Consider the following 53,139-nt stretch of genomic DNA (forward strand, 5'->3'; position numbering starts at 1 on the left):
CTTTCGCCTGCAGTTTAGAATACCAACTTTTCAATTGTTAATGTTCTGGAAATGGTTTGAAGAATTTGATACATAGTGAAACAACCAATAACCTAATTATCTTTAAGAAAAGGCCTATAAGCATAGCAAACAGCACAAGGGATTGCTGGCATTTGCATATGCCACTATTGCTTGCCCTAAAGAAAATAATAGCACAAGAGTTTTTGAAAACGAAATACAAAAAGAGAGAAAAAAAAAGGTTCGTACACAAACTTAGTTATTGTTTAGTCAGACATATATAGTTAGAACTCTATATGTTATCTCTCTCTGAGTTACATAATAGTCTCTGTCTCTCGTATCGAAGCACACACGTACATATCACTATATGGTACGCAAGAGAAGGCGCGAAAAATACAGGCAATGGAGACATATGTAAAGCATGTTGTAAGTAGATATGTTTAATGAACTTCAAAGATCAGGTTGCTCTTGATTTTTCCATTTCTCTAAAAATTTAAAAACTTTTGCGGGGTAATCTTTGAAAACATACCTTAGCGAGCTCGGAATGCAATATAAAACGATCGGTGTTCGGTTCCATTGACGTCACTGTACCCTTGTGTATAGACCCATCTCGCAACTAAAACATCCCAAATAGCTTTATTTAGCCCATAATCAGCAATTCAGGATAGCCTCAGAACCATTCACTGTACCTAGCCAAAAACTAGATATCCCTCATTTTTATCAAAGCATGATTTGAATGTTTGGTTGCTTGTAAATTCATTCTGGGCCTGATTAATTATATGCAGACCATAATATATGCTCGTGTTCAATGATACATTCAAACATAGGACACAAGGAGAAAGGGTTGTTCAGTTATTTATTCATGCACCTGTATATGACTGTTATGATGCAAAACATAGATATATGCATGTGTATGTTATATCTTCTTCATTCAAACATATAAAACAGACCTCAAAGCAGACATATTTCCAACTTCACTCGATCCACATGAAAACCCTTAGAAACCTCAATTTCTAAATGAATGCTTTTCTTTCTCTTTTCCAACAGCCTAGAATATGTGTCGAATGTTCAGTTGCTTCTATATGCAGCTAGAATCTAGAAATGTGTGAACCATACAAACCATAGATATATGAAGATGTACACTGCGTATCCCCCTAAGCATACTAAACCCTCAACATATTATACAATAAGTGAAAGGAGTGTGGTGTGTGAACAATCTTGTTTTTCCATCTCTACTTAATTCACACACAATCAGGGCCATCAAATGCATCAACCTCAAAACTATTTATCTTTATCATTTTCTATGAGGATTTTGTCGTACAATCAGTTGCTTGTGCATGCATCTAAATTTGAATGTCTTTATGAAAACTACGGATGTATGAATACATTCATAGTACGTATCTTTAGACGAACCTGATAGAACAATGTTGTCTTTCCTGACCCACTTAATCCCACTAACAAAATAGTGTCTGTTCTTTTCCTCCGAACCGCAGTGCGATAAACTGGCCAGGCAAAATGAAACAATAAATCACTAAAAAACTAAACAAAAAGAATAGAAACAATAATAACTATGTATCAAATAGAAACAGTGGAAGGCAGTTTTGAACCAAGGAAGAAGAGGAGGAAACAGAGAGTGGCCAGAGATACAGCTATGGTGGTACCAATCTGCAGGGGTGGGATCTCTACTCCCAACTTCTCTCCCACGAAGGGATGCAAGGGAAGATCAATGGCGTCCTTGGATATCGCCATGGCTCCTTTTCTCTGCAGGAGCCGGGAAAACAGAGTAAATTCATACTTACACACAAGCTAATGCGTGTGTATGTATGTATGTATGTATGTAGGTGTGTGTGTGTATGTATGTATGTATGTATGTATGTATGTATGTATGTATGTATGTATGTGTGACATGTGTGTGTATGTAGTGTGCATCCATGTGTGTGTGTATGTATGTATGTGTGTATATGTATGTATATATGTAGCGTGACGTGTCTAACTGCTACCAAATATTAAAGAGGGCTGATGAGGGAATCACGACCACGGATGCTGCATGGCGGAGGGTTGAGGGCGCATATGATCTGCACCGTCTGATTTGGATAAAAAAAAGTGCGCCAGTGAAAAAGTAGTTACTAGACACCCGACCCGCAGTAATCAGACACCCTGCTCATAATTCTTAGAAACCTTGTTCATAATTGTGAGACACCCTGCTCGTAATTGTCAGACACCCTGCCCAAATCAAACACCCTACCCATAATTGTCAAACACTCGACTTAGAAGGGCTTCTGGTATAAAAAGAAGCATCAACTCAATTTCATCTTCATACCCACATTGCACTTGGGTCATTGGGTGTTGTGGAAGAAGATGTGGCACAATCTGGAAGATGTCGATAGTACGAAGATGACCAGCGAGGTGCTCTATTGTGATCCACTTAATAATGATGCAACAAGCACTTTTAAGAGTCTAACAAAGATGGCCATATTGACCATATGTAACGGCAACAACTATTGCATCCTAACGGAGGGTCAACATCACCAAGTGCATATCGCAACCCAACCCAATGGGTGGGACTATGGATATTACATGATGTAGACCATTTGGATGCTTGTAGAGGAGTTCATCCTAGGTTTTGCATCTTTCGATTTTGTAAGTACGGCCTGACATGTGGATTGCATGGAACTCTTATAAGTAATGTGTGAGTTCTTATAGTCACACCTTTTTTACAAGGTACTGAGAAATTGTTTGCATATGAGGACGTTCAACTCCTTCGGACAAACATGGCGAAATGGGCTCGAAGGATTTTGGGATTTCCGATTTCATAGCCATGATTGTTTTTGTATATGCCTCGCTATTTATATGAATCAACCAATTTTATATATGAAGTTGCCTTCGAAATGTATATGAATCAACCAATTTTGTAGAGACCACATTTTGTATATGCCTTGGATTGTATATGAAGGCCACATTTTGTATACTCTTGATCATGTATATGAATACAATCTTTTGCACATTTTATATATGAATATACTCTTTGGCACATTTTGTATGTCATAAATATTTGGTGTGTATGGTAAACATGTATGGAAAAATGTATGAAGATCATAAGTACGAAAAAATGCATTGATCATGCACAACAGACATAGATCATGCCACCCTGTGGATAATCAGATGCCCTACCGATTAATCAGACACCCTACTAGTTTCAAATACCCTACCCATTAATCAGGCACCCTACTAGTTTCAGATGCCCTACCCATTAATAAGACACCCTGCTCATAAATCAGACAACCTACTAGCTTTAGGTGCCCTACCCATTCATCACATGCCCAACTAATAACAAAGGCCATAATGATCGGTGCTAACTACATGTAATGATGGTTTCCAATAATCAAATTAACGTCCAAATAAATAGCTTGATAGCACTCATTAGCTATAATCATACTCATTTTCCCAATTGAGCATAGAATAATCACACTAATTTGAGAAAAATACATATAAGCTTCCCAATTTGACAATTATCCATTATGAGTTTAATCATGTAGTGCTTGGCAGGAAGATTTCCTTCGTGCCATCATGATGAACTATGAAGTTATCTCAATTTTTGCAATGTCAAAGGACAATCCAATCATGCCTCTTCATACTCCACAAGTTCTAAGAACAATAATGAGTCTTCTACATTTGAACAGGAGGACGAGGCGGTGGATCCCGTCATGTATTGTTCCCCCCGGTATTTTTCGTTTACAAGAGGTACATATGACTTTATGGTTAATGATTTATTAGGGAACATTAAGGTAACATTGGAAACATTATGTGATGTCCCAAGGGGTGCACCTCTCAATCTCCATGCATGGAGGCACATGAAGAGTCGAATCATGCTTCAAAATGAGAATGACATCTACCTTAAGGCATCTTCTAACCTTCAAGTGATATACCAAGAGAAATGGAGGGAGGTAGTATTTGCATCACATGGTGTCACATCACATCACCCAGGTAGTACAACACTTTTCTCGCTCCTTGTTCCCATACCGGGAAGTCCTTGTGTGCCGGCTCCGACACTACCTCGTTTGCTCCTTCGACATAACTCTAGTACCCGTGTCCAAGTAGGTATTGGTGCATCTTGTATGACCAAGACATGTAGTTGTTCTTGTTGCGCTTCTCTGTTGGAAGCGAGCTTGTTATACTTCTATCCAACTTCTTCTTTTGTCTGTTCTTTACCAGAGGCTAGGGTCTGTCCGAGTTAAGCGTTTGTCGGGAATAGAGGATGTTCTAACCCTCGCACTTTGATACCATGAAAAGAATAGTGTGCGGAAGCTTGTAGACACAATTGGCTCAGCCGGATAACAATAGAAAACAGAACTAAGGTTTAATGGAAAGCTTGAAGATACACACAGAGAGTACACGGGAGAGACATAGAGAGTAGAACAATAAAACTCTATTTCAAAATAAACTCAATACTCTATACATACAATGTGCTCTGTGAGCACTTTTTATACAAATCCTTAAAAGGACTAACAGAAGTACTGACATGTACTTCAATGCTCGTATTGAGTGACTGACACTAACTCCTAAGAATATACCTATGTACTAGTCTAGGACCGTAGGCCTCTAACGACCTACCAGTTACATCGATTTGGCTCTTCATTTTGGATACCGATTCCGGCTCTTGGCTTATTCAGCCAATCTGGATCATGTTGAGCTTGTTCGCTCAACAATCACTTTGTATCGGGACTGTGCAACTTCAGGGAAGCTTGGCCTAGAGAAGATCTCCACAACCGACAACATATCAGATAGGATGACCAAGTGTCTCACAATTGACCAATTTCAATCATTTTGGCACCAAATGGGTTGTTTCTTTGATCTTGCTCTACCATGCTAACTCAGTGATCTTCTAAGCATAGATGTTGTTCTTGTCTGCACTAACGGTCTCAGACTCCAACAACCACCTCTATCAATGGATGTGTCAACTCATGCATTGCATGATGGAATCTGTGTTCAATGCGATGTGTGAGGAGTTAAAGGTAGAGTATGTGGACAAACCCAATGTTTGGCAATATATCGAAGGAGGATGGTGTGGATTAGCATGTGCGTGGAGAAAACAATGACCCATGTTTGGTAGATTATTCAACTATGGACATGTTGACATTACCATTATTGTAGAGAGACATGTGCAATTTATCAAGTATATCGCCTTGTGAGGTAGAATAAACTGATCTATTATTGATATAGTGCATGTCTTGATCAGGGATAGTGAAACTGATGCTTGCATCGAAGGGACTGTCATTGAATGGTACATGCAATGACAAGAAATATGTGAGAGTGGTAGGTTTGTGCCCCGTGCCGAAACAAGTGAGGTGATCCATTTCCTACGCATGTAACAAAGAAGACGATGCCCTCAACATCTCTTTCTGAATGCCACAATGTTGCCCCCAAGGAGTTCATTGTTTCCGAAACTGTGTGACGAAAGGCATACATACATACATACATATACACACACTATAGATGGATTGAGTTCAGTCATCATCCAAAGAGACGGATTAAGTATATGTTGTGGATTGTGGCCAATTTCAAACACTTGATCGAAGGCCGGGAGACTATGACAAGTCAAAGCATCGTGTGTTATTTAGGAGCATTTGATCCCTTCATGGTGTGGAAGGATATGGTGTCAGGGGTATTTTGGTAATTCTTATAAACTTGGGGGGCGGGCGGGGGGAGGGTATTTCTGTGTAAATACCCAAATTTTGGTGGGTGCCCCCACATATGGCTATGGCTATGGCTATGGCCATGGATCAATCGTCATCATCTTTCACACTTCTTCTTCCACAACCCTCCTGTGAGGATGGATCTTCGCCTCTTATGGTCTCGTAGCTCTCCATGATCCCCGTCAGAACCATGGAGTAATCCTAACACAACGAAGGTAAACTTTCATCCTTTTCTTTATCGTCTAATCGTTTATTATCTTATGGTTCCTCCATCGTTTCTGTCACAAATTTCTCCTCAGATAGAGAGAGAGAGGGGGGGGGGGGGAGAATGAACTGTTACTTATGTGAGAGAAGAAAAGATGACATAATGTGAACGATGATAATGATGAGCTCATAGTGTATGGTCTCATCAATTCTATGTTAAGAGATAATCAGTTACTTGTAAGACAGGAGAAAAGATGGAATGCTTTGAAGGAAGAAGATGACGAGTATATAATGTATGGTCCTGGTCTGATAAGATGTGTTTTGAAAGATGATCATCTATTTGTAATTGAAAGGAGAGGATGGAATGAAGTGAAGGAAGGCGATGATGACCACAGAATGCATGGTCCTGTTAGTTCTACTTTGAAAGACAATAAAGACAGCCAAATTCTTATACGACCAACGAAATGTTGGAATGATGTGAAGGATGATGAGCACACAAGCTATGGTGTGAGATCCACTTTGAAATATAACAAAGAGGACCAATTCCCTATAAGAGAGAAGAAAAGACGGAATGGTGGCAAAAATGATGACGAGCCTTCGAAAGATAACCAGTTCTTTGTGAGAGAGAAGAAAGGATGGAATGATGTGAAGGAAGAAGATGAAGAGGACCACATGCATTGTGATAAAAAACTCAAGGACCGATCTGCCCTTTTGAAATTAATTGATGCTTGCAGTAAACGAAAAGAAGTCGATAAAGGCCATAGGATACTTGCCTACGTTTCTAATAGGAATTCACTCCAAAAAGATGTTTTCCTTTGCAATGCACTTATTAGTATGTATGTCAAATGTGGTAGACTTGCAAAAGCTCAAGAAATACTGGATGGAATTCCAGTAAGGAATGTTATATCTTGGAATAACATTATTGCCGGATATGCCCGAGATGGGATTTGTCAAAAAGCTTTTGATTGCTTAAAAAGAATGAGAGAGGAGGGTGTCTCTCCGAATGCTGTGACCTTTACCTGTATTTTAAAAGTATGTAGTATCATGCGCTCAATTGATAGAGGAAAAGAGATACATTGTGAGGTCACTAAGAAGGGGCTCTTGAGAAAAAATGTTGTGCTTGGGACCGCCTTGATTGATATGTATGCTAAATGTGGTGAACTTGAAACTGCAAGGGAAGTATTGAACCAACTTTCAGAGAAAGACGTGGTCTCCTGGACTGCTTTGATCGCTGGATATGTCCAACATGGGTTCTATGATGAAGCTCTCTGTTGCTTCTCACAGATGAAAGCAGAAGGTCTCTCTCCAAACAAAGTCACATTTTCATGCATTTTGAAAGCTTGTAGCAGCATAAGATCGAGTGAACAAGGACAAGAGATACATGCTGAACTCAACAAACAGGGCTTATTGGAAAAAGATATTGTGCTCGGCACCACATTAGTGGACATGTATGCCAAGTGTGGCATGCTTGAAAAAGCACAAGAAGTATTTGACAGTCTTCCAGTTAGGAATATTATTTGTTGGACTGCACTTATCACTGGGTATGCCCAACATGAGCTTGGTAATGAAGCTCTAACTTCCTTTGCACAAATGCAACGTGAGGGTTTCTCTCCAGATGCTGTGACGTATGCTTGCATCCTAAAAGCTTGTGGAAACATACGATCAATAGAGAAAGGGGAAGAAATTCATGCTGAGATCACCAAGCAGGGGTTATTGGAAAATGATATTGTACTTAGGACTGCACTAGTTGACATGTATGCCAAGTGTGGTGCAATGGGAAAGGCTCGGAAAGTGTTTGATGAGATTATAACACCAAACGTGGTATGTTGGAATGCACTAATTTCTGGGTATGTCCAACATGAGCTTGCAAATGAAGCTTTACACTGCTTTACCCAAATGCGAGCCATGGGTCTCTTCCCAGATGCATTCACTTTCACTTGCATTTTGAAAGCTTGTGGCAGATTAGGCTCAGCTGAGAAAGGTCAAGAGATTCATATTGAGGTCCGCAAGTGGGGGCTATTGGAAAAAGATCCTGTACTTCGTAATGCATTGGTAGACATGTATGCAAAATGTGGTATGTTTCTAAAAGCACAAGAAGTATTCGATGAACTTCCAACACAGAATGTTGTCTCTTGGAATGTGTTGATCACTGGATACACACAACATGGGTTTTCTGATGAAGCTTTGAATTGCTTCAGACGGATGCAAGATGATGATGTCTCCCCCGATGAAGTTACCTTTGCTTGCATTTTGAAAGCTTGTGGCAGCATAGGATTTGCAAACAAGGGGAAAGAGATACATGCTGAAATAAACATGCAAGGCTTATTGGGTGAAAATGCAGTTCTCGGAACTGCATTGGTGGACATGTATGCGATGTGTGGCATGATTCACAAAGCTGAAGAGATTTTTGGCGAGCTCCCCATACGAGATGTCATCTCATGGAATGTACTTCTCTCTGGATATGCGCAGCTTGGTCAAGTGAAAAAGGTTTTTATTTCATTAAATAAGATGTTAGCAGAAGAGTCTGTGCCAGATGCTATTACATTTGTTATTTTGCTATCTGCTTGCAGCCTAACAGGTCTTGTAGAGGAGGGACAGGTGTACTTTTATGCTTTGAAATCTATATACTATTTCACTCCAAGCTTGGAACACCATACTTGCATGGTAAACCTTTTTGGCCATACTGGACAGCTCAGCAAAGCCATCATGGTCATTGAGAATGTCTGTGAAACCGATTGTATTCAGCTATGGTCAGCTTTACTAGGCTCTTGTCAAAAACATAACTCTTTAGATGTTGGGAGATGGGCCTTTGAACAGTCAGCACAGTTGGATAAAGACAATGCTGCTGCATATGTTTGCATGAGTAACATATATGCAGCTGCTGCCACACAAAAGGAGCTGTAGCATATTATGGTAGCATAGAATGATTACAAGAATCCATTTCACAAAAATCTGGGATAGGATTTGCATGTGCAATTGCACATGACGAAGTGATCAGCATTGTTTGCTAGTCTTATCAGATCTTGAATGGATTGTGGAAATATTTCATTGACCAGCCACTATTTTTCTCATAAGCAGTCAGTGAAATGTATAAAGATTTCCATTTCTCTTGCAATCAGTTCAAGATATCAGAGATTCAATGATATTCTTTGATCACTTCCAGGATGTCTATATTATTGCTGATATGATCAGTTCTTTTTTACCTCTCTAAAAAGAAGAAATGAAACATGATTACATTCAGCCAACACAACGTCAAAATTAAGACCGAAAACTTCAATTTGTTGTATAAAAGCAACTTTGCAAACCCTGTTGTGGGTCTGAAGGACATTCAATAGTTAATCGCAGCTTCTGAAGAGCCCTATAATTAGAGCTTTCAAAACAAAACCTCCAATTTACTGTATAAAAGCAACTTCAAGAACCCCATTGTAGGTCTGATGGACAATAAGTTAATCATAGCTTTTGATGAGACATATGAATAGAGCTTCAAAACAAAGCATTCTACTGAGCAAGCTTTTCTATAGGCCTTGAAATCGCATCATAACAGAGAATTTGAGCATGGCCATTTCCCTGTTCCTTCTTTAAGGCTCAATCCAATCTTCATATATTTCCAAGCTCACATCTTTTACCATCACTTTCTGATTCTCACCTTTCATCGTGAAATCAGCTTCGGAAGATCTATTGTGCAAAAAAGAACAGTGAAGTGAGGACACCAAAAGGCTTCACTGAAATACCCACAAGTTTTTATTTATTTCTGTAAGTGCAATCCATAGTTTCGTTAATTTTGCAGAGAAAGAAAGAAGATTTAACATTGTACAACTGTTTGATGGTATATAGTAGCATTTGAGAAAAATGAAACTGGAGGATATTCATGAATTTATTACCTGTCTCCTTCCTTCTCTGTATCAGATATTAGATGAAATTTTGTGAAGTCTTCTGCCATCTCTTCACCCCCCTCCACTGGAGGATCATATTCATGAAGAAGTCTTCTCCATTTCCGAATTTGCCCATCCCAACTACGCTTGCTGCAGACTTGCTTCGCATTCGGTGTCTGAGGATCTGATTTTTTCCTCTTGTCCCTAAGTCAAGGATAATGCAAACAAACTTTCATTGAGTTTTAGCAACACAATACATCATCAAGTCACAACCCATTGTGACCGCTTCATAGCCAAAAGCAAAACTACAGTAAGGTTTCTAGTCCACAAGCAGATTCCAGCGCTCACCTTGGAACAGTTTCAATATAGCGCTCATATCCAAGCGTGTTCTTCCCAAATTCAATTTGACGTTGCCTCTGATTCAGACGATGACCATCAATCTCCTGCGGTGCTGCTCTAAACACTGGACATTTGCAGACCAGAATACATGCACAAGTGATTAGATCGAGAAAATAACATAATTCCACTGAAAAATGCACCTATTTGTTCAAAAGAAATCACCTGGCTGAGAATTGATTAGGAATTTGTTAGTAACATCAACAAAAGCAGTCAAATCATTCCCTGATTTTGCTGTTATTTTCATTACATCTTCATTAACTGCAGAATTCTTCGTGTTTGGAGTTCCCATATCTGTCTTCCGACCATTCACATTTGCAATCTTGTCTTCTATGATGGCTTTTACACAACAAACATCAGAATCAGATTTTGATTCTATTACAGTTTTGGATTCTGAAACTTCATTCTCAGAAGGAAGCTCTCCTCTCAAGTCCCTGTCCATATATTCTAAGGGAGATCCACCATCATCAGGACTGATGTTCCCATGTGCAGGGGCCTTATCAAATTCACCATTAATACTACACGAGTCACTGAATAGCAATTGTGCTAACATCTTATACTGATCTTCTGATCCCGTAGAATCCACGCCATCATTCATATTTTCTGTGTCTAGACCAGTAGGAAGAGGACGTTGTTTCTCTTCTGCAGGACAGGCTCCTGTTAAATTATCAATCCCCCCACATGATTCATTGGCGGAAGATTCTTTTCGTTTCACTGCATCGAGAAAATTTAATCTCTGAACAAGAGACCCACAATTCCCATAGCCAGAAGTCGACTCCATCCGTTGTTCTTGTTGAACCAAAGAAGGACTAGCAATGCTCTTTCCAGTCTCAGTTTCTGCACAGTTATTGCGACAGAATCTTGGCCTTCTCTTGATAACATACAGATCAGGAGACCTAATACCAGGATCAGATCGTTTGGCCCCTGTAGTGTGGTGGATTTCTGCATGCTCATAATGATGAATCGACCTAACAGCGTTTCCACTATCAAAGGAATGGTGATGTGGTTGAGAAGACTTGTGATTATGTTTGGATTCTTCTGCACATTCTCTTTCCTGGGTTGCAATGTCCTGGCGCCTTGGGGCATAACATCTGGAGGACCGAAACAGACCGTTTCTGGTTCTGGTTCTGGTTCTGGTTCTAGTTCCACCAGAGGAGGAACTCATCGATCGGTCTTCTTCTGGGGAGAGCGAAGCTTTAGAAGTTTCTACCGAAGCTCCCTGGTGGGGTCGTCTGGAACAGTGATCGTGCGGAGGAGGATGAAGAGGAGGCCACATCTGAGGGCTGAGGTCAGCCCTAGGAGGAGGAGGAGGAGATCTCATGGCGATTAGTTGAGGAGGAAGAAGACGACTCGATCAGACAGACAGAGAGACAGAAGAATGAGAGAGGGAGAGACAGACAGACAGATTAAGAAGAGGGGAGGGGGACAGGAAGACGCGATCGAGAGTTTGAAAGCTTCCATCATTTCTCACTCTCGGATTCTCCCGCCAAAAAAGCCGAGCTCCCGCCAAAAAACACAACAAAAAAAATCGATTTTTCCCGCCAAAATTTCCTCTCCGAATGGCCTCCTCCAATTTAACATACATAGTGCATGCCGTTTTTTTAGCACACCACCCCCTTTTAGCACACATGTAGCTAAGCCAACCCAAATGGGTAACATACCTTTGTGTCTTCTATATAAATTGAACAAGAAAATAAGAAGTTAAACAAGTTGGTTTGGATTCCTTCTATGTGCATTTCACATCATTGGTGGAGAAGTGGGGTGAAATTTTAGCCACTACCACCTCATTCATGACGTCCCAATTCCCTCTCGTCGCCTCTGAAGCCAATACCCCCTATGCAGCCTGAGTTTCCCGCAACCTCATATGACCGGTCACCCACCCCCCTTCCAAATGGAGCAGCTCCTGCAAGTCCCCTCTCCAACATCATTCTATGTGCATTTCACATCATTGGTGGAGAAAGAGGGTAAATTTTTTGTTGAGATATCAAACTCAACTAGGTTTAGTTATTTAGTCAACCATGTAACTTAGTAGTTACGTAGATAGAATCTAGTTAGAAGTGTTGACTATAAAGCCTTAAATAAGATTATGTACATTCTGGATCTTCTACTCCCAAGTACATTTAATATAGGACTTACACCTTTGTACCTATATTCTCCTCACACATGTGCACCCTTGCACATGAGATCTATATATACCTCATCATGGGTATTTTTGTAACTTGATGATGCTTATTAATATAGAGAAAAGTCTTTTGCGACACTCTTGTTAATCATCCCCCATGTTGTCTTATTGTTCATAAGTGTTCTTTCTCTTTTCCTCTCGTACTCACACACACACATAATATAATCTTCCGCTACTTAATCACATACGTGATTAACTACTCACATAATTAGATACTAATTAACTCTTATTTAAATACCTAATTATTAACATGGTATTAGAGTGTGTGGTTTAGCACATCCATTAAGCCCATCCGCCTCTTTGAGATTGTGTGTTCAAGATGCCGACGACAAATCCGGCTATCTGCTACCGTATTGCCGCTACGTAGCATGTTTACGTGACCGAAGGAAGAAAAACAAAAAAGGAAGACACAACATCAACATAAACACACAAATGGGTAGCTCGCTCCCTAGTGAAAAGCTAGACCAGAGCAATTTTTCATCTTGGGAGTATAAGATGAACCAATACCTAGTCTGCTAAGGGAATTGGAGCTACATCAACGATGCACTCGAAAACAAACCTAACATCACAAACGCCAACTACCCAACATGGGAGCAAAGAGCAAGTCGGGTAATGTATTGCTTGGCAACATGTGACCACTTCGAAAAAGAAGAAGCGAGTCAGCTTCCACAAGTCGACAACTCACAAATTACGCCACCAACTTCGAATACGACGACTACGGTGGACTATTCGTAATGAGACATAGAGCGAACTCTATGATGGCCTCCAACTCCACAAGCACCTCCAACTCGGAAGACGTGTGGTTCGTCGACTCCGGTGCCTCACATCATATGACGTCACACCAAGAGTGGTTTCGTGACTTAAGAACGCCGGATCGGCCCGGCTTCATAGAGACGGGAGACGACGCCACACATCCCATTCGGCACATCAGCAATGTTCCATTCGGCAACCATGGCCAAAATAATTGCATCAAGAATGTCTTGCACGTGCCCACAATAACAAAGAAATTGGTCTCGGTTGGCCAAATCGTGGAGCAAGGCATGCAAGTTCGTTTCAACAACGAAGGATGCTTCATCGAGAAAAATGGCCGACTCATAGCTAAGGGACAAAGAGACGGTCGAATGTTCATTCTTGATTCGAATGAGGTAAAATCGGCCATGTATGCCAAAGGTCTCAAAACTGAGACAAGCATCGAGTTGGGGCACAAGAGAATCGGCCACATCAACCTCCAACGGCTTCGAGCGATGCAATGCAAGCGAGTCGTCATTGGACTTCCGACCTTTAAGTCGAAACGTGTTGACTGAGTGTGCGAAGCGTGTCAACTCGGCAAACAACATCAACTCCCATTCCTGAAGGAGAGCTACACAAGCAAATGCCTCCTCGACGTCATACACTCAGATGTATGGGGACCGACTCAAACGCCAACGATCGGCAGATGCCGATACTAGGTCACCTTCATCGACGACAACTCCCGCTACACATGGATCTTCGCGATGAAGAAGAAGAGTGAAGTGATGTCCCACTTTCGAAACCTCAAGAGCCAAGTTGAAAACGAAACCGGTCAGCACATTCGATGCCTACGATCGGATGGAGCCAAGGATCCTCCACTCCCATGTTCATTTAATATAGGACTTACAAGGTTGTACCTATATTATACTCACACATGTGCACCTTTGCACATGAGATGTATATATACCTCATTGTGGGTATTTTTGTATTTGATGATGCTTTTAATATAGTTAATTGTGCGGATATGGTGGTTGACCAAAACCGAGTCTTAAACACTCAATGGAAGAACAAAACAGAAATGGAGATTCATACACTTACACAGACAACAGAGAGGACACAAGATGTTAACGTGGAAAACCCTAATAGGGAAAAACCACGGGAGCCCACAAACTCCAACTATCACTATAAGAAGAGGATACAATGCGAGACTCAGTATCTTCACCAATCGGCGGTTACGACAGAAAACGAGTTTTGTATCTCGCGTTCTCTCTCTCCTAAGCTCTGTGTGTGTCTATACAGCAGAAAAAAATATATCAACTACTAACCACAACTACAATCACTCCAAAGTGGTTGCTCTAAGTCATATTTATATTTATAGGACTTTAGGATGATTTACAAATATAGCCATGACAGGCACATCGGAAACCAGATCTCATTCGGGTGGACCGAATTCGCAACAAGCTTCCCCTTCAGTTTAGCATGGGATGTCTTGCCAATCCGATCCATCTCCTGCACGCATCAAGCTTGTCGGCTATCAACACCTTGGTCAACATGTCTGACCCGTTCTCCTCCGCATCGATCTTCAACAATGCGAAGTTTTGATCTTCTACTCCCGGAGCCAGTGGTATCTACGTTGAATGTGTTTCGTCCTGGAGTGGTACGCCAGGTTCTTTGCAAGGTGGATAACACTTTGACTGTCGCATAAGAGACAAAATTCCTCTTGCCGGATCACTAGCTCTCCGATGAAGTCCTTCATCCAGATTACCTCTTTACCGGCTTCTACGGCCACCATGTACTCCGCTTCCGTTGTCGATAGCGCAACGGACTTCTGCAGCCTCGACTGCCACGATACAGCTCCCTCTGCATATGTCATGACATATTCGGAAGTTGACCTGCTGGTATCTGCATCAATCGACATATCCGAATTCGTGAATCCTTCAAGTTGGGGTTTTCCTTAGCCGAATCAAAGGCACATACTCGAGGTGCCTTTCAAGTACCGGAGTATCCACTTGACCGCGGTCTAGTGTTCTCTTCCCGGATTGCTCAGGAACCGGCCGACCACTCTGACAACATATCTGATATCCGGCCGGGTACACACCATTGCGTACATCAAGCTTCTGGCGACAAAGGCATATGGTATCTTCATCATCTATGACTTCTTCGTCTTGTTCTTCGAACGTTGCTTTCCGGATAGCTTGCAGTTTGCCGGAAGTGTCGACCTGATCGGTTTAGCATCTGACATGTTGAACCTTTGATGCACCTTTGTCACGTAGTTTTCTTATGACAGCCACAACTGCTTCTTTGACCGGTCTCGGATTATGTGCACCCCTAGGATCTATCTCGCCGGACCCATATCTTTCATTGCGAATGACCAACTCAAATCCTTCTTCAACATTCCGATTTTGATATTGTCCCGTCCGACGATCAACATGTTGTCCACATACAATAGTAGTATCAAGAAGTCTCCTTTGTCGAACTTCTTCACAAATATGCAGTGGTCAACCTGCATCTTGTGGTATCCTTGGTCGGTCATGAAGGAGTCGAACTTCCAATACCATTGCCGGGGAGTTTGCTTCAGTGTGTATAATCTCTTCTTCAACCGGCATACTAGGTGCTCCTTCCCTTTCTTGATGAATCCTTTCAGTTGTTGTATGTAGATCTCTTCTTCGAGGTTGGCATGTAGGAACGTTGTCTTGATGTTTAGTTGCTCTACCTTGAGGTCCATGGTTGCTGCTATGCTCAACATAGTCCGGATGGATGTCATTTTTATTACCAGGGCAAAGATCTCATCGAAATCCGTGACTCCTTTCTTTTGTTGGAAACCCTTCACAACAATGCAGGCTTTGTACCTTGATGAATTTCCGGCGTCTCCCGGTTTCAGCTTGTACACCCACTTGTTCCAGAGTGCACTCTGTCAAGGCCTTAGCTTGACAAAAGAAGTCTATTGAACAAGAGAGGAAAAGAAAGAGAGAACAATGACTATATTTTATTATAATAGGAAAATATACAAGAGCAAGAACTAGAATATTTGCCAAAGACTGGTGTTGAACCAGAATGGTTCTAACAATACAATATGTCCTATTTATATATAGGAGTAATAGGTGCCCCTTGGATGTTTGTAGGGTCATGATACCCTTTGGGATATTGAAGGGTCATGGCACCCTTTGGGATATTGAAGGGTCATGGCACTCTTTGGATATTTATAGGGTTACATTATCAATATTATAATAAAGTAAATTATAATATCTTTATGTACAACATATATAACCGCTTATGCCATAGGTCAATGTCCGACTCGACCTTCTGCCCTTTCGCAAACATAGCGGTGCCCACATTGTTGGTTTCATGGATAAACATCCTCCCTTCACAGTGCCCTTGCACGATTACTTTGCCTTCCTCTTCTATCAAGCACCCTAGATGCGTGAATCGAACTTGGATTCCCTGGTCGACAATCTGACCGACCGACACCAGGTTCTTCGTTATTGTCGGGATGTGCAACACGTTCATGAGTTTCCCTTTCTGCCCGACGTGGCTGAGGGGAACTTCGCCGACATGTTCGATGGTATGTAGAATGTCGTCTCCCGTTTCAACCATTCCTTGTGATTCCAATTTCTCCAAGTACAAGAACCATTCCTCATGACTCGTCATATGAGTTGACGCTCTGGAATCAACATACCATACCTCACTCGATTTCGAAGTGTTCATGGCCATAGAATTGGCCTTATGCTTCATTACAAAGGCAGGGCCCAATCTATTTCCAGCTCGTTCAGAGTCCTCAACGTAGTGCGACTTTTGACGCCTCTATGCATCTCTTCGGCTCGATCCGACTTTGTCCGAATCGGCTCTCTTTTTCCAACACTCGCTCTCCTTGTGGCCTGTGAATGTTAATGTGCGGAAGCGTCAGACAAAACCAGCTCAGTTGGATAGCAACAAAAAATGAGATGAAGGTTTAATGGAAAACCTTAAAACACAAAGGAGACAGAGAGAGTAGAACATAAAACTATATTCAAAAATTAACTCTAAAACTATGTACATACAACGTGCTAAACAACACTATTTATACAAGTCCATAAAGGACTGACAGGTACTTCAATGCTCACACGTGCGACTGACACTAACTGCGAGACAATGATTACCTAGTAGTCTAGGCTACTACTAGGCTTCCGGTTCCCACTCGAATCCGGCTCTCCGATCTGGCTCCCCGATCTGGCTCATCCTTCCGGATGCCGATTCGGCTTAGGCTTATTCAGCCGATCCGGATCCGGTTGAGCTTGCTCGCTCAACAGTCCCCCTCAAGCTCAACTTGAGGTCGGATCGTGGTGTTAGTGTCCGTGGCAACCAATTCTTCTACCCGTCTCCTTTTGGCGTTGCTCCGCCTCACTCGCGTTCCTTATCTGGTCCGGTCTTGTTTGCCGTGACCCTTCTGGTTTTGCGCACCTCGACCTCCTCGGTCGGCTTGTCTACTCAACAAGCCCATTTCAACTCCCTCGATGCTGCGACTCCGACGCTTGTCGACCCGTTGGTGTCAATTTCCACTGCGTCCGTGTCCGCTTGGACTTTAGTTGATCTGGCTTCTCCGAATCTTGAACCGAATCGGTTTCCTTCGATTTGTTCCAGCTTTTGTTTGAGTTAGTGTTCTCCAACTCGTCTTCCGGTTTCAGGCCCTTCACCACACCGGACCACGTCCGGGTCTTGGTCGTTTTCTTCCGGTCGGCTCTGTCCTTCTTGACTCTGTCGGCGCCGCCGCTTGTTCTGACCTTTTCGAATGTGCCGACTCCTTCGATCGGCTCAGCTTCCTTTTCCCTCTTGTTTCCCCCTTTGTTGGTTCTTTCTTCCTCTCCAGCTCCTTGTTCGGTGCCATCTGTTCCCTTTCCTTTTCTCCCCCTCAAGTGCGGCACGTCGAGATGCTAAACACCAAGCAATTCAGTGAAGTGATGCAACTTGTCCGAGCCGAGCGGTTTGGTGAAGATATCGGCAATTTGCTGATCCGTCTGAACATACCGAAGTTCTACTTCACCGCTCAAAACCCGCTCTGCACAAAGTGATAGTGGACTTCTATGTGCTTCGTCCGAGCATGGAACATGGGCTTCTTGGCGAGTTGAATGCTGCTCATGTTGTCACAATAGAACAAGATCGGGGTCGGGACCTCAAACCGTAGGTCTTGCAACAGTCGCCGAAGCCAGATGGCTTCACAGGTGGCATTGGTAGCGCCTCTGTCTCCCGGACTTGGGACAAAGCTTTTGGTTCTGGTCCAGGGGTGTGGAGACAGGTCGGCACTCTGTCATACTGAACTTGTACAACATATTCAACACATAGTGTCATTGTGAGAGCAATATGCAGTCGGGGGTTCAAATCACCTCAATCCCGAGAAAATAATGAAGGACCCCCAGGTCCTTCATTTCAAATGTGTCTGACAGCTAGGACTTTACTCAGCAAATTTCATTGAGTCCAGGTCTGGTGATGACTAAATCATCAACATAAAGTAGGATGCAAACCGGACCGTCCGAACCTTGCTGGATGAACAACGATGAGTCAGATTTAGAGGTCACAAACCCCATCTTACACAATCAGTGCGTGATCTTCGCATTCCAAGCTCGGGGGGCTTGTTTCAAACCGTAAAGCGATTTCTTGAACCGGCACACCGCCGACTTGTTCATCTCCAACTAGAAACCGGGAGGTGGGATCATATAGACCCGTTCTTCAAGGTCACCTTGAAGAAACGTATTCTTCACGTCCATCTGGTGAAGATGCCACCCCCTTGCCGCAACAACCACTAGTACCACACAAACCGTCGTCATCTTCGCTACCAGGCGAAGGTCTCGTCGTAATCGATTCCCTGGGTATGTGCGTATCCCTTCGCCACTAACCGGGTCTTGTACCGGTGAACCGAACCGTCAGCATTGTACTTTACCTTGTACACCCATTTGCAACCGATCGGTTTACAGTGTCGGGGAGGGTCAACGAGGTCCCATGTGTCGTTGGCATCTAGTGCCCGCATTTCTTACTCCATAGCGGCACACCAATTTGCGTCCTTTGCCACTTCTACGTAGCTCTCCGGCTCACGCACTTCTGCCACCTTAGTCATGAACGCATAATGATGCGCCATGTACTCATTGTACCCGTACCACGTAACAGGGTTCTTCAGGCGAGAAGACCGGCATAACTTGGTATTACCCGGTTTAGGGCCCTTCTTGGCCAGGTCGGACTTCGTTCCCGAAGATCCGCCTTCATCCTTTCCGGAGTCGGATTCGCTCCGATCTGACTCTATGTTGCCGGTTTCGTATTTCAACATCTTCTTCTTCCCCTTCTCTTTGTGTGTGAACTGTCTCCTCGGTTCCTTGCGCGGGGATAATACGTCAGAGTCTCCACTACTCGTCGGTTCCTCATTCGACTGGTCATCCCGACTCAGCGGGAATGAGATCAGACTCTCTTCTAGAGTGCCGAAGTCTTCATCTTCTACCTAGACCTCCTCGGGCTCACTAGCCTCATCTTTCGGAATTGAGTCTTCGTCGGGAGTTGGAGTCGGTAAGGAGTACCATGATGCCGTCTCATCAAACTCGACATCTCGGCTTACTCAGACCTGCTTAGTCCGGGGGTTATAGCACTTACACGCCTTTTGCTCATGCCAATAATCGACTAGAATGCACTTCTCCGACTTCAGATCCAGCTTCCTCCGCTTCTCATCCAGTACATGCACAAATGCTATGCTACTGAATATCCGAAGGTGTCTCAAATTCAGCTTTTGCCCAAAATACAACTCCTGTGTTGACACCTTGTCACCGATCCGGTTTTGGATGTAGACGGTCGTTCAGACCGCCTCGGCCCGGTAGAAATGGGGCATGCTCTTCTCCTCCAGCATTGCCCTTGCTGCGTCGACAATCAACCGGTTCTTCCTTTCGGCCACACCATTTTGCTTCGGTGTGTACCTGTAGCTGAATTCTCTCCAAATTCCGTTCTGCTGCAGATAACTGTTGAATTGGCCGGAAAAGTATTCCTTCCCGCCATCCGACCGCAGGCACTTGATCTTCCTCTCTGTTTCTCGTTCAACCAAGCTTTGAAGGTTCCGAAAACACTCGAAGACTTCACTCTTCCTCTCGATGTGGTAGATCCACGTGTGCCGGGTAGAAGAACCGGCTGCCGAGGACAAACACCACGATCCGACCTCAAGTTGAGATTGAGAGCAAGTGTTGAACGAGCAAGCTCAACCGGATCCGGATCGACTGAATAAGCCTGAGCTGGATCAGTATCTGGATGGTATCCGAAAACAATCGGCCGGATCAGAGAGCCGGATTCGAGCGGGAAGTGGAAGCCTAGTAGTAGCCTAGACTACTAGGTAATCATTGTCTCGCAGTGAGCATTGAAGTACCTGTTAGTACTTCTGTCAGTCCTTTATGGACTTGTATAAATAGTGTTGTTTAGCACGTTGTATGTACAAAGTTTTAGAGTTAATTTTTGAATATAGTTCTATGTTCTGCTCTCTTTGTCTCCTTTGTGTTTTAAGCTTTTCTATTAAACCTTCATCTCATTTTCTGTTGCTATCCGACTGAGCCGGTTCTGTCTGATGCTTCCGCACATTAACATTCACAGTTCTCATGTAGGGAAACCATCTCGTCTTGCACGACACTTAACCCTTTGCGGTTGTGAGTGTCTTTCTTTGCTTCTCAAAGCTCTCTTGGCTGGAATCGTTCATGACAACATTTCTTTGATATGCTCCTCCCTTTGACTTATTCATTTCTTGCACATACTCCTACCATCAACATCTTTGTTTCTTCAACATACACCTCCCTTTTGACACCTTTTTGACACCCGAGTCTTTTTACTCCTAGATCATTTAGACCCCATTTTTTCAAGTCCTCCTAACCTTACCATCCTCTTTGGTCTAAGATCCTTGTGGTCCAAGCACACACACACCTCTTCCTAGGACCCTTGAATGGATGTGCCTTTCTAAAAGAATCTCCATTTATTGGTTATCAAGTGCACCTATCATTCCTTCAATCCAATGACATTATTCTCTTTTAAACATTAATGAACATACCCTACACGTATGTAGATATTAGTGACCTCCACTCACCTATGTTATGCATGCATAACATGAAGGGTGATAGAGTGTTTTTTTTCTAAAATTTCCTTCAATACCTAACCTCTAGGGAAATCCTTGTGTCACGCCTAAGGAATATGGTTAATCTAAGCTTGGACTTTGTTTATCTCTTCCCTAGGTTTAGGTTTGTCTACCCTTTACTCAATAAATTTTCCTTCAATATCACACCTCGTATTGAAGTGGAATTAGAACAATGAGGATAGGTGTTGCATGCATAGCCTATCATTAAATCAAATCCATTAAGGACATGCTTAAGGTCAAAGGTTGTGAGACTTCTAAAGAGTTCAAGGTTTTGCTCATGACTTCAAGAAAAGTGAACATTGAGTTTAGCGAAAAAATTGTGATTTTTTTCAAGTTGTACTCTTCCCTATATATAAATATGTCATTCTCAAGTCTTCATTTCTCCATGTGTTTTTGCTTATTGTCCTAGTTCAGTGCTTTTTAGTATCTACTAAATCAGTTTGTTCCAAACCTACCAAAACTTAAACAACATTTTCAACACATAAATTGTCTACACAATGTTGAATATGTCCATATTTTCATATGTTTCTAAATTCTACCCGTGCAAACTTGTTTCTTTCACTAACAATGAACAAGTAAAAACCATCATATCTTAAGAAATGCAAACTTGACCCTACAATTTGTTCTTCAGTAGATGTAGCATCGGACTCAATTTGGTCTTGCCCTATATTTGCAACATGCAAAACCATAAGCATTCTTAAAGGTTATCTGCTTCATATACTTCGATCTGTCCATTCGTACCACCACATGTCTATAGAATAATAAAGAGACATCAACAGAATATTGCATGTAAAGGTATCACGAGAAAAATGCACATACGCCGTTTGTCCTGAGGGCTCAAATTTTGGTGATAATTTTACAAACTAGAAAAATGAGCATTATATGTATGCATACATATTTCTTTTAGAAAGTGGCTATGCTGCATCATTCATCATATTATTCAAGTATTATATAAACATAGCCAACATCAGAGTTTTAAAAGCAATGATTTCATTGGAAACTACCTGCATCTATGTTGAGACTTTATGAACAACATCGGTTATACAAGAAAAATATAAACAAAATGAAGAGAAAGACACAATCAAACACCTCTGCATCATATTCAGCAAAGATGGATAATAGAGATTTTTCAAGAGCGATTGTGCTCTCCTTGCATATTTCGCAAAAAATAGATTAATAGCTCTCGTCATCCGTTATGGGCCGGCGGAGGTGGTAACGCAAACAGTTAGTGAGCACCTACACCATATCGAGAAGATACCAAGAAATTAAATCTCTCTTCTTAGGAATTTTTTGCTGAAGTGGTAAAACCAATCCATCATAAAAACATTCAAATATTTTCGTTTGCAAACAAACCTCAGCCATTGACTTGTTAAGTGCCTGGCCATGGTAACTGACATGAAGCTTGTCTTTTGCAACCAAACCCTGCCAAGCATTACATACGATATGAGCGTATGTGAACTCCAAAACATACAATGAGCGGACTCATATTTTTTTTAATATTCATTTTTCTAAATAAATGATTGAAAACCTTGCCCTACAAGCCAAAAGGTCGAGAGTTCAACTCCCACCTTCATGGCTCATTAAAATGAAAATACCTAGAAGATAATAATATATTTGATAATGATATCAAACCTCGGTATCTATTTCAGCTGATTCGACATCAACATTGATATCATTAACTATCTGGACTACTTCCATCAAAAGACCAGGCTTATCTGCAGTCTCAATAGACAGCAAGCTGTGGCATAAAATGATTTATCGATCAGTAAACAAAATCAATCAATCAACAAATTCAGCTATAAATGTGTATGCTTTATCCAAGGCACCAGCATATTTTAAAACAGGCGACAGCTGAATTCTTGAGAAAATGGCAACTTCTCAAATTAACACAATCTCTAAATTTCACAGTTCATCACATCTTTGAATCTATCTTGATACAATACATAAAACAAAGCTCTCTAGAAGAACCTTCGGGAAACAACGAAGGCAATGCAAGTTTCCAAGAGATTACTAGAGACGAATATACATATCTACATACACATTAACTTACTGAATAATTAACTTCTTGCTAATTAAGTTTTTTGGCGAAGAAAGATTTAGATGTGTTGATCACAACAAAACCATGGCATCTCAAACAAAATTTAGCAGTGAGACAGAACCTTCTTTTGGGTCCATCCTCAGTAATTTTTATGTGTGTTGCTACATCCACATCAATCTGCATGGCACAATTACAAGGTGAATGAACTTCATGATACATTACATAAACTCCAAATCGACAATAATAATTAATAAAAAAATCACTGTGAGCCGACAAACCCAATTAAGATTCAAACAAGAAGAAAATAAGTGTATCCTTAAAACATACATCATGTGTATATTCATTCTGAAAGTTCACGAGGACTTGAGAACTTACTTTCTTCTCAGGTGCCTTGATTCCCCAAGCTTCTCCCATAGCAAGTCTTTCACTTGACTCCTGAATTATAAACAAGCGAATAATATCACAAAATTGCCTAGAGATAGACATCTATACTTCGGGACCAAAACACTTAATATAGTTTACACTGTGCTCTCTAGAAGACTTATTTAGAACATGCTGATTCCTCCCTGAATTAATGCATCAATAATGGTGACCAATTATGTAATCTGTGGATTAAAACTTTAAGTATCAAACCTTCATGAAACCAAACAGAAATTAGGATTGTGGTTAAGAGGTTAAGGCGAAATAAGATAGCAAAACTGTTTCAGGTGAAGGTCAATTCTCCCGTCAGGTATTGCATCCTTGTGACAGTTCGTCTACATAGCAAAACTCCTCTTGAGGCCCAAGGCACATCGGCTCTTCAAGATACACAGCGTAATGCTGCAAACAAAAGCGAAGATAATTCTCTATGGCGGTCATCTGGGGCAAATGAAGATATCAGCCCGCATAAGAAAAGAGTGTCTTGAGGGTTGGGTTCTTATACAACTGGTACTTCTCCCCCAAGAAAGTTATTTAGTATGCAACATAGATCGTGAAAGTAGCAAGATGATTGCACACCATACATGGCAATCACACAAACACATAGGAAACCACACTCTACTGGCCAAGGCTGAGCTAAACTCCGATTTCTAGTGTGATTTCCTATTTTGTGAGTTGATTCTAGTTTGTAACTAGATGTTCGTCAAATTTCTCATTAAGGTATAAAATGTTAGATTTTCTTTGCACAATGTTATATTGGCTATATTCTACAATCCCGTCTCTCTCTAGTTTCCTCTTTGTGAGAACAGCATCATGTACAAATCATGATTGAGTCCCAAAATATCATACATCCCCATACTATCAAACTTCAATATGGAAAACCTGTTACACTTCAATAGCAATGAATGTCAAAAAATAACGAAGGAAATTCACACATGCTAACAATCATGGTGAGCAGACATCAAATTTGGAAAGAGAATCATTGGATAGCTCTTCAACTACAGTAACCACAATCCATTCTTTTAATTAGACGTTCCTATTATTTCTATACACTTACTTGCACTAAAACTTCTGTACTCCCTATTAGAGACTAAAAGACTATGTAAAGACTTTGATAATATCATAAAAAATACAAGCTCCTTATCATGCATAAGTTCAACACTCACAGGATTAAACTATCATAAACCACTTCCAGCATGTTTGCAAAGCTTCTGCAGGCATAAATATAATAATGACGAAGACAATGCAGAAAGAAAAAACCTCTATCCAAAGACTTACTGGATGGTACTTGAGAAGATTTCTAATAATGGTGAGCCGCACTGCCTCTATCAATTCTGGGCTTTCAATTTTCCTTCCTGTGTCACTACAGAAAAGACGAGTCAACACTTGTCTGTGATAAATCAACATATATGCAAAAATGCATATTTTAGCATGCTCATGCAGCTACTAGCTAGATCCACAAAATTATTTTGCGTGTTCCACATTAACAATAACACAGGTTAGCATGCTAAGTGTATTGTGCATGTATTGAAAATCAAGAAAACAAATCATGAAACAAACAGTATTCCTACCTATATAGCAATATTTCTGTGCCTTGAAATACATAAATATTTGTATGTCTTACATCATTTTCATTGTATATCTAGGCATATAAAACAAAAATCAGAACCTAGAACATCCCGAGCAGGGTATGCAGTGCTCAGAACCCCAAAGTGTGTCGAATTACAAAGGATATATCGTAACCAATTCCTACAAACCGGAGATTGCTGGAAAATACGTGTCGTATTAAATAATGTGTGTGAAGGTTGAGAAGAAACTATAATATGGCCATTGATAAGAAATCCATATACTCATATATGTCTCAAAGAGTAATTTTAACTTCCATATCAATAAGTAATTTCAAGTTCAAAGCAAATTTCAAGATACATACGATCTTGTAATGAAAAATTTGGTTCTGATCACTCCATCTTCTTTCGTGACACTTCCTTTCAACACATCAAGACCAAGCTCTTTCAAAGCCTTCATCTGCATATCATGCATACAAGACAGGAAATATTACCATTTCATTCATTTGTAAATTCAAAATGAATCATTAGTAAAAATAGAGGATCAAAAGCGTGATACAGAACTGTATCAAGAAGAGCTCCAAGACGATCACCAAAGCTCAATTCAACAACTGTGGCATTAGTATCAGAGTCTTGATCAATCAACACAATTGGCACCGGAACACTATCATCATGATCCTGGGATAATTCAGCCATCCACCATTACCTTACATCTCAACTTTATGAAATCAATATGCATGGATTTCCAATTCTGATTATAGCACAAAAATGAGAAATATCTGAGCTGAACTATAAAATTTGACAAAAAATTATAATTGTACAATAATAAAAAAGTAAAATACCACTATTGTAGATTTACTTCCACTGATAAAGTTGTTTGCAGCATGACAGATCAACCTGTTAAAGGCATAAATGGTTGTTTAATGATTCATCACCCAGAAGGGGACTTCAATAGTCCAGTTTACAGAATTTGATAGCAAACTGAGCCCCGTTATCTGTTTGTCTGAATAAATAATCAACAAAGACCAAATAGAAGACATGTAAAACACTGTCCAATAGTATTGTAACATTGGAAATAAATGGGATAAAACAAAATAGTAGGGCTATCACAGGTAGTCACATTGGCTCAGCCACCATTGCCTTACATCCAGCAAGGCAAAGATCCATGATAACGGTAAACCACAAGGTTATTAGTATCAATGCATCCAAAGGAGTGGTCAATATTGGTTGCAACTAAGAGAGAAGCAGATACAATGGCAAGGATAAATTGGCAATTGCATAAGTTACACTGTATATGTGTCATAAAGACAGTGCCAAAACATGGCAAAAGGAAATATTATTTATCAAAAGAAACAGTAACAAGTTGTTGACAGTTCCCCCTCTGTTTGAGTCATCATTCAGATATCATTGACTGTTTTTTACATCTATTTCAGCTTACTTTCTGGTTTTCACTTTCACTCAGTCTGCAATAAAAAGCAAAGATGTTCTAAGGTATCCCCGCCCTCCAAAAACAAATGTGAGAACCATGTTGTTTACCTTGCTAGCCAGCAAACTTGCTCCTTACTTCCATACACAGCTACTCCATGCATGGAAAGACATAACTGGTTCAGGCTCGAAAAGAATACCCATGCATGCATAATCATAGACAATGCTAAAGCAATGCATTGAACCCAAGTGCCGCCTTAGATCATGGAAGGGGCAATTAGTATTTATCTATGCAAATCAGATAATCATCTGAGAGAGAAGTTTATATAAGTCAAGTATATATATATTCCGAAAAGAACAATTCAACAATATTTCATCCCCCCATGCATGCAATTCTGTAGGGATTCAATGGTGTGTGTGTGCAAAATGATACGACTATCAATCTACAATCTACTCACATATCAAAAATAAATGACTTGATGAATCCAAATATGGTCAAAGACACTCTCCTAGATCTCAAGATTGCTTGAGAACAAGATGTACAAGTCACAATGTGCTGCACTGTCTAAGAAACTCATTTGTAATCATATCAAGAGAGAACAATCATATCGAGTTGCAAAGCAAGCCTCAGAAACAATGCAGGAAAAAGTTGAAGGCGGAGTATTAAATAATCAAATATGTCATTTTAATTTATATGGACCATACACAAAAAAAGCAAATAAATAATTAACAGGTGTACACTACATTACCCTCACATTCTTGTCCTTGACAAGAACTTCCCAGAAGAAAATGAAAACAGGAAAAAAAAATCCCCATAGTGTACTTCTAATTTCTTCACTTCTACAAAAAACTTTCCAAATATATTGCAATTGTATCACAACAGACCGTCTCATCGCACAGGCAATGTATAAGAATGCCTTCACAATTTCCGAAAAAACTCTAATTCTTAGTGTAATTTGCATTAGGAAATTTTGAGGATAACTTTTCAATTGCTAGAATTACAAGGGAGATGAATTCAAATCTCCTAGAATTTTCCATTAAAAATTGAAAAAAAAAAAAACTACTTTTAAACTTAAGGATTTGTTTCTGTATAACTTTTTAGGCAAGGATTGGTTTCTCCAGCACTGAGACCTTCCACTCCAATGCAATATGAGTACATGACGATTTCCACTGCACACACAATATTCTGAGTAGAGGTCTGTGAAAGTATAATCCTATCTCTTATGGGTTATTTTCATTTTATTTTGTATTTCTTTTTATTTGTTTGTTTTTCAGATCATCCATGAATCATGGAACATAAAATATGGAAGGAAATGTTCAAGGAACATAAGATGAAGAAAAGAATGGGGAATTTTCTAATCATGATGGATGAACTAAATCTTTCTCTCTCTTGTGATAATGATAATGTCTCTTTCTCTTAATCCCCTTGGACATGCCAATTCTTCTCAGCATGCTTGCGTGCGGTGCTTAAAGCGATCACTATACTAGAAATACACACTATCCAGGAATCAGAGCACAGGAAGACTAAATAAAGAAGTTTTAACACAGAACGAACAAAGACAGAGCAAGAAAGCATATAAAAAAAGAGGCTCAAAAAGAAGAAGAGGTTCAGATGCAGAGATCATACCTGGATGTGGAAAATACATTGACTTTATTAATTGGATTTCTTCTGGGCGAGTTCGGATAGAGGGATGAAAAGGGTTTGGAGGCATTCTGGAAACGATGGGCGATCAGCAGACCTGCCAGGGAGGAGGAGGAGGAGGAGGAAGAAGAAGAAGAAGAGGAGGAGGAGGAGGAGCATGAGATCTGTGTAAGGGCTGCCATGGCTTCTTTGTTGAGCTTCCCAAAGGAGCAGAGGGCAAGAGATGATGATGAAGAAGAAGAAGAAGAAGAAAAAGAAAAAGAGAGAAAGAGATACTTAGGCTCTCAGCCTCTTCTTCTCTACTTCTTCTTCATTTTGGGCCTCTTTTATATATCCTCCTACTACATACATATGTATGTATGTACTTAACTCTTGTGTGTGTGTTGAGGGGGGGGGGTCCCACTAGCAAGAGCAGGAGAATGGCGGAACGCGCACGAGTCGATGCTCTCCTGTCACTTGTATCCTCCCTCGCTTTTTCTGCCCTAGCCAAGAGAGATAGATAGATAGATAGATAGATAGATAGATAGATAGATAGACTGATTGATTGATTGATAGATGGACTTACTGACATATAGATAGATAGGTTCTGTTATTGCCTTCGGATGTCAAATATATGACCTATGAGACCCAACTGTATTAGATTTCATGCTGTCATACATTGGCGAATGCGAGTAGCGACTCTCGATGTTCGAGAACTTTTTGCCGATGAATGTCGCAAATCGAGAGTGCACATTCGTGGTTTGTGAGAGGAACTCGTGCAAAAGGACTCGGGTTTTGGTCGAAGATGTGTGGAAAGCATGGTTGATGTATGATCGAAAGGCTGAGCATTTTCTGAAAGTATGATAGTCAAACTCTCAAACTTGTTTAGGGTTGACAGACAAAGACAGAGAAGAAGAAGAAGAATAAGCATGTGCCTTACCCTAGTAATTGGAAATGTCTTCTTTGTAACGAGAGAAGCGGAAACACACATGTGGATCATTGTTACCGTGGCCATATTTTGCTCCGATGTCCATGGGAAAACTCTTTTTTCATGATGCGAGAAATAGAAAACCGTGTGTGTGTATCCTTTGTCGTGGTTGCCCCAGTGCTCACAGATAACACTTTCTAGAATGAGACAATCAAGAAAAGAAACTTGTGTTACTAATGACGTGATATAACCCTTTCGTAAACTATAGGAGCGAAGACCCTTGTTCATTACGCGGGAAAGAATTGCATTGATGCTCATTTAAAACTCTTTTCTAACACCAAAGAAATAGCATTACTGCATGCATTACATTGGCTAGGATATGCCTCAATGCTTATGATAAGAGTTTTTTTTTTTGAACTATAGAAACCCAAAAACGTATGCATTGTCCGGGATAAAAATAGTATTTTTGCTCCTAACTAGCCTTTTTTCTTGAAAGAGAGAACAAAAAGAGCTTATGCATTATCCTTATCGAGATCGTTTGATGCTCACAAAAAATGATTCTTCTTGATAGTTGAAGAAATAAACCCTTTGCACAACCCTAGTCGCGATTCTCAATATTTAGCATCTTAAGAATATCGCACGATTTCGTGCCCCATTTTCTAGATGACTAATCCAATCATGTGAAAGTTAGAATTGACAAGCCTATAAAATTTTACACATAATCAAATATCTACACTTGATATTAAATCAAAATTTCCCTCGCACATCCTTTCAAGAAATGATGTTTGTACATTATCAGTAAGGAATGAATTCAATAAGCAATTGAGCGGCAAAACATCTTTTTATTCAACTTCTTGGTGTAAATAATTGGTCGTATCTTATTGAACTATTTTTTAGCAAAGAGCATAACTTTATTTGTCCTATACCAAAGACTCCTAATTCAACATTAGAAGCATTCTCATTGATAGACATATCAAACAAAAATCGCACTTGGTACAACATTTCTAATATATGGTTCTTCATCTAGACAACTGCAGAAACCTAAGGTATATTATGTATGCCAATGCTTCAAGACTCCTTTGAGCATATTCCTTTTTTGCAATTACATTGAAAGCATTGTCCTTGTGATAGGAAGAGTGTACAAATTTTGTCCCATTTTGAATAAAAAAAGCACCCAACTAGTAATTTGCTATATTTTCTCTTCGGGTTTTTTATGGATAGACATTTCTTTGTGAGATTTGGATTCGTGAACTAATGTCCAAACTATATCCATTATTTTCTCGCTTGATTGCACGATAAAGTTTATTGACTCTCATATGTTGGCCAAACTACATTTTGATTACACAGTATAAGGGAGGATGACTAATAACCCGTAAATTTCACCCTTCTCATCCAATACAAAACATGGCCATATGGAATTGCATGGGGTCACACAACATGATTTACTTTGATGGGCTCCCTAATGGACAAAGATGGAATGAAGAAAATGTATCATGCAATAGTCTTGAGCCTCATTTTAAATCCAATAAATGGAAAGAGACGTTGGGTTCTTCTTATGGATAAACAACCCTCGAACTAATGTTGCATCAGGCTTAACAATAAACATGTCTAGGAAAAATGTGCCCTCTCTTATTTTTTCCTTGTCCAAGAAAAAGTCACTCAAAACTCAAAATATATACAGTGAGAACATATAAGTATGGGAAATTTGCACCATTTCATCTTTATTTTTGTATGATTTGCTAATATTTCATGAATGAAAAAATGCTTGATTAGATACGAGACTTGCAATCAATTTTGATTCACACCAAACTTGACATGTTCTCATTTGATGGACTATGAAAGCTTTTACTCTATTGGCACATATGGAGTTTCAAACTCAATGTTCAGTTTAGTGAGACAATGTTATGGCATTGTAATGTGAGGAGAGAAATTGAGGGTGTGTTTGTCTACATGAGACAAAAGGAAAGTTTGTATTTTACATCAAATGAAATATTCTCGCCCCTTCATTGAAGTAAAACCAAGTTTTGATTCTATGATCTATGTGGAGATCATGAGGGAATGAAATTTTTAATTTGGCATACATGAAATCCTCACGACCCTCTATCCTAGTGAGGCCAAGTTGATATCTCAAATTATATGAAAGATTTTCAAGTGCCGATCCTATTAAGACCATGTTTCATTCTATAATCCATGATGTTATTCTTGACCAACAACCCTAGCGAAACCAAGAAATTATGACATCTGATCTTGGACCATCTAATATATATTATTGGTCATTATACAAAGGTTTAGTAGTTGTTTCCAAATTAAGAAGATTATTGGTTTTGACAATTAGGAATGCCATTTATTTGGTTCGGCAATTTAGGTTGAGAATTCAAGGCATGTTGCACAAGAAGATGGAAGATATTTTTCATAAGGACTCCTATAATGTATGCTCAACCCTTTGTCATAATGAGACCAAATTAAATATATGTAACACATGTAAATAATGTAATGCTCAATACATAGAACAAATGGATTGCAATTTGTGATTCATTCATAGTCTTTAACTATTAACTTCGAAGAAATTGGGTGACCGTTCAATGACAAAGATGGAAGAACCATCTAGTTTTGTATTTGTCCCTTATTTAAAGGTGTTATCACATGCGCACTCACAAAGGAAAAGATTGTTTTTACGACAAAATATGGAAGCCGAAAAATATAGTTTTTTAGCATTTGTGTGTCATGTTACAATCTTTCCATCTTTGTTGATTCAAGCCTTTTATTATGTACTCACTCTTGTAATTGTCACATCTTGTGATTCAACATTTGTTACACATTTCCAATCTCTTTCCACCAACATGGAAATGGGCATGCTTGGATTCTCGATACATGTTTAGTGATGGTTTGATTGATTAACGATGTACTTTAGACAAATGTATTACATTATATTTTTAAAATGGCATCTAGATAAGTTGTTTAGACAATTGCAATGACGATAATAGCACCTTACGTGACTTGCTAGTTTTGATCCATTCATCATTTATTAAAAATATTGTTGGTCTCAGTTGGACACATTTCTATGCACTAAATCAAAATGTGAGTTGTCATCCACTTGCTTTTAAAGAATATTCAAGTTAATACACAACACCAACACTTTGACGTGTCTTGAACAATATATAATAAAAGTGGATAAGAATTGCATTATCTTTAAGCATGTGTATGATTGGGAATTCATTAAAGTCTTGGTGAATAAATTATTGACGAATACGAGGTTTATGTCTTGTGATTTCTAGCTAGCATGGAGATATGTCTTTTTAAAATATATTGACGAAGTATTTTTTTTATGTTGAGAGGACACTATTGGCGGAAGGTGGGGGGTTGGTAGTTCGTAAAAAACAAGATTACAAATCTAATGGACTACTCATATTTGTAAACATACATATCAATGAAAAAACCATTAGACATTGTGAAATGTTTTTAAACTTCCCTACTTCATAAGGCTTTTCATATGACACCTAAAAATATGGCTCATAAAAGAGGCTTTTCTTTAATCGACTACAATGATTAATAGTGCAATAGCTAATAGCACTTGTTTGTGGGTTGTGAAAATAAGTCATGATTTCCCTTATTGGATGAGACGCTATTGTTGATTTGTTGGTCATGTGAACAATTTCATAGAGATGTCAAGAAACGTGAGATGGTTCTACAATGGATATTATAAATACAAGCATATTTAAAGCTTGAAGTTTTGGCCCAAAGTAATGCATTCCACTATGTGTGGAGTGTGTGCGTATATGAGGAGCTATGTATAGCCTTGTAATGCTTCATGAATGAGTGTAAACATCATAGGATGTAACCTATTTATTTATATTGGTCGCGGGATAACATATTACTTTATGTGGGACGATGTCATACACAATTTCTTATATCCAATGCACCAAACCATGTACAAGTTGATAAAAAAACACATGTTGGTAGTCAACAATGACAGTAACAAGTTGGAAGGGCCCTCCAACTTCCAAGCATCTAGATATAATGTCATCGTTCCGTCTTGAAGACATCAAGGATGGAGCAATAATTTAATTTCAACTAGAAATATCCCACATTGAAACATCATTGTTTTTATTAAATAATCTAATATGAATTGCATGTCCATATAGAAATGATTTTCCATACGTGGAACATGTATCTTGCTTATGCATAGCCTAATTTAGTTTTTCATTGACTACACGTGGTTCCCAATTGTTACTTGCTTGTCAATTTTACTTTTGCGAGTTATTTGCTTATACAAAGACATTCGAACATGGTGATCATACCCATTTTGTTTTGTTTGGGTGTCGAATATGGAAGTTTGATTAGTAAGAGATGGGATTTGGTATACAAATTTGGAATTGTGCTTATTGTCACGAAATAGTGACATAAAATACATTGTTGGTGTCTCCGGTGAGAACCGCACATGGTCGCTCACGTTCGTTGGTGTTCCAGTCTTCGGTGAGGACCACACATGGTCGCTCACGCCCGTCGATGCTCCAATTCTTGCTCACCCCTACACTATGGTTTCAAAAAGGCAGTCGTAAAGGGGAGGATAATGTCACGACATCTTGTCTCCTACTTCATCTCTATCTTCATGCTCTTTGTGTCATTCCTAGCTTCTTAAGTTCCACGCTCTTAGTCCCATCATTCGTGCTCCGTTCGAGTCCGCGGTTGGTGTGTCCGTGACAGTTTGAATCCCTTCACACTGGAAGCATCACGTGTCTTCGTCATCGCCCTTGCTTCTAAAGTTACCATCATCACCGTCCTTGCTTCCAGAGTTACCATCATCAACATCCTTGGTTTTAGAGATGCCATCGTCACCATAGTCACAATCGTTCCTTCTAGAGACACTTCCTCCTCCTCATCATCGTCTTCACTACCTTGTCTTCAACATCATCATTTTTTAGCACCTCTTGTTGTCTTCATCAACGCTACTTCGCCCAACCTTCATCATCATCAACACTACTTTGCATGGTCTTTCATTATCATCATTGTTCCACCCTCTTCATTGTCATTTTCATCATCTATATATACCATTTTGGTGAGGATTGATTTCGATTGCTCACCATCACAATTCCGGTGGGGGTTACAACTGCTCACTTTCCTGGTGGGGGTCGAATCATTGCTCGCTCGCACTCCATTTTCATTTTGGTCCACATTTCGTTCCACTTTCCTTTGATGAGGATCGATTTCGATTGCTCACCTTCTAGTTTTGGTGGGAATCACAACCACTCACTTTCCTAGTGGGGATCGTGTCAATTTCTCGCTAGTGCTAACGTTTGTGATGTGTTTTGGGTCAACTTCGACTATTTACCCTCTCATGATAGAAGAGGTCGAGTCGACCGCTTCACCTACACTCCTTTGCCCGTTTCTAGTCAGGACCACACATGGTTGCTCACGCCCGTTGGTGTTCCCATTCCCGGTGAGGACCACACACGGTCGCTCATGTCCGTCAGTGTTCGTGTCTTCGGTGAGGACCGCACACGGTCGCCCATGCCCGTCTGTGTTCATGTCCCGGTGAGGACCGCACATGGTCACTCATGTCCGTTGTCGCGTTGTTATGCGCGTGCGTGGAGAAACGAGGCGGGACCACCGGGGTCTTGAACCGAAGAGCAGGTGATAGAAGGGGAAAGAGAAAGAGAGAGACGCCCGGTCACGTACGAGCAAAGAAACACAGGGGCACGGCCCGTCAACACAGAAGACACGAATGGACACAGAGACAGGGAGGCACAAGTGTTTGTATATTAACGAATAACAAATACACAACAGAGCACGCGAGCGGTTACAACCAAACAGGCCGGCGAACAGATGCTAATGCCTGTTCGTTTGCGCACAAAAGGGAAAAGAAAGGCGGAGGTGCTGCCGGAAGCACACAGGCTTTCCTCGAAGCAACGCGAGCCTCCCGAAAACCTACAGAGAAGAGCGATGGAGAACGAACAGAGGAGAAGCGTTCGGTTACGGTCCGACAACACTTCGTCCTCCTTAATGCGCGATCCCTTCTCCCTGTGTCTCCCTCACCTTTATAGCGTCAAGAAGGGAGCCGTCTCCCTCATTTACTTCCTACCTACCGAATCTAACTACCCAGGATACACCTACGTACTTAATTCCCTATTATATACTATAAACGTAAGTTACGGATTGCACTCGGCCTACACTGCTTGCCGGTTCGGTTGTTCACCGTCATATCGATCCGTTTCGCCCGATCCGTCTCGCTTACCGGCTCCGGCTTATTCAGCCGATCCGGCTCCGGTTGAGCTTGCCGCTCAACACTCCCCCTCAAGCTCAACCCGAGGTGGGGTCGTAGTGTTGATCTCTGTGGCAGTCTATTCTTCCAACCGACTTCTTCTGGCGTCACTCCGCCTTGCTCGCGCTCCTCGTCCGGTCCGGTCCCGTTTGCCGCGACCCCTTTGGTTCTGCGCGCCTCGACCCTCTCGGTCGGCATGTCTGCTCAATAGGCCCATCTCAGCACTCATGTTGTTGTGACTCCGGCGCTTGCCGATCCGTCGGTTCTCCCACGATGGCAACGACTTCCGCTGTGTCCGTGTCCCCTTGGCCTTCAGTTGATCCGACTCATCTGGATCCATCTGTTGATCCGAGTCAGCTGTCTCTGACTCGTTCCAGCTCTTGTCCGAATCGGTACACTCCGATTCGACTTCCGGCTTCAGGCCTCTCACCACATCGGACCACTTCCGTGTCTTGGCCTTCTCCATGCTTCCCTCGGCTTCTTCAGCCGGTGAACCGAAATCGAATTCTTCATTCGACTCTGTATCATGGTTAGTACCGTCGTGATGACCTCCGCACAACATGCACTTCTCTTCCCAAGTGCACAACTCTTCTTCACAGCCGCTTGCTTCGACCTGTTCGGATGTGTCGACTTCCTTCGTCGACTCGGCTTCCTTCATCTTCTTGTCTCCTCTTCTTCCGGTTCTCCCCTTACCGACGGGTTCAGCCGGTTTAGAGACTTTGCCCTTGCTTCTCCCCCTCAAGTGTGGCACGTCAAGATGCTGAACACCAAGCATGTCGGTAAAGTGCTGCAACTTGTCCGATCCGAGCGGCTTGGTGAAGATGTCGGCAACTTGCCGATCCGTATGAACATACCGTAGGTCAACTTCACCGCTCAGGACCTGCTCACGCACGAAGTGGTAGTGCACCTCGATGTGCTTTGTGCGAGCATGGAACACAGGGTTCCTTGCGAGCTGCAGGCTGCTCATGTTATCGCAGTAAATCGGGACCGGGGTCGGTACCTCGAGCTGCAAGTCTCGCAGCAGTCGCCGAAGCCAAATGGCTTCACAAGTGGCAATGGTAGCGGCCCGGTACTCAGCCTCAGTGCTTGACAAAGCCACTGTGGGCTGCTTCTTGCTGCTCCACGCAACGACCGCGCTACCTATGGAGAACATGTATCCGGAAGTGGAGCGGCGATCAGACGCATCGCCGGCCCAGTCAGCATATGTGTAACCGACAAGCTCTTCGGGTATACCTCGCTGGTATAGCAGTCCCCGGTCCTTAGTGCCGCTGACATACCGTAATATACGTTGCGCGCACTGAAGGTGCTCCACAGTCGGCTTTTGCATGAACTGACTTACCATGCCGACCGGATAGCTGATGTCGGGTCGGGTGATGGTTAAGTAGATCAGGCTTCCGACAACCTGTCGGAACCATTTCTCATTGCAGGCCGGTCCGGAGTTGGGACAGAGCTTCTGGTTCCGGTCCAGGGGTGTGGAGACAGGTCGGCAATCCGTCATGCCGAACTTATACAACATATTCAACACGTAATGTCGTTGTGAGAGCAATATGACGTCGGGGGTCTGGATCACTTCGATCCCAAGAAAATAATGAAGGTCCCCCAGGTCCTTCATTTCGAATGCGTCCGACAACTGGGAGTGAAGGAGGAGATCGATAAGTTGCTACGGGTCAGTTTCATTCGGCCGGTGAAGAAGGCCACCTGGTTAAGCCCGATTGTGGTTGTACTTAAGAAAAACGGAAAAATCCAGGTCTGTGTAGATTACCGGAAATTAAATGCTACCATTGTCACCGATGGATGTCACCGATGGATTTCCGCTTCCATTCATGGATGGAGTCTTGGATGCGGTGGCAGGTCACGAGTTGTATAGTTTCCTCGACAGATTCAACGGGTATAACCAAATCAGGATGCACCTGGACGACCAAGAGAAAACAACTTTCGTAACCGAATAGGGAGTCTTCGTAGCGATCGTGATGATGTTCGGACTAAAGACGGCACCGGCAACGTTCCAACGAATCATCATGGAAATTTTCGGGGAGTTTATCCCTACGTTTATGTAGGTGTTTTTAGATGACTTTGTGGTGTATAGCAAGAAAGGATAACATCTTGACCATCTCTAGTTATGCTTGGAAAAATGTAGAGGTTACCGACTAAGTTTGAATCTGGCGAAATGCGTATTCGGGGTAACCAACATCATGCTATTAGGTCATATCGTTAATAAGGATGAGATTGCGATGCACCCGGATAAAGTTAAAGCCATTTTGGAAGCACCTGCACCGACGGCGGCCAAAGCTTTAAGTCGGTTTTTAGGAGAAATCCGGTGGCATAGCCGGATGCTCCAATACTTGGCCGACTTTGCGACACCACTACATGCAGCCGTACACAGGACACCCTTCCATTGGACGGAACTGGAGGATAGGGCATACCATGCGCTCAAACTAATGTTGTCCTAGGCACCGGTGGTATAACCCCCCGATTGGTCGAAGGAATTTCATGTGTTTGTGGACGCATCTGATATTGCGATTGGTAGTGTTCTTATGCAGCTCACCGAACTGAAGTGGTGCCGACCAGTTTACTACACCAGTCGGAAGCTCTCCCAGGCGGAACGGAATTATTCAACAATGGAAAGGGAAGCCTTAGGAATGCTGTACAGTGTAACGAATTACCGTCATTACTTGCTGGGACGGAAATTCTCATTCCATGTGGATCATTCGGCATTAGTGTACTTGGTCTCCAAATCATCGTTAACCGGCAAACTAACACGATGGACGCTGCTTCTACAAGAGTTCGAATTTGAAATCTACCGGAGACCAGGAGTACAACATGCAATAACGGATTACTTGAGCCGGTTAGAATCCGGAGAGGTAGGCGACGGAGTTCGTGACGAACTACCAGACGCACAACTGTTTAGGGTGACAACGGAAAACACAGTGGACGGGATGGTCGCCGAGGAGGACAAATGGTTGACGAACATGCATCACTTCCTCAGCACCGGACTGCCTCCGAAAGAGTTAAATCGAGACGAGCGGAAACGGTTGGTTGTACAAAGCTGACACTTTTGTCTATTGCAAGATATGTTGTACCACAAGGGAGCGGATGGTATATGGCGAAGAGTGGTCCGGAGCGACGAAAAGGACACAATTCTATGGGAAGATCACTGTGGAGTCGCTAGAGGACACTATGCGGGAGGCGCAACAACAAGGAAGTTATGGCAAAGTAGATTATGGTGGCCTACAACACTGAAGGACTCGATGTGGTATGCCAAGGAATGTGACTTATGTCAACGAATGGGCCAACCAACAGAGCAAGCGAGGATGCCACATCAGCCGGTGTTACCACTGGAGCCGTTTCAAAAATGGGGATTGGACTTCGTTGGACCCTTCAAGCCTCCAACAATGAGGATCAGAAACCGGTATATTATTGTTGCAACGGACTACTACACGAAGTGGGTTAAAGCAAAGGCACTTCCTTTGATCTTTTTCATCCACCCTTTTATAGATGCTCCCATGCACATGATGCATGTGAGGGTACAAGACATGCATACAATGCATGGAATGCATATGATGCATGTTTGCCATTTGGCGCTCATGCATCTCATGTCACTCAATCAAGCTCTAATATGAGAATTTAGATATAAAACTATAATGATAGGAAAAACATTTCTAAGGAAATGATATAGCCTAGTGGTAAGTTTATTGCCTCCTATCTTGAAGGTGCAAGGTTCAACTCTTGCTTACATCCCTTTTGAAGCACAAAATACTATTAAGCTTTTGGACCAAATATCTTTAAAACACCATGCACCGTGATCAACCGACCCAACCGATCCGTCCGATTTGCAACCGTTCGGTTTGGCCCGGTTCGGTCTGCATCCCGAGGTCGTCGGATGCCCATTGTTGGATGTCGTCGCCGTCCAAAACCAATGAACTTGGCTACATCCATTCATCAAGTCATTTAACTCATCCTTTCTATTCTCCACACATAAACACAAAGATAATAATTTCTAGTCTTCCTTATATATGGTGAGATCCTTATTTTTCCTGTCTATGTGGGATATCTCAAAATTTATTATTTTTCTCTTTTTCTTTGCAAACTTCATACCCACAGAACTTGACACTCAGTTGTCTGTTTGTTATGTAGCAAAGTGCATTCAAAAGCTCTTCAAGATCTCCATATTTTTGTACCAAGATATTAAACTTATTTACATTATTATTGTTTCATATTGTGTGTGAAGAACCACACTCGATTTTGTACGTTCCATACAATTTTCACACCCTTGCCGAAAATCTTCACGACATCCACCCCCACCAAACCGCACGTCCTCCGGTACGTGCCAAGAAGAGAGAATGTGAGATTTTGGCTACGGTGATCAATCAGATTCTTCCATGTCCTCATTCACATCCGTCCTATTATCTTCATCGTCGAGATGATCGGGGTCAGGATCCTCGTCTTGTCTTTTCTTGAAAATATTTACTCTTCTCCCCGCAATGGGTACGACCAACCTTGATCCGTTTAGCTCTGCAAGGTGGTATGTGGCATTATCGTTGGCACTTGTCACCACATACGGTCTGTACCATCTTCTTTTGAACTTTCTTGTTGTAGTATGTTGATTGTCAAGGCTGTTGTCGTAGACCAATACCCAATCTCCTTCTTCGATCTTCTTGGGACGCAATCGATGCGTCTTGTCGAATCGAATTTTGTTCTTCACTCGAGTTGCCTCCATCTTTCATGCTTTTTCTAGATCTTGAGGTTTTCTTTCAAGTTGCCTTATCCATGTCGCTAATAACTCTTCTCGGCTCATCTCGTTCTCCCATGGTATCGCTACCCATGAGGCGATCGTCCTTTCGATGGGCATTACCGACTTTTGTCCATACATAAGCTCTGTTGGCATATACCCTGTCACCGAGTTGTGTGTCATTCTGTCAGCCCACAAGGCATAGGGCAATAGTCGTGGCCAATTCCCAACTCGACCGTTGCATGCTTGTACGATGGCTTTGACGACATGTCCATGCCCTTGCTCGATCTTCCCATTCGCTTCAGGATTGTAGGCAGTCGTGAGGGAGAGCTTCATGCCTAGTCGATCGAAGAGCTCCGTTGCTTCGCGTGCATCCAACTCCCCTTGATCAACCACTATCTTTCTTACACATTCGTATTGGCAGACAACCTCTTTGAGTAGAAATTTGCAAACAACTGACGTCGTCTTATTTGCCAAGGCCCGTCCTTCCACTTGATTTGTCAGGTCTTCTCTTACTAGTACTAAGTACTTCATTTGTCCCACTCCCATCAGCATCGAGACCAAATCTACCATCCATTTGAAGTGTATGGTGAGCGGGTATGTTGGTCGTAACTCATCACGATGACGTATGTTCGAATGTACTTGGCAAGTTTCGCATGTGAACATGAAATGGAGTACATCTTTATACATGCTTGACCACTAGTACTTTTCCTTCAACTTTTTGAACGTTGCCCATGTTCCTCTATGACCCACCCAAGGACTCTCGTGGAATTTGGTCATTAGTGTCACTTGCTCTTCTTTCTTCACCATCACTCGACGTGGTATTCCTGTCCTTCTTTTTGGGTGTCGCCAAAGGAATCCTCCCTGCAAGAAGTATTGGTAAGCTTTCTTCCGGATTCGTAGGGCCTCCTCCTTCATCAATGAAACATTCATCGTCATTGTTCTTAGGAATCTGCCGATTAGTAACCACTCCCCTTCGTACTCGTCTTCGTTGAAGGCATGGAGGTTTAGCGTGCCCTTGTCTTCCACCGATAGTCGAGCCATCTTGAAGAAGTTGAGGGTGACGTCTTCATCTTCTGAAACCATGTCACCTTCATTCTCAAATCTTGCCCTCAACAACATGTTAGCCATGGCGTTCTTCTTCCCTGCAATATGGCGGATCTTTGGGTTTAAAGACATGATATAGGCGATCCACCTTAGCATAGCTAGATCTAGGGTCGCACATCCTGAGATCATCCCAAGAATTGGGAGACAATCTGTCTCAATTATTACTTCTAACCCGATCAGGTTGTCTTTGTCCGTCTTCACTACCGACACAATACCCCAAAGTTCCCGCTTGACTTGGGCATATCTTTGTTGTCGTTCGCTGAGAACCTTTGCTCTGAACCGGATGGCATACCGCGCATTATCTTCTCCTTCTTGGTTGATGACCCACCGGATTCCGGTTGGGCTTGTATCTACAATCACATAAATCGGCTTCCCTTCGGTATAGTTGGCCTTTCTTAGTGCTGGAGCTTCAAGAAGTAGTTTCTTCAATCTTCACATTGCGTTTGTATGCTCGTCTCGCCATTCGAACTTCATTATTTTCTTTAGCAATCCATATAATGGCTCGATGACATGAGCGTAGTGTGCAATCCAGATATAATAAAACGCGCATGCTCTGAGGAATCTTCGAACCTCCATTTGGTGTATGCATTCTTCTTTCATGTCCTGGATCGCATTCACCTTGGATGGCGAAGGCTTCCGACCATATGCTCTACACAAGTGACCTACCACCAAGATCTCTGGTTGCCCAAATGCGGATTTTTCTCCCGAAAATGTCAAATTCGCATCTTCGAGCCTTTGGAGCACCTTCTCACAATCTTTCATATGATCTGCGACAAACTTTCTACACCCTTCCTTATCTTTCGATTCATCTTTCTCCTCATCCAAACATCCTTTTATCGGAATATCATCCAAGAACGGCATCGTGATGTTTGGGATGCAATCCTTCAAGACCTTGTTCATGGCATTCACCATATGAGCCACCGAGTTCGTTGCACCTTGAGGTAAGGTACACATCCGGACGAGCCCGATCGGATTCCTCATGGTTGTAATGTCGCGACTGTGGATCGCCAACTGGAATTGGTCGTATCAAGAGTAGAGATTGCCAATGGAGTAGATGGACTGCCCCGCAAACGCTTCGGCAAATTCGTCCACACTTAGACCGATTCCAGCATTCCGAATTGTCACATTGTTGACGGGTTGAAGATCTTGGATGAATCGCAATGATCCATTCTTCTTCGGCACCGTGAACCACCTATTAGAATAAGGAGCATTCGACAGTTCCAGAATTCCCATATTCACCTTCTCCTTTAAGAGCTCGATCGGCTTCGGTAGGTGTGCTCCCGGAACCAGTATCGGTTTCAAATTCCAAGGTACGTGCGGCACCGTGAAGATCACCATCAGCTCTATCATCTTTGGATCAACACATCCGATTTCTTGTGGGAAAAATGCGAAAGCCTTCCCATGTCTCTCAAGCATGTCGCGAAACATTCGCTCTTCTTCAAGGAGGAGGAAATCCTCCCTTCCAACTCGTAGCTTTCCCTTCGTCTCTTTGGTGAAGACATGACCTATTGCCTTCGGATCCCTTAAGCTTGGATCATTCGTGGCTTTCTTCATCTTTTGCCAACTATCTTCCGGTATCGGAACTGCAACTGGCTTGATCTTCTTATCCATTGTTTTATATTTTGTGTTGACTTCAACTTCCTCCATCAAGATGCCACGATGGTATTCATCGATGATACCATACATGTTGATGGAGTTAACTGAAATCACAGGTTGATCGTGAAGATAGCTCAAGTAAGATGTCGAGGAAATCCTCGCGTGTTCGGGAAATGAAGTGGGACCACTGGGGTCTTGGACCGGAAGGATTCGATGTTTTTAGCAGCGTAAGCGAGAAAGTATTGAAGATAGATAGATGGATGAAGAGAGAGAGAGAGAGATTGAGATAGAGGGTGAACCCTTGACTTTAGTTTTACGAGATAAGATACATCACCATTACGATAACTCTGATCTTTGATTAAAAGTTTCTTTTTTTTTTATTACTTACATCACTTCCCTCTCTTACACAAGCCCAACTATAGGCTTTTATAGGTCTCTCCATGCAAAAACCATGGGCTAAAATCAGGGCTAAAACCATGGGCTAAAATCATGGTTTTGTGCCACGGTTTCTATATGTTTGCTTCCTACAAAATACTGAATATGAAAAGAAAATATACAAATTCTAAAGCACTCAGTAGTGGTAAGTTAATTTCTTTCTTATCTTGGAGGTGCAAGGTTCAAGCCTTGCTTCCACCCTTATGTATGCACTTAAATGTTACTAGACTTTAGTCTTAATCTTTATATTTACAATTGAGCGCACATCACACGTGCACATGTTTTAACTTTACATCTAGCTTTTCTTTTACGATTCTTATTTCAGTCCTATTTACAACATGCTAGCATATGCGTTGGTCTTCTCCCCTTTCACACGTGCACATTGCACCTTCTCGATTTCGTTCGTTGCACACAATTTTCACACCGTTGCCAAAAATCTTCACGACATCCACCCCCACCAAACCGCATGTCCTCCGGTACGTGCCAAGAAGAGAGAGTGAGAGATTTTGGCTACAGTGATTAGTTCGATTCCTCCATTTTGAGCATGAACCATTGTCGCCACCCAATCCACCATATCATTCGCTTTTTCTTTGATTTACTATGACTAGTTGTCATGGCCCCTTGTTCTCCTTTCAAACATAACTCTTTAGGCTTTATGCATGTTCCACCTTTGTCTCGACCATCTCCTTGGTCAAGGCACTTTGACCCATCATGCAGTTTTGTTTTCGGTCTTCCTCCACAAGTCGTTATTTGAATAATGGCATTGAATACCCCATGTAGTATCTTCAAGTGTATGGCCACGTCGAGATCCTTACACAACCATTTTTCATGCTTCCCACTTCATCCATCTTTGTGGTTTCTTCTTATGTTAGAGTTCTCCATCGATTCCTCGATCTTAATGATAGGGTCTGCCTTCAAGTTGAATGTTACATCAATATCTTGAGGAATACCCTTTAAATCTTCTTGGCCCACTTGGCCCTCTTTTTTTGTTGTTGTGCTTTGCTTGGCCTCTTTCCCCCACACATCAACTTCAACCCTTGCTTCCTCGTTGTCATTGTCCTTCTCTTGGGTCTTACATTGGTTAATGCCCAAGTCTCCAGAATGAGTGTGGAGAGATCCATATGTATTTGTCGGCCACGCCTTGAACCTTTGCTTCCCCGCCATCACCTTCTGTCTCTTGGGTCTCATGTTGGCTTTGAACCACAACTTCCCAAGTCTCTAGAACATGTGTGAAGGAATCCATTTGTCTTTGGTCAATCGCCTTCGACACCTTTGTCTTGATGTCATCTTTCACATTAGATTGGAACTCCCCTTTGTTGCCATCTTCCGTCTCTTGGGTCTTTTGTTGGTTCTCGGACGCAACTGCCCAAGTCTCTAGAACCAGTGAGGGGAAAGTCTTGTCACTGCCATCATTCACCATCAACTCATCCATATCTATCTTCGCCTCAATGTTGTGCACACCTTCTTGGTCCTTCCCCTTACTACCACCTTCCATCTCTTGGGTCTCACGTTCGCTTTCTGCAACTGCCCAAGTCTTTGGAACTTGTGTGAAGGAATCCTCGACGTGGCCATCTACCATTAATTCTTCCATAGCCACCTCTGACTCGATGTCATTTTTCGTGGTTATCTCTTCAATCTCATGGGCCTTGTACCCATTGAGCCTCTTGATCGAGCAAGCTTCGATTATGCTTCTCTCTTCGTCGCATGTATTCTTTGTGACCTTCGTCTCCTCGTCGACACCTTCTGTTTCTTGGGTCTCACGTTGGTTCTTTGACGCAATTGCCCAAGTCTCTAGAGCATGTGTGGAGAAAATCCGGCCATGGTCGTTGTCGACGCTTGTTGTCTTGTTCATAGTCACCTCCTCGATGTCGTCTTTAGCGGCTAGATCCTCAATTACACTAGCCTTGCACTGTTTATCTCCATTGATGCAAGCTTCGATTAGGCTTGCTCCTTCATCATCTGATGTTTCGAACACGACGTGCGTTCCGAAACATTCATCCTCCCTTGAAGTTGTTGGGGACAAGGCCGTGTCGATGCGGAAGATCAAGTAGCATTCAGTTGTTGTTGTGTACCTGCGTATGACAGTTTGCAATGTCGTGCACAGAGATTGAGAGAGAGAGAGAGAGAGAGAGAGAGGCACAAAACTACTCTTTCTATTCAATAGAAAGAAATAATACAACCAACCTTACAAAAAGGTTACTAGGTCACTTTATATAGTGACCGACTTAGGGCAACTACCCTTTATGCTAATTACACAAATGGCCCAAACTTGAGCTATACAAAGGGATAGTGTGAATACGTCCATTATACACTTGTATTCGACACTCCCCCGTAATGGGCGTATACATGGGTTGTCTAAGATTACAGGTATAAGCCTAGGTTCTCGGGCATATCAGTTTTGTTCGAGTCAGCAGGGTCCGAAGGCAGAAGACCGGACTGGTCGGGTCGGAAGAGTTGAAGCCGATCATTAAGGAACTGATGTCGGTTGTCCGAAACCATCCTGCGCTGTGTCCGGCTCTAACCGGACTGGTTTGTCGTTACGCCCATCTGATGCCGAAGGGACTGAAAGCGGTCTGCCGAAAGACACTTGGTCATTCCATCTGCGACATTGTCGGTTGTGGATATTTTCTCTAAACCGATTTTCCCTGAAATGACGCAGTCTCGAACGAAGTGATATCGAATGTCGATATGTTTGGAGGCGTTGTGGTGAACCGGATTTTTCGACAAGGCAACAGCACCTTGACTGTCGCTGTAGACAACTGGGGCCGAGTCATGGTCGACTTGTCGAAACGTGTGCGCCAGCCGGCCGAGCCACAGAGCTTCTTTTGCAGCGTCGGACGCAGCTACATATTCTGCTTCGGTCGTTGAGGTCGCTGTGCACTCCTGAAGTTTCGACTTCCACGAAATTGCTCCATTGCCGAATTTGAAGCAGTATCCAGTTGTTGATTTCCGACTGTCTATACAGCCGGCGAAGTCCGAGTCGGTGTAGCCGACTACGCCTGAGGTTGAGTTCGGACCGAAAAGAATGCCGTGGTCTTTTGTGCCAGCCAGATATTTGAACACATGCTTGACTGCGTTCCAATGCGATCGGCCAGGATTGTGCATAAATCTGCTAACGACTCCTACGGCATGAGAAATATCAGGCCGTGTCGCGACCATCAGGTACATAAGGGAGCCGACTGCCGGTGCATACGGTACCGACTTCATATCTTCCCCCTCCGGACCGGATGTCGGGCAGTCTCGCTGAGAGAGCCGAAGATTCATGGGGAGCGGGGTTGAAGCAGATTTGGCTGATTGCATGTTGAAGCGTTCCAAGACACGTCCTATATAGTCGGTCTGGGACAAAAAAAGATGTCGTTTATCGCGATGCCGACTAATCTTCATGCCAAGTATGTGTCGTGCCGGACCGAGGTCCTTCATGGCAAACTTCAACCGCAGTTGTCGAATGAGATCGGCAAGTTCGCCCGCGTGGCGTCCAGAGATTAGCATGTCGTCCACGTAAATGATGAGGAAGATGGGTGATCCATCTTGAGCTGTGTTGGTAAAAAGACAATGGTCCTCATCGCTTTTTGAGAAGCCGATCGATTGGATGAAGTCGTCGAACTTCTTGTACCATTGTCGCGGTGCCTGTTTGAGGCCGTATAGACTCTTCCTGAGTCGGCAGACTAGATGTTCTTGGCCAGTTGCCACGAAGCCTTTTGGCTGCTCCATATAAATTTCCTCTTCAAGATCACCATGGAGGAAGGTTGTTTTAACATCTAGCTGAATCAGCTCCAAGTTGTCGGCTGCCACTACGCCGAGTAGAAAACGAAGGGTTGTCATTTTCACCACTGGTGAAAAAATCTCGTCGAAGTCGACGCCATATTCTTGTCGGAAGCCCTTCGCAACTAATCTGGCCTTGTACTTTGGGGTGGTCGAATCAGACGTCTCTTTTAGTCGATAAACCCACTTGCAAGGAAGAGCACGTCGATTCTTAGGTAATTCGACCAGATCCCAAGTCTTGTTTGCCCGAATGGAGTGCATTTCCGACTCCATCGCCAGATGCCAGGTGGCGGAATCGACAGATGTCGATGCTTCTTCGTAAGACGTCGGTTCGCCGGCGTCGGTGAAGAAAATTCCAGGAGAATACCTCTCCGGAGGTTGCGACAGTCTCTCGGATCGTCGAGGTATTATTGGACTGGTCGCATCGGGTATCGAGGTCGGATGGTCCGAAAGCGAATTATTCTGTTGTGCCGAGTCAGAGTTGTCCGAGTCGGTAGTGTAAGGTTCAGCTACCCGTGAAGCTGACCGTGTGTTAAGAGCGGGGCCTTCTTGAAGGGTCGGCACATCGGAAAATGTTACCCTTCGGACTTCGATCGGTGTTTGGACTGATGGAGTCATAGCCGACTCGTTGAACACAACGTCCGAACTTCGAACGATTTGTCTGCGTTCGGGGTCCCAGAGTCGGTATCCCATTTCGCCGTCTGATCCATATCCAAGGAAAATGCATTTCCTGGACCGAGGTGCAAGTTTTCGGCGATCATCTTTCGGAATAAGGGCGTACGCCTCGCATCCGAAGATCCTCAGCTTGTCGTAATTCGGCTTACTGCCGATCCATAGTTCCTGAGGAATTTGAAGTCCTAGAGGTCTGCTTGGCGACATATTGATTATGTGTACTGCCGTGAGTAGAGCCTCTGCCCAGAAGCCATCCGACAGTCCGGAGTGTTGGAGCATGGAAACTATCCGTTCTTGGATTGTCCGATTCATGCGTTCGGCAATCCCGTTTTGCTCCGGACTGTGTGGTGCCGTAAATTCATGTCGGATGCCGCGTTGTCGGCAAAATTTGACGAATTCTTCTGATTTGAACTCTCCCCCATTGTCGGTCCGAAAGCATTTCAGTTTTCGGTCAGTTTGATTTTCTACCATAGCGAGCCAATCGGAGAAGATCGAGAAGACACGATCTTTGGTGCGAATTGGATAAGCCCACACCTTTCGAGTCGAATCGTCAATAAAACTGACGAAGTAAGAGGCACCGCCAAGAGACTGATGCGGCATTGGGCCACAGACGTCCGAGTGGACTAAATCGAGAGGTCTCGTTTCTCTTGGTGCTGATGTCGGGTGTGATGCGGCTGCTTGTTTGCCATACTGGCAATGTTCGCAGAATTGATGGTCCGAGAAGGAGAGTTTAGGGATGTATCCGGCTCTAGATAGGTGCGTGATGCCGGCCTTGCTGAGGTGTCCTAATCTTCTGTGCCATAGTGATGACACAGGAATATCCACCAAAAACAGGTTACCCTCCCTGAGCGTAACATGTAACGGATACAGTGAGTGTATCTTGGGTCCTCTAGCAAGCAGGAGGTTCCCCCTGTGGAGTGTCCACCCTCCCGAAGAAAAACCGGCACGGATGCCGTCTTCATCTAGTTGTCCGACTGAGATCAATGGCCTTGAGAGCTCGGGTACATGTCGGACATTGTGAAGTACAAGTGTAGAGCCACCTGCAAGGTTAAGCTCTACTGTGCCGATTCCAATGATGTCACAGTGTTGCGAGTTGCCGACTCGAACTGAGTCGGAGTGACGGATCGTATATTGCCGAAATTGGGATCGATGAGGAGTCACGTGAAATGACGCGCCCGAATCTAAGAGCCATGTGCTCGATTCTTCAGTCGTGAGTAGAACTTCTGATCCGACTGGATTTTCGATTGATAGTATATTCGGGTCGTTTGGTAGCACATCAGCTGAGAAGCTGACGTAATTGATCTCCTCATGCCGGCCACTCTTCTTGTCTGATTTCTGAGACTATCGTTCTTGTTCTTGAGTGCGCGGCAGTCGGCTTTGATGTGTCCGGGTTTCTTGCAATAGTTGCAGATTCGATTATCCCGTGACTGGCTCCGTCTTCGCTGATTGTTCGGCTGCCGTGAGGAATCTCTTCCTCGTATGTTCGATCGGTCTGTCGAACCTTGTACTACATAAGCGTCGTCTGTTGAGTCTTTGGCGAAAGACTTTCTCCGAGCTGCTTCGGTCAGGATTGCGCTCGTGACTTCGGAGTATTTAACAGCCGTGGTTGACGCGTTGCACACGGTTGTGACGAAAGTTTCCCATGATGAGGGAAGGCTGCTCATGAGTATCATTGCTCTGAGTTCATCCTCGATTGCCGTCCCCTGAGATGAGATTTGGGAGCTTATGCTTTCGTACTTATTGAGATGTGCTTGAACCGAATCGGATTCTTTCATCCGCAAGTTGTAGAGGCGCCAGATCAGAAACATCTTCGTTGCAGCGACCTTCTTTTCGTAGGTGTCCGACAGTGTTTTCCACAGTTCGAATGCTGTCGTACACGATTGCACCGTAAAGTATACCGATTCCGATAGGTGCATCCGAATCGTGGCACGGACGATTCTGTCCAGCTTCTGCCACTCAATTGGTTTGTATCCTTCTGGAGGTTCTTCATTTTCGATGGGATCGATTTGCCCCTTGACTATGAGATAGTCCTGCATTTGCTCCTTCCAGAAGTTGAAGTTCGATCCATCGAACTTTCGTAGACTCATTTCTGACGAGCCGGATGTTGATGCCATCAAATTTGGTTTCGGTTGACGAAGCTCGGTTCGGAGTTGACTACGAACCTTGTTGGAGTGCAGCCGGTTGGCTCACCCGATATCGTTCTAGTCGGATTTGAACCCGAGTCGGTTCGGCTTCGGATGTATGTATTGTTGAACTTGCTCGAATTGACTCCGGTAACGTGAGGGACAGAACCGACTGGTCTTCCCGAATGTTGCCGAGTCGTAGTGAGCCCGGTTCGCTTCCGAATATATATGCCGAATACCGATTATTGAAACCGATTGTCTGGACCGATTCTGCTTCGGGTGACTGCAGCGACGAGAGAGACGGATCCAACTGATCCTCCCGAATGTCGATCAGCCGGATGAAGCACGAATTGGGGTTGTTGTCTTGAGACCGATCTGCACCGAGTGGTTACAATGAGCGGCGAGCAGCGTTTGATGACCTCTTCGGATGCCGCTTAACCGAGTGGAGCACGATCGTGTCAATGTTGCACAAGGGGATTTCACCTCGAGCGGTTACGATCACAAGGAACAGAGTACAGTCGGCTGGCTTACTCCAGGCGAGGATGATCTAACGCGATGAGATGCAAGCCTCGTTTTTCTTCTTCTTTTCTCTTCTTCAAATGACGCAAGAAACCGAATGCTGTGCAGGCTGAGACGACGGCCGACAGCGGGTTGGAGAACCGAATACTGTGCAGGCTCTGATACCAGATGTTGGGGACAAGGCCGTGTCGATGCGGAAGATCAAGTAGCCTTCAGTTGTTGTTGTGTACCTGCGTATGATAGTTTGCAATGTCGTGCACAGAGATTGAGAGAGAGAGAGAGAGAGAGAGAGGCACAAAACTACTCTTTCTATTCAATAGAAAGAAATAATACAACCAACCTTACAAAAAGGTTACTAGGTCACTTTATATAGTGACCGACTTAGGGCAACTACCCTTTATGCTAATTACACAAATGGCCCAAACTTGAGCTATACAAAGGGATAGTGTGAATACGTCCATTATACACTTGTATTCGACAGAAGTGGCCTTCTCCGTCCTCGAGTTATCATCAATCTTCTTTTCATATTGGATGCGTTGTTTAGGCGTCTCGACTTCTTTAGATGGTTTTGATTTTTCTACGTTTGGTTTTACCAAGTCAATATCATCAAACCATTGATGACGCCTGTCGATCTTGTTGCATGCTTGCTTCACCACAACCCTGTCCGCCACAAGCCCGTTCGCTTAGGTATCATCTTCACGAAGAGTCCCCAATTCTCGTCTATCTTTCATGTCCACAGCTTTCAAGAAGTACAAAGTCTTGTCCTCCTCAAGTAGCACTTGGTATGTGGCGGGGAGACGACGAAACATTTGGTCGAACTCGTCATACACCCTCGAAGTGCTCATCTTCTTATTTTTCTTTTTTATCCACTTCATCAAGGCATGTCGAGTCAACCTCCACAAATCTTCCATCACGAACTCTGCTAATATCACTTTCTTGAACTCCGACCACGTTGTCTTCCTTTCTTGAAGCTCGATGACGCGCCTTTGGACGTTATTAGTGACCACTATCTTGAAACTCGTGATTTGACGTGCTTCAGACACATCCCTCTAATTCATCTCCCTTATGTATGCATCAAGGAACTTCGTAATGTTCCTTTCGTGAAGTTGACCCTCGAGCTCAACGACACGGTCGACAACCTTTTCCACGCGCGCATCGTTGTCTAGAGATCTCATCATTTGTTCGACAATTAGCATCATCCTCTCGAACTCACCTGCTTGATTGCTTGAGGATGCCATCTCCAACTATTGGTTGATCCTTGACTTGATCCTTCCTACCACATCTTCATGTCGGGTTCACCAAGTAAGATGTCGAGGAAATCCTCGCGTGTTCAGGAAATGAAGCGGGACCATCGGGGTCCTGGACCGGAAGGATTCAATGTTTTTAGCAGCGTAAGTGAGAAAGTATTGAAGATAGATAGATGGATGAAGAGAGAGAGAGAGAGAGAGAGAGATTGAGATAGAGGTTGAACCCTTGACTTCAGTTTTATGAGACAAGATACATCACCATTAGGATAACTCCGATCTTTGATTAAAAGTTTCTTTTTTTTTACTTACATCACTTCCCTCCCTTACACAAGCCCAACTATAGGTTTTTATAGGTCTCTCCATGCAAAAACCATGGGCTAAAACCACGGGCTATAACCATGGGCTAAAACCACGAGCTGAAACCATGGGCTAAAATCATGGTTTTGTGCCCACAGTTTCTATATGTTTGCTTCCTACAAAATACTAAATATGAAAAGAAAATATACAAAAGCACTCAGGTAAGTTAATTTGTTTCTTATCTTGGAGGTGCAAGGTTCAAGCCTTGCTTCCACCCTTATTATGTATGCACTTAAATGTTACTAGGCTTTAGTCTTATTTTTATATTTACAATTGAGCACACATCGCACATGCACATGTTTTAACTTTACATCTAGCTTTTCTTTTACGATTCTCATTTCAGTCCTATTTACAACATGCTAGCATATGCGTTGGTCTTCTCCCCTTTCACACGTGCACATTGCACCTTCTCGATTTCGTTCGTTGCACACAATTTTCACACCGTTGCCAAAAATCTTCATGACAAAGGATTGGTTGAATCCACCAACAAGACCTTGCAGAACATCCTCCGGAAAATAGTCACTGAAAACCAGACAGACTGGGACACGAAGCTGCAGAGTGCGCTATGGGCTTATTGGACTGCTTACAAGACGAGTATTCGGACAACACCGTTCCGATTAGCTTTCGGATTGGAAGTGATAATGCCAATGGAGTTTCAAATTCCAAGTTTGCGGATTCAAGTCCGGGAAAGGTTAAGTGAGAAGGAATCGGAAAAAATCTGGCTAGCAACATTGTGCGAACTAGAAGAGCACCGGATAGCTAGCATGCTACAGTTAGAGCTCGAGCAATGATGACGGAAAGTGTTCATCGAGCGACACCGGAAGAGAAATGAGAAAATGTTCAGAATCGGCAAGTCGGTTTTGGTAATTCAGACCTGGATGGGCAAGATGTCGGGAAAGTTATGGTTTCAGTGGACTAGACTGTACTGGATAACGCGTGAGTTCAAAGGGTCGTATTAGCTAGGAACGCTGGCTGGCGAAATCTTGGAGAAGTGGGTAAACGGTTTTCGACTGAAACCGTATTGTGGACCAATGCCGTGTGTAAAAACGAAGGTGCGGAAGCTTTAGACAACCGGGTTAACCAACCGGCGGACAGGGTTGTGGTGAAGCAAGCATGCAACAAGATCGACAGGCGTCATCAATGGTTT

At 42.7% G+C, this 53,139-nt stretch overlaps 4 protein-coding genes across 4 annotated transcripts; 1 reads left to right on the plus strand and 3 right to left on the minus strand.

Annotated features, from left to right (window-relative positions):
- Positions 1-6: 6 nt before the first annotated feature.
- Positions 7-1,815, minus strand: LOC147848825 (uncharacterized). Its single transcript, XM_087338068.1, has 3 exons — positions 1,605-1,815; positions 1,411-1,499; positions 7-613 (listed from the first exon to the last, which is right to left on the minus strand). The coding sequence occupies exons 1-3, from the start codon at positions 1,744-1,746 to the stop codon at positions 491-493; spliced, it is 354 nt and encodes a 117-aa protein (XP_087194194.1). The 5' UTR covers positions 1,747-1,815; the 3' UTR covers positions 7-490.
- Positions 1,816-5,786: 3,971 nt separating this feature from the next.
- LOC147848826 (pentatricopeptide repeat-containing protein At2g03380, mitochondrial-like) lies at positions 5,787-10,619 on the plus strand. Its single transcript, XM_087338064.1, has one exon. The coding sequence runs from the start codon at positions 6,108-6,110 to the stop codon at positions 8,796-8,798; it is 2,691 nt and encodes an 896-aa protein (XP_087194190.1). The 5' UTR covers positions 5,787-6,107; the 3' UTR covers positions 8,799-10,619.
- LOC147848827 (uncharacterized) lies at positions 9,147-11,548 on the minus strand. Its single transcript, XM_087338066.1, has 4 exons — positions 10,328-11,548; positions 10,115-10,229; positions 9,776-9,970; positions 9,147-9,569 (listed from the first exon to the last, which is right to left on the minus strand). The coding sequence occupies exons 1-4, from the start codon at positions 11,481-11,483 to the stop codon at positions 9,473-9,475; spliced, it is 1,563 nt and encodes a 520-aa protein (XP_087194192.1). The 5' UTR covers positions 11,484-11,548; the 3' UTR covers positions 9,147-9,472.
- Positions 11,549-22,161: 10,613 nt separating this feature from the next.
- Positions 22,162-28,536, minus strand: LOC147848828 (ACT domain-containing protein ACR12-like). The gene is made up of 10 exons (XM_087338067.1): positions 28,265-28,536; positions 26,055-26,109; positions 25,777-25,890; positions 25,578-25,672; positions 24,926-25,010; positions 23,606-23,665; positions 23,352-23,407; positions 22,825-22,930; positions 22,546-22,614; positions 22,162-22,428 (listed from the first exon to the last, which is right to left on the minus strand). Exons 1-10 carry the CDS (start codon positions 28,459-28,461, stop codon positions 22,366-22,368), a joined length of 900 nt encoding a protein of 299 aa, XP_087194193.1. The 5' UTR covers positions 28,462-28,536; the 3' UTR covers positions 22,162-22,365.
- Between the last annotated feature and the right edge of the window lie 24,603 nt (positions 28,537-53,139).

Source organism: Azolla caroliniana, unplaced genomic scaffold (assembly GCF_043228905.1).
Source record: "Azolla caroliniana isolate FFs.n. ecotype wild unplaced genomic scaffold, voAzoCaro1.0.p SCAF_207, whole genome shotgun sequence".
Lineage (NCBI taxonomy): Eukaryota > Viridiplantae > Streptophyta > Polypodiopsida > Salviniales > Salviniaceae > Azolla > Azolla caroliniana.

Excerpts from the sequence above, each read along its gene's own strand:
- LOC147848825 (XM_087338068.1), bottom strand. The coding sequence starts at position 1,746 with ATGGCGATATCCAAGGACGCCATTGATCTTCCCTTGCATCCCTTCGTG. Across the intron at positions 1,500-1,604 it reads TTTCCTCCTCTTCTTCCTTG|TTTATCGCACTGCGGTTCGG; the intron begins GTTCAAAACTGC and ends TTGCCTGGCCAG. Across the intron at positions 614-1,410 it reads AGACAACATTGTTCTATCAG|TTGCGAGATGGGTCTATACA; the intron begins GTTCGTCTAAAG and ends GGGATGTTTTAG.
- LOC147848826 (XM_087338064.1), top strand. The coding sequence starts at position 6,108 with ATGTTAAGAGATAATCAGTTACTTGTAAGACAGGAGAAAAGATGGAAT.
- LOC147848827 (XM_087338066.1), bottom strand. The coding sequence starts at position 11,483 with ATGAGATCTCCTCCTCCTCCTCCTAGGGCTGACCTCAGCCCTCAGATG. Across the intron at positions 9,971-10,114 it reads TATATTGAAACTGTTCCAAG|GGACAAGAGGAAAAAATCAG; the intron begins GTGAGCGCTGGA and ends TCCTTGACTTAG. Across the intron at positions 9,570-9,775 it reads ACAGAGAAGGAAGGAGACAG|ATCTTCCGAAGCTGATTTCA; the intron begins GTAATAAATTCA and ends TTTGCACAATAG.
- LOC147848828 (XM_087338067.1), bottom strand. The coding sequence starts at position 28,461 with ATGGCAGCCCTTACACAGATCTCATGCTCCTCCTCCTCCTCCTCTTCT. Across the intron at positions 25,673-25,776 it reads TTGGAGCTCTTCTTGATACA|ATGAAGGCTTTGAAAGAGCT; the intron begins GTTCTGTATCAC and ends CATGATATGCAG. Across the intron at positions 22,429-22,545 it reads TTAACAAGTCAATGGCTGAG|GTGCTCACTAACTGTTTGCG; the intron begins GTTTGTTTGCAA and ends GATATGGTGTAG.